Consider the following 72,089-nt stretch of genomic DNA (forward strand, 5'->3'; position numbering starts at 1 on the left):
GAAACATCGGGGTGCAGGTGTCCCGACGTTTCATTGCATCTGAATCTTTGGGGTAAATCCCCAACAGTGCAATTGCTGGGTCGTAGGGCAGGTCTATTTTTAACTCTTTGAGGAACCTCCACACAGTTTTCCAGAGTGGCTGCACCAGTTCACATTCCCACCAACAGTGTAAGAGAGTTCCCTTTTCTCCGCATCCTCTCCAACATTTGTTGTTTCCTGCCTTGTTAATTTTCCCCATTCTCACTGGTGTGAGGTGGTATCTCATTGTGGTTTTGATTTGTATTTCCCTGATGGCAAGTGATGCAGAGCATTTTCTCATGTGCTTGTTGGCCATGTCCATGTCTTCCTCTGTGAGATTTCTCTTCATGTCTTTTGCCCATTTCATGATTGGATTGTTTGTTCCTTTGGTGTTGAGTTTAATAAGTTCTTTATAGATTTTGGAAACTAGCCCTTTATCTGATATGTCGTTTGCAAATATCTTCTCCCATTCTGTAGGTTGTCTTTTAGTTTTGCTGACTGTATCCTTTGCTGTGCAAAAGCTTCTTATCTTGATGAAGTCCCAATAGTTCATTTTTGCTTTTGTTTCTTTTGCCTTTGTGGATGTATCTTGCAAGAAGTTACTGTGGCCAAGTTCAAAAAGGGTGTTGCCTGTGTTCTCCTCTAGGATTTTGATGGAATCTTGTCTCACATTTAGATCTCTCATCCATTTTGAGTTTATCTTTGTGTATGGTGAAAGAGAGTGGTCCAGTTTCATTCTTCTGCATGTGGATGTCCAATTTTCCCAGCACCATTTATTGAAGAGACTGTCTTTCTTCCAATGGATAGTCTTTCCTCCTTTATCGAATATTAGATGAACGTACATTTCAGGGTCCACTTCTGGGTTCTCTATTCTGTTCCATTGATCTATGTGTCTGTTTTTGTGCCAGTACCACACTGTCTTGATGACCACAGCTTTGTAGTATAACCTGAAATCTGGCATTGTGATGCCCCCAGCTATGGTTTTCTTTTTTAAAATTCCCCTGGCTATTCGGGGTCTTTTCTGATTCCACACAAATCTTAAAATAATTTGTTCTAACTCTCTGAAGAAAGTCCATGGTATTTTGATAGGGATTGCATTAAACGTATAAATTGCCCTGGGTAAAAATTGACATTTTTACAATATTAATTCTGCCAATCCATGAGCATGGAATATTTTTCCATCTTTTTGTGTCTTCCTCAATTTCTTTCAGAAGTGTTCTATAGTTTTTAGGGTATAGATCTTTTACCTCTTTGGTTAGGTTTATTCCTAGGTATCTTATGCTTTTGGGTGCAATTGTAAATGGGATTGACTCCTTAATTTCTCTTTCTTCAGTCTCATTTTTAGTGTATAGAAATGCCATTGATTTCTGGGCATTGATTTTGTATCCTGCCACGCTACCAAATTGCTGTATGAGTTCTAGCAATCTTGGGGTGGAGGCTTTTGGGTTTTCTATGTAGAGTATCATGTCATCGGCGAAGAGGGAGAGTTTGACTTCTTCTTTGCCAATTTGAATGCCTTTAATGTCTTTTTGTTGTCTGATTGCTGAGGCGAGGACTTCCAGAACTATGTTGAACAGCAGTGGTGAGAGTGGACATCCCTGTCTTGTTCCTGATCTTAGGGGAAAGGCTCCCAGTGCTTCCCCATTGAGAATGATATTTGCTGTGGGCTTTTCGTAGATGGCTTTTAAGATGTCGAGGAAAGTTCCCTCTATCCCAACACTCTGAAGGGTTTTGATCAGGAATGGATGCTGTATTTTGTCAAATGCTTTCTCTGCATCTAATGAGAGTATCATATGGTTCTTGGTTTTTCTCTTGCTGATATGATGAATCACATTGATGGTTTTACGAGTGTTGAACCAGCCTTGTGTCCCAGGGATAAATCCTACTTGGTCATGGTGAATAATTTTCTTAATGTGTTGTTGGATCCTATTGGCTAGTATCTTGTTGAGAATTTTTGCATCCATGTTCATCAGGGATATTGGTCTGTAATTCTCCTTTTTGGTGGGGTCTTTGTCTGGTTTTGGAATTAAGGTGATGCTGGCCTCATAGAACGAATTTGGAAGTACTCCATCTCTTTCTATCTTTCCAAACAGCTTTAGTAGAATAGGTATGATTTCTTCTTTAAACGTTTGATAGAATTCCCCTGGGAAGCCATCTGGCCCTGGACTCTTGTATCTTGGGAGGTTTTTGATGACTGCTTCAATTTCCTCCCTGGTTATTGGCCTGTTCAGGTTTTCTATTTCTTCCTGCTCCAGTTTTGGTAGTTTGTGGCTTTCCAGGAATGCGTCCATTTCTTCTAGATTTCCTAATTTATTGGCGTATAGCTGTTCATAATATGTTTTTAAAATCGTTTGTATTTCCTTGGTGTTGGTAGTGATCTCTCCTTTCTCATTCATGATTTTATTAATTTGAGTCTTCTCTCTCTTTTTTTTAATAAGTTTGGCTAATGGTTTATCTATCTTATTAATTCTTTCAAAGAACCAACTCCTGGTTCTGTTGATCTGTTCCACAGTTCTTTTGGTCTCGATTTCATTTAGTTCTGCTCGAATTTTAATTAACTGTCTTCTTCTGCTGGGGGTGGGGTCCATTTGTTGCCTTTTCTCTAGTTCCTTTATGTGTAAGGTGAGTTTTTGAATTTGAGTTCTTTCCAGTTTTTGAATGGATGCTTGTATTGCGATGTATTCCCCCCTCAGGACTGCTTTTGCTGCATCCCAAAGATTTTGAACGGTTGTATCTTCATTCTCATTAGTTTCCATGAATCTTTTTAATTCTTCCTTAATTTCCTGGTTGACCTTTTCATCTTTTAGCAGGATGGTCCTTAACCTCCACGTGTTTGTGGTCCTTCCAAACTTCTTGTTGTGATTAAGTTCTAATTTCAAGGCATTATGGTCTGAGAATATGCAGGGGACTATCCTGATCTTTTGGTATCGGTTCAGACCCGATTTGTGACCCAGTATATGGTCTATTCTGGAGAAAGTTCCATGTGCACTTGAGAAGAATGTGTATTCAGTTGAGTTTGGATGCAAAGTTCTGTAGATATCTGTGAAATCCATCTGGTCCAGTGTATCATTTAAAACTCTCGTTTCGGGATCCCTGGGTGGCGCAGCGGTTTGGCGCCTGCCTTTGGCCCAGGGCGCGATCCTGGAGACCCGGGATCGAATCCCACGTTGGGCTCCTGGTGCATGGAGCCTGCTTCTCCCTCTGCCTGTGTCTCTGCCTCTCTCTCTATCTCTCTGTGACTATCAGAAATAAATAAAAATTAAAAAAAAATTAAAAAAATAAAACTCGTTTCTTTGGATATGTTGTGCTTAGAAGACCTATCTAGTATAGAAAGAGCTAGATTGAAGTCACCAAGTATAATTGTATTATTATCAAATATTTCTTCAGTTTGGTTATTAATTGGTTTAAATATTTGGCAGCTCCCACATTCGGGGCATATATATTGAGGATTGTTAAGTCCTCTTGTTGGATAGATCCTTTGAGTATGAGATAGTGTCCCTCTTCATCTCTCACTATAGTCTTCGGGGTAAATTTTAATTTATCTGATATAAGGATGGCTACCCCTGCTTTCTTTTGAGGACCATTTGAATGGTAAATGGTTCTCCAACCTTTTATTTTCAGGTTGTAGGTGTCCTTCTGTCTAAAATGAGTCTCTTGTAGACAGCAAATAGATGGGTCCTGCTTTTTTATTCAGCCTGAAACCCTGGGCCTTTTGATGGGGTCATTAAGCCCGTTCACCTTCAGAGTTACTATTGATAGATATGAGTTTAGTGTCATCATATCTATTCAGTCCTTGTTTTTGTGGATTGTTCCACTGAACTTCTTCTTAAAGGGGAATTTTAAGAGTCCCCCTTAAAATTTCTTGGAGAGCTGGTTTGGAGGTTACATATTCTTTCAGTTCCTGCCTGTCTTGGAAGCTCTTTATCTCTCCTTCCATTTTGAATGAGAGTCTTGCTGGATAAAGTATTCTTGGTTGCATGTTCTTTTCATTTAGGACCCTGAATATATCCTGCCAGCCCTTTCTGGCCTGCCAGGTCTCTGTGGAGAGGTCTGCTGTTACCCTAATATTCCTCCCCATAAAAGTCAGGGACTTTTTTTCTCTTGCTGCTTTAAGGATCTTCTCCTTATCTTTGGAATTTGCAAGCTTCACTATTAAATGTTGAGGTGTTGAACGGTTTCTGTTGATTTTAGGGTGGGGATCTCTCTATTTCCTGGATCTGAATGCCTGTTTCCCTTCCCAGATTCGGAAAGTTTTCAGCTAGGATTTGTTCAAATACATATTCTGGCCCTCTGTCCCTTTCGGCGCCCTCGGGAACCCCAATTAAATGTAGGTTACTCTTCCTCAGGCTGTCATTTATTTCCCTTAATCTATCCTCATGGTCTTTTAATTGCCTGTCTCTTTTTTCCTCAGGTTCCCTCTTTGCCATCAACTTGTCTTCTATGTCACTCACTCGTTCTTCCACCTCGTTAACCCTCGTCGTTAGGACTTCTAGCTTGGATTGCATCTCATTTAATTGATTTTTAATTTCTGCCTGATTGGATCTAAATTCTGCAGTCATGAAGTCTCTTGAGTCCTTTATGGTTTTTTCTAGAGGCACCAGTAGCTATATAATACTGCTTCTGAATTGGCTTTCTGACATTGAATTGTAATCCATATTTTGTAACTCTGTGGGAGAGAGGGCTGTTTCTGATTCTTTTTTTTGAGGTGAGGTTTTCCTTCTAGTCATTTTGCTCAGTGCAGAGTGGCCAAAAGCAAGTTGTATTGGGAAAAGGAGAAAAAGAGAGAGAAGGAAAGAAAAGAGAAAAAGAAAAAAGAGAAAGAAGAAAAAAAGGGGAAAAAGAGAAGAAAAAGAAAAGAAAGGAGAAAAAAAAAAGGGGGGGTGGGGTGGGGGAAGCAATCAGAAATCAAGAAGAAAGAAAGAAAAAAGAGCACAAAACAAAACAAAAACAAGAAAACAAAAACAAAAAACCACGGGGGAGTATCTTCTGATTCTGTATACTTTAAGTCCCTTGACTTCCCCCTGGAACTTGTCCCTCTCGCTGGTCTTCTGGGGGAGGGGCCTGCTGTGCTGATTCTCAGGTGTTAGCACTTGGGGGAGCTGCTCTGCCCCTGCCTGGTGCAGGGCCCAGTGGGGGTTGTTCACCCCGTGAGGCCCCGGGAGGAAGCCACAGTGGCGGGGGCAGCTCTGGGACCCTGGAGTCAGCTCCCGCAGTAGCTCCGGGGCTCTCCGTCTGCAGGGCCTGGAGGCTCCGGGGCGGGGCCGCTGATCTGCTCAGCTCCAGGCAGGAGCGTCCTTGCTGTCCTGGGCCCTCCGGGCCTCTGCCTGTCCCGGGGGAGGCCGGATCCTGGGCTGTGTCCCGGCGCCCTGTGCTCCGGTGCCTGGGCTGTTGGATTCGCTCCCGCCCCGCAGCCCCCTCCGCGGAGCCGCCGCCCGAGCCCCTCCGAGCTGCTCCGGGCCCCGCCGAGCGCTGCAGCCCTTAGGGAGCTCGGCGCAGTCTCCCGGAGCGCAGGTGCCTGTTAGTGTCCCTGGGAGCCCGAGGGCATCCCCGCCCTCCTGGGTCCTGCTCCAATTCCCCGGGAGGCCTTTCCGCGGGGAAGGTCGGTGCAGCTCCTGCCTCTCCGGGACGGGGCTCTCCTGTCCTGGGGACACTCGCCCCGGCCTCAGCCCGGCTCCTCGCGGGGCCCCTCCCCCTTGGAGGCCTTTTGTTTATTTCTTTTTCCCCGTCTTCCTGCCTTGATAGAAGCGCGAAGTCCTCTCACTGTAACGTTCCAGCTGGTCTCTCTTTAAATCTCAGGCCGAATTCGTAGATTTTCAGGATGATTGGAAGGTTTTCCAGGTAAGTTGTTGGGGACAGGTGACTTGGAGACCCTGCTCTTCCGCCAACTTGCCCCTCCCTCTTAGTAATTTTTGATCCACTGACAATCCTCCCCACCCCAGCTCTGCTCCTTAGCTACACATTCTCAGCTATCTTTGCTGTATTCACTTTTGAGCCTGATTTGTCTTTCTGAATAAAGAAAGCCTTCCTTACCTTCTAACAGATGTCAGAATATTCTTTTCTTTAATAAGATCTTAATATGACTCTATCTAATAATATTCCTAGAGGTCCAGTAATTAGGCAGCTTCCTGTCTGTCCAGTTGGATGCCCTTACTACTCAAAGCTGGTTGTTCAAACATGGTCAGAAACACAGCACACAAAATGGGCATCAGGTTAAGGCTGAGAGCCAAGAGATAGGATTACAGGGACAGCCAAGGTTGAAAATAGTCACCTGAAAATGTGGAAAGCTGAATGATTGACCCATAGTTATGGTTCAGGATGAACCCAGAAAGTAGGGAAACAGCCAACATCATGGGAAATAAGGATACAAGAAGGAGGTGCTAAAGTGATCTAATTCCATTTTTTTTTCTTCCTCAGGGATATTTTTTAAAAAGTTAAATATCTTTTGGCTTTTGTGTAAAGCCTCTTTGGCTACTTTGGCATCTGACACACAATAGACTCTATGGGAGATGGAGGTCAGCTCTGTTGCATGCATATGCATGCTTTTATTTTTTTATTTTTATTTTATTTTTTTTTCTTTTAAGGAGAAGCAGGCTCCCTGCAGGGAGTCTGATGTGGGACTCGATCCCAGGACCCCAGGATCATGCCCTGAGCTGAAGGCAGACGCTTAACTGCTGAGCCACCCAGGTGCCCCCATATGCATGCTTTTAAATCAATACAATGAACACCAGTATCCTAGATGGTCTGCCAGAGAAATGGGATTTTGCAATTATAAGAGTTATCATTTATGTCAGTATTCCTAATTTTTAAAATATCAGAACATAATAACATTATTCAATATAAAAACTATCTTTACCATAATTGACTATTGGGGTGATAATTCAGAAGGCATTAGATGACGGGAGGCTACTATACTTAATAGCTGGGGCATACTAAAGATAGTATAAAAACTATCTTTACCATAATTGACTATTGGGGTGATAATTCAGAAGGCATTAGATGACGGGAGGCTACTATACTATAATAGCTTATTATAATCTTAATAGCTTAAGATTATATACTTAATCTACTATATATGTGCTATATATAGTTTTAGTGTTGCTAGTATCCCTTAACTCTCCTGAATGCTCAAGACCTGAACAGAAGCCAGAGTGGGCAGCAAGGAGAAGTGCAAGGGTCAACCATAAAGGGAAAGTATGTGGGGGTAGAATCAAAAGAAGAGAAAAAGATTCAGCAGCTACAGCAAATTAGTGTGCAGCCATTGGAGTTTCTCAAGATTCATAGGGTTACACATTATGAAAATTGGTATTTCAGAAGAGATGGAAAGTGAAAGGAACTAGAAAGGATTTTTAAAAAAGTGAGATTTTGTGAGATCCTCATTGTGTTACCTTTGCAATGTCCTATCAGACCTTGTTTAAGATCTATTTGATATCAGAAGTAAAAATATTCAAACTGAATTTAAAAATGATTAGACTAATAGCATAATTTGTATGGCCAGAAGTGCTAACTGAATTTAGAGTACGGTGAGAAGGTAGAAGGAGAGGGACAGATCGGAAGACAGACCACTTCTGTGTGTGTTGTGTCCTAGGGGCCCCTGTGTAGAGACTGGGAAGGGAGGCATTGCAGCAATGCCCATTATCAGGAGAAGATTGGAACCTGGGCTCCGGCTTACTGTGTGCCTTTTAGCAAGTGGATTTCTTCCAATTCTGGGACAAAGATGATAAAAATTAATCTACTATTAATCTCCTGGTTAAATGTTTATGTATGGTCATGATCAGAATCATAAAACTGAATGAATTATTAGGGATTAATTTAATATAAAAAAGGTAACTGGTAGTTTCTAAACTCCTGCAGGTAGTCCAATTGTGAGAAAAATAAATTTTTTATAAAATAATATGATCCATACTACTAGGTGTGATTTTTCTCTGAAATAAATTTTAAAACTTATTTAATAATAAATTTTAAATTCATTTAGGATGGAATCCCTGCTCTATTCCTACTAGCTTCAGAACTTCATTAAGTTCTTAAACCCTCTATTTCATGTCCAAAGTGAAACAGTTTTATGTATGTCAAGAAATACTGTGGAGGTGCTATATTTACGGTGACTATCAGAGTAAAAGGTGTCTTCTTCTTTTTTTTTTTTTTTTACACAAATGAGGTTTTTTTTTTTTTTTTTTTTTTGGCCATCTTTCAGTTTAAGATAATGTCTTGATAATTTTTTCAAATTTCTGGCTTCTTAGTAGTCTTTGTCAAAAAGAAAAAAAAAGATTCAGAATAATCAATTGCCCACTCTTAGTCCACTCTGCTCTTCACCCTGGCAAAGGATAGTTTAACTTTTGCTAGTGTGGGGTTAGTGTAAAGGTATCTTCCAGAGACACTCAGAATGGAATATTGAGACTTCTCTAAGCCATAGGTGATTACAGAGTTATTCTATCTCCAAATTTTAGCCCTTGAATGTGCCCTTTCTAGTTATTTAAATGGTCAGACTCTGAGCTATCAATTGTTTTTTAGTTTAAAAACTCTTATCTGGCAGCCCGGGTGGCTCAGCGATTTAGCGCCATCTTTAGACCAGGGCATGATCTTGGAGTCCTGGGATTTAGTCCCACGTCGGGCTTCTTGCATGGAGCCTGCTTCTCTCTCTGCCTGTGTCTCTGCCTCTCTCTCTACTCTCTGTGTCTCTCATGAATAAATAAATAAAATCTTAAAAAAAAACTCTTATCATTTATGAACCCATAAGATACATGCAAAAAAATCAGAAAATACATATAAATAGCTAAACATCTTTTTTTCTGTGTATATATATATGTATATTTTACAAAAATTGAATCATGCTATATATAAACTATTTGCCAACTTGCTCTTTTCTGTGCATTTTTGCATATACAGGCATTTCTGGCAAAATGCAATGTATGTGTTCCTGAAAAACCCTGTATTTGGCAAAATTGCACACTAAAAGTGACAGGGCTTAACTGAAAAATAAGTTTGGGGAAGAGTATTAAAAATCCAAGCAAATCTGTAAGCAGAGCACTCGCAAAAACAATCATTGGTACCTGGGGAGATAAGTTGGGCTGTCAGGCAGACAATTCAGCATGACTACAGACTGACATGTCATATATATATATATATATGACATGTCAGTCTGTAGTCATGCTGAATTATTATATATATATATATATATATATATATATATAAATAAAAGCAGGAACAATACAATACAGTGGCAGTGCATTAACCCTTTAATTAGATCTGGAAGGAGTATGCTGAACAGGAGTATGTACAATACAGGTGGAAACAGCTCTGAGGCAGTGGGTTTACCTTCAAGGTAGGCCTGGATGCCAGTGAAACTGAACCGAGAGCTGTGCCTGTCTGGGCATATGCGCCTCTGAGTAGGAAGGTGCTAGGGATCAAATTTTGTCCTCCCAAAATTATATATTGAAGCCTTAACCCTCTATATGATGGTATGTGGAGATAGGGCCTTTGGAAGATAATTAGGTTTAAATGAGGTCACTAGGATGCAGCCCTCATGATAGAATTAGTGTATTTATAAGAAGAGACACCAGAGAGTTTGCTTTCTCTCTCTGTGCCATGTGAGGACACAGTGAGAGGCTGGTCATCTAGAAGCTAGGAAGAGGGTCCTCACCAGGAACTGACCACACTGACACCTTGATCTTGGATTTGTAGCTTCCAGAGCTGTGAGAAAATAAATTTGTGTTAAGTCACCCAGTGGATAGTATTTTGTTATGGCAATCTGAGCTGACTTAAGACAGAAGGTCTGTGAACAAACTCTTTTAAAATTTATTTATCTGGGGTACCTGGGTGGCTCAGTCAGTTGGGCGTCTGCCTTTGTCTCAGACCCTGGGATTGAGTACCATATTGGACTTCCCTGCTCAGTGGGGAGTCTGCTCCTCTCTCTGTCTGCCACTCTGCCTCCTTGTGCCCCCTCTTTCTCTCTCTATCAAATAGATAAATGCAAAATTTAAAAAAATGTATTTATATATTCTTCAACTTTTTATTATGGAAATTTTTAAGCACACCTATAAGTAAATAAAATAATATAGCTAAAAGCTAGCTTCAACAGATATCATTATTTTTCTAATCCTGTTGCTTCTGTTTTCCCAGTGCTACCCTTCACTTCCCCTTTTCCCCTCACTGAAATATTTTGGAGCAAATCCTGACATTGTAACATGTTACTTGTTAATAACTTGGTATATATTTCTGTTGGATGAAGACAACCTGTAAAGCATAATGCTGTCATCCATCACACCTAACAAAATTGACCAAAACTCTTTAATATGTAATATCAAATCCATGGTCAAGTTTTTCCAGTTAAAAAAATCTTTTTATATTTGCTTTCTTTGAATCAAAATTTAAGGAAAACCTACAAATTTGATTTGGTTGTAGTATTTTAAATTAGTTTTTGGATAACGTCTATAGTTTATTTTTGAAAATATTAGTAAATATGTATGACTATTGATATTTATCCTTTATTACATATATGGCTTATTATTATGCTCTTTGCTATATTTCACTTAATAGCTAAATCTTGGAGACCACTCTACATTAGTATACTGAAAGAATCATCAGTTCTTTTTATAGTTGCATAGTTGCATAGTACTCCATTGATGGGTATACCATAGTTTATTTAATCAGTTTTATACTGATGGAATTTGGGTTGTTTGCAATCTTTTCTTATTATAAATTTTATAAATCATGCCATAATAAATAGCTTTTTTGCATATTTCATATTCTCAGGCACTTGTTTTAAATTTTCTTAAAATATAGACCAAGGGGCTCTTGCTGTCAATGCAGCTTTTGAGTAAATGGCTTTTCCTTTCCTGATGATGCTTAGAAGTCTACCCCTTCTATTCTGGTTCTACTCACCTAGGAAAACTTGCATATTAGCCTACATGACTCCAAATTTATACTGATGTAATTCCACTTTTTATCAATCATATATATAACAAAATATGTGTACAGAAACATGTATTACAGGATATATATATATATATATATACATATATATATACATATATATATACCCATACTCCTAACTTCCTTCATACCACATATCTATATTATCATTTTTAATGGCTATTGTATAAGTTATCTATTATTGCATTGCAAATTACCCCAGAACTTGGTAGCTTAAAGCAATAAACATTTATGTAAGGTAAGGCCTACAGAAATCTCAAGGCTCTTAAAGGCTAGTACATTGTGGTGAGCATGGCTTAATTTATAGAGTTGTCTAATCACTGTGTTGTGCAACTGAAACTAATGTAACATTGTGTGTCAACTATACTAAAAAAAAATTAAAGAAGGAACCAATGCCATCAACACCTTGATTTCAGACTTCTAGCCTTCAGAACTGTGAAACAATACATATCTGTTGCTTAAGCCAACCAATTTGTGGTAGCACCAACTATATACTTCAATTAAAAAAGAAAAAAACTCAAGGCTTACTGGGGCAGGATTTGCTAGTGAGCTCACATACATTCCTGCTGGCGGGCTTGTGTTCCTTGCAGGCCACTGGACTCATTTCCTCACTGGTGGTTCTCTGGAGGCTGTCCTTAGTTCCTTGCCATGTGGGCTTCTCCATAGAGCATCTCACAGTAGCTGGCTCCTAACAGAGGAAGTGAGAGAGCAAGAAAAGGCGACCAAGACAGAAGCCATTCTCTTAGCAGCCCAGTCTTGGAGGTCGTATTCCATCTCATTTGCCATATTCTGGTGGTTAGAAGCAAATCAGTATGTCCAGCCAATAATCAAGGGAAGAAGTTGGTAACAAGGGAAAGAATGCCAAGGCTGGGTATCACTGGGGGCTATTTGTGGAGCTGCTTACCACAATTGCATAGCATCTCATTAGGTGGATTATATTATACAATCTTCTGTTGCTGGATGTTTAGATTGCTTCTAATCACATCACATACCCATAACTTTCCATTATCCTTCTCATGCCTACTCTATGCCTCAAATGTCTAGAAGTCCAAGCTCCAAAGCAACCCTTTCTTCATGTATAGACTACAGAGAAATATACAACTCTCCTTCAACTCCTTGGAAATTTTAATGAGTAACATTTTCTCCCTCCTGTTGCAGATATTTGAAATCAAAGAGATATTAGTCCTTAATTTATTCTTAAGTTTAGAATTGATATTCTGTATATAAGATACTCTTGCAATTCAATAAAACAGAGATAATGTCCTAAGTAGGAAAATAGGCAGAGAGTGAACAAATAAATGACAAAAGTGATAAATTAAGATATTAAACTATTAAATAAGAAAACTGTAAATTACAGCTAGATATGATTTTTAATTAATTAAGTTGACAAAGATTTTAGAATAGCAGAATACCTAATGGTGGCAAGGATGTACATAACTAGGTACTCTCGAACATTCCTGGAAGGAGTTTGCATTTGTACCCTATGAACTTCATTTCAATTCACCTACGTTTTCTGTGTCTTTTTCCACATTTATCCCCCCACTCCCCCCACATCTTGTAGTTAAAATTGGACTGTAGAATTTTTTCAGTGTTAGCTGTCACTGTGGGATCACTGTCACTGTGCACAAGACATTAGGAAATATCTGTCAGAGAAGTGAGAAATGTTTATCAACAAAGGCCACACCATGGACTCTTTATGGGTTCAGATCCTGACAAAAGGATTCTCAAGTTGCCAGGCAGGTTAAAGGCAGTCAAAACAACGGTGACAGTCATAACAGAAATAGACTTCATCACTTGCCATGTGGATATGGGTGCTACGAAGCAGAACCATTGACATGCACCTGGGAACACATGAAGTGCACTGCATAATACAACAAACTATCTCCATTATGTGGGAAAAAATGTTTTTGTAAAACTTCAATTATAGAATCTTAAGTTTCTTCAAGTCATTTTTTTTTTTTTTGGAGGGAGAACATATTGTTATAAGCTAACAAAGTCTCTCTGGGTATCACTGTGTTTATTTTTTTTATTTTTTAAACAGGCTTTCAGGCTTTTTTTTTTTTTTTAAGATTTATTTATTTATTTATGATAGACATAGAGAGAGAGAGAGGCAGAGACACAGGAGGAGGGAGAAGCAGGCTCCATGCCAGGAGCCTGACGTGGGATTCGATCGCAGGACTCCAGGTTCGCGCCCTGGGCCAAAGGCAGGCGCCAAACCGCTGAGCCACCCAGGGATTCCCTATCACTGTGTTTAAATGTCTTTTGCCCTCATCTTAGTAGTCAATACAATGAAATGGGTTGAAACTAATTGATTTCCAGAATCGCTTAGAGGAAATGCCACATTGTGAAATCACCGTTTCATTTAAAGGGTATATTCTTTGTTACTTGCAAACAGACTTGTGTATACCTTACAATTATTTCACAAGTACAAAACAGAACTGGGGCCGGAAGTCTTTTTCCTTCTGTCTTTGGGTTCAGAATATAATCCTTGACACATAATATAGTAATTAAGTCATTTGACATTTCCGTGTCCCTGAGATTCTTTATAAGATTAGTTTGATGATCAAAAAGGTAGAGGTTAATGTACAAAAGCACTATGAATTTATAGGTCATGGATCTCTTCCAAATTGAAGACATTTACTCATTGTCCTTTTTTCCTCAGTCAAAACAGAAAGGAAAGTATGTTGATTTTTATTGTGTATTGACCATAAAAAGCAGGAATTATATGAGTCAATATGTGTTGCAAAGAGCTTAATAGATATTTTTATTCTGTCCTTAGAAGCTTGGTATCTGACAACACAATTTAGTCTCAACACAGGAAAATTATACCTCTTCTATTTCTCCAAGTTTCCTGTAAAATGGAAGTGAAAATTCTACTTCCTTTCATAACTCACAGGGATCAGACCAAAAGGCATACACAAAATTTGTTGATTTTCACACCATTTAAGCATATGATAGCCAATTACCCAGTGTGTATTTTACTTATTGTGGGTCCTTCCTCTTTTTTTACTTTTTTCTCAGGCTTTATTTTTCCCTAGTACATTTGTATGCTTTGTATATAACTCTAAGTGGTTCAATGTAATGAATTAGTGACATCTTTCGGAGGATATGTCACTAACTTACTAATGTTGGAAATCTTTTTTTGCTTCTACTGAACCTTCTAAATTTCCACTTAACACAAGATATGAGAAATTAATAACCCCTTTAATCTGAGAGAATCACCCTATTTGTATAACTGAAAAATTTTCATTAATAATACTTATGAATTTTTCTCATATCTTGTAGAAAATTCACAAACTCTTATCCCTCTTTTATTTTTTAAATGTAGTTAGTTTGTTTAGCTTGTTCCAAAGTTTTTCCATGCACGTTATTGCAAATGTTTTCAGTGGTAGGTAAATAGTATACAGTTGGCCTATTCACTTCACAAAACTTTTACATATACAGTCAATCTTACTAATAATCAACAGCATATTCTACTTAGAAAATCACTAACTTGAACATTCTTTAGGAACCCCCCCCCTTTTTTTAAGATTTATTTATTTGAGAGAGAGTGTGCATGTGCATGAAGATGTATGGGAGGAGGGGTAAAGGGAAAGAATCTTCAAGCAGACACCCTGCTAAGGGCAGAACCCCACTTCCAGTAGATCTTACAACCCTGAGATCATGACCTGAGCTGAAATCAAGAGTTGGATACTTGCACCACCCAGGCACCCCTAGGAATCCTTTTCAAAACAGCTTTACTTCATATGTTTCCTTCTCATTTATATGTAGACTCTTCTACATGATTAAAACAGCAGTCATGTTCAGTGTGTCCTTCAGGTTTGATCTTTACCTAATTTGCATTTCAGGGTACCTGGGTTGCTCAGTCACTTAAGCATCCAACTCTTGATTTTTGCTCAGGTCATGATCTCAGAGTCCTGGGATCAAGCCCCATGCCTAACTTCATGATCAGCAGAGAGTCCTCTTGAGATTCTCTCTCTGTCTCTCTGCCCCTCCCCCCAAAATAAATAAATCTTAAAAAAAATTAATTTGCATTTCAAGACTATAGAGGTCAATGCATTTTTTTTTTTGTCAATGCATTTTGAAATCCAAGTTTGTACTTAACCTAAATGGTCTATAAGTAGGCTATAAGCTTCCAAGTGAGCCAAAGGATTTAAATAATGGTGAGCTAATTAATATTCCATATATTAATTGAGTAAGGTTATATCTCCTGAGAAATTATGTATGGAAAGCCATCTCTCTGTTAGTATTGCGATCATCAGTATTTGAAATTAAGTGGCAAAGGGCCACACCAAGATAGAATGATATTTTAAGAAGTAGAACATTGACCACTTACAGGTCTTCTGATGGGATAAATGTTAAAACTTTTGCTGTAGGATCTCGCAGAGATAAAGTGATGACTTCCAATCAAAAAGCTCAAGGAAAACACTTGTAAGGAAGAAAATTTAATCATTGTGACCTGATTAAATCACAAAATAGAGATTTTGTATAGAACAAGGAAGGCAATTTAAAAATATATTTTTTGTGCTCTAATTTCTAAAATGATTTACATTTTTTTCCTATTTGATCTTAACTTATATTGTATGGCTGAGAGACAAAAGAGTATGATTTTAAGCCCTGACTCTGCCATTAACTCACTGTGTGACTTTGGGTGGGACTTTTGACTTCTTCCAAACTTCCTCATTTGTGAAATTAGGTAGTTGTGCTAAATGATCTCTAGAGTAGCATTTGGCTTGGAACATCTATGATCATATCTTGTGTAAATGTTGTATCGTCTGGTTTTCTGATTACTTGAAAATAGTACCCAGTTGGATTTAAAACAAAAAATAAACGTGAACATCTAAAATTTTTCTGTGCTATTTCTATCTGTTTAATTGTGAGATCTATTTCTTATTTATGCCTTAGTCTTTGAGAAAGCTAAGGCTGGCCATTAAATAGTTCTTCTAATTAGTATGAATGGTTGTAGCATTTAAAATCCTTGTCCTGCCTTTGATAATATAAAAATTGGAGTGAAGAATATGCCTTGCTTGAACATATTAGCATGCAAACCATGTAGCCTGAAAAGATGTGTTTAGGCTCTGAGAATAAAGCAGAAGCTAGCACATTCTGACAGCTGTGAGAAACACAAAAAATATTAATGGTGGCAGTTAGAGAGTCAGACAGAGAATAGCAATGCACAGGTGCATTTTCCCTAGTGCATATATTTCTCTTTTAGTATTCATGATAAGTTTCCAATACCTTCATCTTTACACAGGAATTAGAAAACAGTTCAGACTTATTAGTTTGACTGAGCAATAGCCTAGGACAGCTAAAAGAACAATGCCTATAGGGGCATGTATATTTGCAATAAAATGGTCTTCTATGATAATGCTTTAAATATCACCATAATGCCATTTTTATTTTCTAATAAAGTCATCATCATAACAATTTTATGGTTCTCTTAATTCTATTCTTAACATCTTATCTGAGTGGGGTGAAAAATTACATTAATTGCAAGCTGTTCTACTTGCCTTATCGGCCATTATCTTGTAATACAAGTTTCCATTATTCGTCTCTCAACATTTTGAATTTAAAGGTTAACATGCCTCTTATGGTTTGGAATAATTATGTGGAAAAAACCTTTTAAGTCAATATAGAAACTCATCACTTCAGATTAACAAACAATATAGAAATAGCGTAAATTCTCACTTGAATGTGTGTGAGCATATGATCACATTGAATCCCTCTGCACACACCACAAAAACCCTAAACAAATCAGAAATAGATATCCTGAATACTTTGTTCTCAGAGTTATCAGGAGATATAATGCAATGTGCACAAGACAGTTTCCTAGTGATACTGTATATCTCAAGTTCACTGTCAGTGAACAGTGAGAGCCATTTGGGTCTTGAATATCTATATAGATCTATCCTTACCCTCAAACTTCTAGTGAACTTCTTGAAGAATAATGATGGAAATAGTGTTACACTGCCACAGACACATAAATAGTAGAATTCAAGCCATTGAAGGAAATTTTCCTTTCTTTACAAAATTCAGAACAAAATCATACATGTTAGGGACACCTGGTGGCTCAGTTGGTTAAATGTCTGACTCTTGATTTAGGCTCAGGTCATGATTTCAGGGTTGTGAGATTGAGCTCCATATTGGGCTCTGTGCTGGGTGTGGAGCCTGCTTAGGATTCTCTCCCTCTCTCTATGCCCCTTTCCCCTGCTCATGTGCTCTCTCTCTCTCAAAAATTTTGTATGTTAGTTTCCCTAAATTTATACTTCAGGGAAGTTGTCATTTCTCAAATCACCTTTTATACTTGCAATTGAATGCCTTAGAATATGTACCTCTAAAAGTCTCTCTTTAGAATTTGTATTAAAATGTAAATGAGTCAGACTAAGCTCTAATTTTTAATTTGGTCTCTTTATAACCATTACATTTTATTCAGAAGATCCTAGCTTGGGCCTGGTGGTATTCTGATAACAGTGAGATGGCTGAGATTGATTGCTGTTACTATGGCACCATATGACACCTTTGGAGTCTATCATCTTGAGATCAGGGTATTTTATAACACTGGAGAAAAGATCTCATCTTCTTTGAGGACACATATTTTCCTTGCTACTGCTTTGAGACTATCGTCCAGTCTCCCGTTCCTACCTTGCATTTCTTTCTATAGCCATTATGTTCCTCAGGTTCTTCGAAAATCTTCTCTTGCTTGTTTATAATGTAGTGATACAGGATGATACAATTTCATCAAATTCCTAACTACCAGATGTTATGTGTCAAGTGAGACTTGAGATTGGTTATGAGATCAGTAATGAGTACACACATACAAACACACAATTTTAAAAATAACAAAAAATTTTTTTGTTATCTGTTTAAATTGATCTTGAGTATCAAGTTTCAAGTGAGATATTGTTGTATGTTATATAGCAAACTATACATTGGCAATCCATATTGCCAAGTTTTGAGCTCCATTCTTAGAAAAGCAGATATTAACTCATAAACTGAAGATTTCTCTTAGGTGTAGGCATTTTAATTCAGTTTTTTTAAACCTATAAATCTTTCTTCTTGTTGTTTCCAATTTGAAATGGTATCTACCATTATCATCTTCATGATACAGTCTTTTTTTCTTTGTAATTCTGCTAGAGTGGAGCTCAGCAAGAGATTCATTACTTCTCTGATTTAAAACCAATATTGATTAGTTCATCCTCCTTTCCCACCCATCACAAACAATATACCTTTCAGAAATTTCAGCACAGATTTGAAAAGAATATTTTTACTGTATGAATTTTACTTGGGTTTGGAGCAATGTGTTGAATATTAGAAAAGCATATGTGATGAGGATGTGGAAAGTGGATGACAGATCTTCAGTATTTAAATTACTTTTGCAAATAGAAATTGTTCTTCAACCTCACTGATCACATGGTGATACATTTTTTTGTGTTTGTATATTTGAGTTCCCCCCTCAATGCCCATCACCCAGTCACCCCATCCCCTCACCCACCTCCACTTCCACTACCCCTTGTTCGTTTCCCAGAGTTAGGAGTCTCATGTTCTGTCACCCTCACTGATATTTCCCACTCATTTTCTCTCCTTTTCCTTTTATTCCCTTTCACTATTTTTATATTCCCCAAATGAATGAGACCATATAATGTTTGTCTTTCTCTGATTGACTTACTTCACACAGCATAATACCCTCCAGTTCCATCCACATTGAAGCAAATGGTAGGTATCTGTCGTTTCTAATGATTGGGTAATATTCAATTGTATATATATATATATATATATATATATATATATATGGTGGTACATTGTTAAGACAGTATAACAAATGGGCAGATTGTACTAAATAGCCTTTTCATTTAAGACCTATAGTGTTAATTCAAGTACCCATTATGGAAATGCCATACCCAGAAAGTCTCCTCTGCCAGCACAGCAGGTGTTTGATTTCCTAGGTTTCTCAGGAGCCATGAGAATAAAATCTTAGTTTCTGGTTTGATTTTACCACAGCTGGATATCATATTCTCATTTGTCTTTAGGCTGGACAAATAAAATCAGTTCCATTCCCTACTGTCTCCTATAACATAATAATCCTCACTTTTCTGATAGGACATAGTATCTGTGGCTACTAGTCTAAGGGAAACTGCCCCTACATGCATTCTCTTTACCTTAAAGCCGGTAAATACTTCCTTAAAAACAATCATACCCATAAGGTAAATGCTCGATGTATTCTTTGGGCACTTAAACTTTGCTTGCTCATTTTAAATGCAAGCCAATTCCATTTATGTAGCTAGTTTTACGATATTTTTGAGATGTGATTAAAGATTACAAAATTAGGGAATCCTGGGTGGCGCAGCGGTTTAGCGCCTGCCTTTGGCCCAGGGTGCGATCCTGGAGACCCGGATTCGAGTCCCACGTCGGGCTCCCGGTGCATGGAGCCTGCTTCTCCCTCTGCCTGTGTCTCTGCCTCTCTCTCTCTCTCTGTGTGTGTGACTATCATAAATAAATAAAAAATTAAAAAAAAAAGATTACAAAATTAAAGGCAGTTTTACAGATAGTTACTGGGTAAAATTATGTATTAGGTCAGAGAAGGCTGGGTAGGGGAAAGCTAAAGGCTTAGAGATATAACATGTATCAATAATGGTGAATGCTGGGTAAAATGTAGAAGGCAGTAATTTATTAATGGGAACATAGGTATAAAAATCCAGTCTGACCACAGTAAGGTATCATTATACATCTATTAGAATAGCTAAAATAAAAAATAGTGACAATACCAAATGGTGATAATGCAGAGAAACTAAATCTCTCATATTTTGCTGGTGGGAATGTAAAATGGCACAGACATTCCAGGAAATATAAATTTGTTATAAAGCTAAACATGCACTGACCATATGAAATAATAATTGTACTCTTAGGCAATTGTCCCAGGGAAATGAAAACCTATGTTCACACAAAAGAATATGAACAAGTGTTCATAGCAGCTTTATTTTTAATAGTAAAACCTAGAAACAATCCAAATGTCCTTCAGTGGTTGAATAATTAAACTCTGAAGCATTCATAAAATGTAATACTACTCAGCAATAAAAGGAATAAACTATTGATATGTGCAACAATCTGAGCAGATCTCATGAACATTTTTCTTAGTGAAAAGATCTCAAAAGGCTACATACTATATGATTGCATTTATATAACATTTGTAAAACAATAAAACTATAGATGTGTAGAACAAATTAATGGTTACCAGGGGATAGGGACAGGGTTGGGATCGGGTGGGTGAGTAGCACAAATATAAATGAGTAGCGTGAAAGAGTTTGATTGTGGTAGTGGTTTCACAGATCTGTATGTGAGATAAAATTGCATAGCACCATACACAAACACATAAAAATACTTGCATGTAGAGTGGTGAAAATGAATCGTATAGTGTACTTTGTAGTCTAGTTAACAATATTTTACCAATGTCAATTATTTCTTTGTTTTGATACTATACTACAATTGTATAAGATGTCACTATTAGGGGAAACTAGGTTAAGAGTACAAGAATTCTAGGTATTAATTTTACAACTCCCTGAGAGTTTATAATTATTTCAAAATAAAAAGTGAAAAAATTTAGAACTCTGCCTATTTTTGTTTTAATGATGTGCATTGAAGATCTTTTTGCCTGTATAGTGTAAATTCTTACTATGTTTTTGGTCACTTACAATGCATGTCATACTATTTTGGAGAATTATATCCACTTGTAATTATGTGAAAAAAAAAAGATACTTGCTTACAATGCCAAATTGAGATGTCAAACTGGTAGTTGGCAGAGGGGAGAGGGGTAGGAGGATGAGCAAAATAAGTAAAGGGGTTAAGATGTACAAACTTCCAGTTGTAAAATAAATAAGCCATGGAAATAAAGAGAAACACATAGAGAATGTAGTTAATATTGTAATAATGTTGTATTGTGATAGGTGGTAACTGCACTTACTGTGGTGAGCATTGCTTATTGTATAGAATTGTTGAATCACTATGCTGAGAACCTGAAATGAATCTAATATTGTATGTTAACTATACTTCAATAATAACAATTTTGAGGGGTGTTGGACTGAAATATGGGCTAAGCATCACATTGAAGAGAAGGCAAACAACTCTTCACTGAGCTGTATAAAGCTAGATCTCACATCTGTACCATATTTGATCTGTGGACAAAGGAGTAGGAATGTGTACTCTCTTGTTCTAAGGGTAAACAATGGGATATGGAATATTAATATCCTATATATAGAACATTGATGGTCTGTCCATAAAAAACAGAATAATAGCCTCATTGTTAATCCACACAAGAAGGTCAAGAAATATGCAATAAATACTTTAAGATTAAAGCAAGCCATGAAAAATAAGCAGATCTTTAATGACCATCATCAAAGTAGTTTATTTTAGGTTAAAAAAAAAAGGGATTATCCCATTTTTGATTATCCTGAAAGCAGAAGGTTGAAATAGCAAGGTAAGCTTAGGCACATCCCAATGAGCATGAATGAAGAGAAACCAAGTAACAAAATGAACTAGGATTCAGTGTTTCCATCCTCCGTTTGTGCAGTAACTACCTTAACAACCTAGAAACCCCATCAGACAAGATGCTGAATAGAAACCCCATCAGACAAGATATTGAATTCAATCAACAATGGTTTCCTAATTATTTTGGCTCTGAGTATGTCTCTAGGGTTCTCAGATTGCTAAAAATCCAATAATCCCCTAGAGAAGCTGTACATCTGAATCCCCCTACTCTGCTTCTTTTTGTTTAAGCAATCATGTGTTCTATCAACTAAGACAGGTATTGGTTATGTATGATGAACTATGTCTAATTTCTTTTTTACAAGCAAATAAATAATTTTGTGGCTCATTAGGCTGATCATTTTTTCTGATTTGTTCGACCTTTGCTGTGCTTTTTTATCAGCTGGTTTTCTCAGACCTCATTTTCCCCTGCAAAGCTCCAGTAATCAAATGAATTGCTGGACCCGTCAGTCTGATGCCATGACCTGTTAAAATGAGATTCATCAGAAGAATTTCATTATGTTTTTGTTAGAACAGTTGTCAGAAATCTTTCATTCCTGTTCCCTAGTCCCATTGAGTGACAGGTGACTGATACACACATGAAGGAAGGGAAATATTTTAAGTTGAGATGCCAGCTGAGTCACAAGCTTCCTACATATAGTGGAATCCTTTGAATAAAGGATTTTCCCATAGTCATTGTGGACAATTAAATTTGGAATCTTCTCCTCTTGAAAGATTAACCCAAATGGGAAACTATTCTCCGTTTAAATATCAAATGTGTGTTTGGGTAACAGCAAGTCCCTAAGGAGGATTTAAGTAGTAAGTGAAAAACAACATTTGCAAAGAGGATTTTAGTGTGATTGCTGTTTGCTTTTAGAATAATCATTCACTGAAGCAATTAACCTGCAAAATAGAATTATGGGACTAAACTAGGGAAAAGGGCAGAGGTGCATCTTTATTGAACCAGATGCAGATAGTTTACAGTATGTACTTTCCAAGTTTGGACATAGTGACCAAAATGGTAATATTCCTCTCCACTTGACTAAACTTTGGACAAGCTTCTTTTTGACAATAGACTGGTGACCTCCCTTTTCTTAGAACATTTACGTGAGGAAACTTGTTATTGTAAATTCTTTCTCTTCCCTGTTGATATGTAAATCTTCATAGTTCTGGAATGTTTTCCCCATTCTTTTGACATGTGAGAAACATAGGGCCCCAGTCTTCCTGTCTCCTGTCTCCACGAGTATAGGAGCCTAACTTCCATAAGCAGTAATTAGCAAACCGATGGCTCCATCTAATATCCTGTGGGACTAATATCCTCCATCCTCTGGGGCTTTTCCTTTAGCTTCTCCCTGCCTTATTTCAGGAGAAATAGAGTAGAGTTGAGACCAGTCTCTCTTCCCTATTGCAATAGTCTTGAATAAAACCTTCCTTGACTGTTTGTTTAACTGGCTGGTGCAATTTTTCTTTTTCAATAGATCCCAGATGATTTCTTTTTTAAAACAATTTATTTTTTTAATTTTTATTTTTTTCAAAAGATTTTATTTATTGGAGGGAGAGAGAGAGAGAGAGAGAAAGAGAGAAACAGTGAAAGTGAGAGTGAGAGCAAGAGAGAACACACATGTAAGCACACAATCAGGGGGCAGGGGCAGGGGCAAAGGGAGGAGGAGAAGCAATCTCTCTGCTGAGCAGATAGCCCAATGCCGGGGCTCTATCCCAGGACTCGTATCATGACCTGAGCTGAAGGCAGATCCTTAATCAACTGAGCCACGCAGGTGCCCTGATCCCAGATAACTTATTTGAATTTATTTTTAATCTCTACAAATTTGTTTGGATATACTTTAAAAATGAAAAATTTGTGCATTCAGTTCACCTAGTTTTGGCTGTCATAATTTGTTAGATCACCTAAAAAAATATAATGCCAGGGTCAATTCTAGGCAAAATTGTGTTGCCTCTGGTTCCCAGAGGTCAAGGAACTCTCCTGGAGGTGAGTGACCCTCCTTGTAGAGCTGGATCAACAAAACCAGTTGTGCCAGGTGCTTTCTTTTTATCTTTAGCTTGATCCCCTGCTTTTCCTTTGATATTTGGTTGTATGTATCATTACTGATTAAGTTTTGCCCTGAGAATGATCTTGTGCTTTTTACTGAGAGCATCTGCTGCTAATCAGTGGAATCAGGAGCTGCTGGCTCCTGTTTCACAAATACTGCCTAGTGCCCACAAAACGAAGACTGTGATCTGGTCTACCTTCTAGAATTGTAAGTGTTATATTTCATTGTTTTATAGAATAATGGCTGCTCATCTTAGGGATTCAAGGGTCTCAGCTGATAATCATTACCTAGTTATATATCCTTGGTGGGTTTTATATTTGAGTCAATGAAACTTTATATTACGTAGTAAGCCACATTCTCATTAAATTGGGCATAGGTATATACAGTTCTTAGTCATAGGGTCAGGAGGCACAAAGTTTTAGGTAAAAGGCAATGGCTTCCTGTCATACCAGGAGGTATCTGATAAAGTGTATTCTCAACAACTATGTGGGTTATAAGGTTCTGTCCTTTGGAATTAGGTTGGACTGGTCTGGGGATCCCTGGGTGGCTCAGTGGTTTAGCACCTGCCTTTGGCCCAGGGCGTGATCCTGGAGTCCTGGGATCGAGTCCCACATCAGGCTCCCTGCACAGAGCTTGCTTCTCCCTCTGCCTCTGTCTCTGCCTCTCTCTCTCTCTCTTTGTGTATCTCATGAATAAATAAATAAAATCTTTTTTTTTTTTTTTTAAAGATTGGACTGGTCTGATGTTTTTTTCATCTGAAGAAGAGTGCTATGTGTGTGGTTGGGAGGGGGCACAGACAGAGGCAGAGGGAGAGAGAGAGAGAGAGAGAATCTTTTTTTCTTTCTTTCTTTCTTTCTTTTTTTTTTTTTTTGAGAGAGAGAATCTTAAGCAGGCTCCAACATGCCCAGTGTGGGGCTGAATATGGGGCTCTATCTCAAGATCCTGAGGTTGTGACCTAAGCCAAAAAGTAAGAGTTGGATGCTTAACTGATTGAGCCACCCAGGTGTCCCTGGCCTGACTCTTCTGTGTTCATTTGCCTCTTTCAGTTACTGCCCTTGGCTATTGCTCTTGATTCTTCACTGGGCATTTGAAGGCTTCTGTTTTGTTACCTAGATAATGGTTGTGGCTTTACTTCACAATTTTACCCTTGCCTTCTAACTGGAGTTGGACAAGTGCTGAAACTTTTGCAGAAAGTGACCTTACTATGCTTATTATTTTTGCATCACTATCACTTTAGAAAACCCTAGAGTTCATCTTAGAAGAGAGGAATTTTAACTAAATTATGAAGATTTTAAAAGGCGGCCCAGAATGAATACAGAAAAAATACATTCAATATTACAAAATGACATTAGTATGCCAGATGATGCTTTGTTGTGTCAATTGGGAAATAAATGCACATGCAGTAGGTATAACATGACCTCTGACCATGGAATATGGTTACATACTAACTTTTAATAAGTAAATTATGGTAGATAGAGTGCTTACTGAACAGCAGCTCCCTATAAGCTTCCTCCTAATGCCCACTATGAGACCCTCAGAAACCTATAATCCAGTTTGCCATTTGGTGTGGGCTTCCCATTGACAGTGCCCATTATCATAATGCCAACATCCATGTCCGGAGTGGTATCCTTAGCATGCCAGAGAATCCCTAGGTTCCGTGTTGAGGTGAGAATTCTAACTTCTTTTCTGCTAAGTGTCACATTCTTTTTATTTTATTTTATTTTATTTTATTTATTTTAATTTAATTTTATTATTTTTAATTTAATTTAATTTAATTTAATTTTTAAATTTTATTTATCAGGGCCTCTATAAACAGTTCCTCTCTTAAACAGTTCCTGATGTGAACCCTTTGGCTATGATTTTAATTAATCTCATTTAAAAATCCCTCACTTGTTCCCAGTGGTCTTTTTATTCTTTCCTCTTTCCCAATTGTTCTTCCTGTCCCCCCACCAACCTGGTGCCATTTTGTAAAGCAAATGCTTCTTTCTGCCCCAGCTATATAATAAAGCTCTTAGGGAAACACAAAGAAAATATATGCCAGGAGGTACATGGAGCACGAGAGAAGAAAGGTGGGATATTGTTGACTTTAATAGCATCTAGGCTCTACCTCAGTGAGGCAAAAATGTCCTTATAAGCTAACAAAAAGATACTCTGTAAAAGATTGATGCTCACTTACTTTGAAGGCCTTTTCTCTTATTTTCAACTCTCCTTGTTGCCCTTTTATCTTAGAGTTGACCTCTGCCAGGAGGCAGGCTAATAGCCATCCTACAGAAGCTCTAGAAGAGGTGACTGTCAAGGAAATGGACTGACCTGGTCTTTGAAGTGAGGGGCACATGGACCTTAGATCATGCTGTTAGTGGACATTATTTACTGTGCTTCTGCTGCCACCTCTACTACCTTCTGAGATGGGGGGAAATCACGGAGAGTTAAGCTAAGAACAAGAAATTAAGGGGAGAAAACCGATATGGGCAGAGCATTTTGAATTATCTGTCTGGAAGAGGGGTCTCTCAAACCAAAATGAAGGTTTTTTTTTTTTTTTTTTTATGTATGGGATCTTAATTGACCTTTTTTGAATCAGGTTTTTTTTTGTTATTGTTCGGTTTGGTTTTTCTTTTTTCTCTCCTGCTTATGAAGGACGATTGCTAGGACAGCTGCTTGTGAACCTATTCTCTCACAGGGCAGAATGTGCATATAGTTAATCTGGGAATTCCAATATACATGCTGTTTTGCCTGGAGATTGGGATTTCAGGATTTTGACACCTGGTGATAATTGAGGAAAACCATTATCTTTCTCTATGTTTTACAAGGTTATTATGAATCATTCATAAAGTCATATGATTAAGAAAAATTCATACTGCATTTCAGAGAAGTTTAATTTAAAAATGTTTTTCCCATCCATTGAAAATTCTCATTTTATACGTTTTGGTTGCAATTGTATCCTCATTTCTGAACCATTTCCTCATTTCCTTGCCACCTACCAGTTTTAATAAATAAAGGATTTCCAACATCATGTAAAGCTTATAAAACTCATGAAATGTTCTTTTTATATTTTTAAACAAAAAATTAAGTTGTAATTGTGATAGAAATCATCTATAAAAGGCATTTTAAACACAATTTTAATAGTGGTGGCAATAATAATACCCAATTATATGTTCTGTATTGTTTGTATTGTAGACCTGTGACAAATGAAAATATCTTTTCTAGATGAGAAAATAAACTGTGTTCTATGGTTAACAAGATTGAAACTCATCTTGACTTTGAGGAATAAACAAATCAGTTTGGTATTAATTGTAATTATAGATTTTTTCCCAATTGTACCAATGTCTAAATTATTTCCCTTTAGGTGTGCCAGGGTGGCTCAGTTGGTTGGATATCTGGCTTTTGGTTTCAGGTCAGGTCATATCTTGAAATCATGGGGGTAGAGCTCTGTGATGACTGGCTCTGAGCTCAGAGCAGAGTGTGCTTTAGATTCTCTCTTCCTTTCCCTTCCCCTCTGCCTCTCCACACATGCGCTCTCTCTCTCTAAAATAAAAAAAAAAATAAAAATAAAAAAAATAAAAATAAATAAATAAATAAATAAAGTAAAATCTTAAAAAAATTAATTTCCCTTTAAAATTTTCATAAAACAGGGATCCCTGGGTGGCGCAGCGGTTTGGCGCCTGCCTTTGGCCCAGGGTGCGATCCTGGAGACCCGGGATCGAGTCCCACGTCAGGCTCCCGGTGCATGGAGCCTGTTTCTCCCTCTGCCTGTGTCTCTGCCCCTCTCTCTCTCTCTGTGTGTGACTATCATAAATAAATAAAAATTAAAAAAAAAATAAATAAAATAAAATTTTGATAAAACAGTTTCCCTTTAAAACTTTCATAGAAGAAAGACCTATATTTACAAACTATATATATATATATATATATATATATATATATATATATATATATATATTTTTTTTTTTTTGGTAGTGAAACAAGAAAGGAATTTATTTTGGTGGGGCCAGCACTAGGAATATTGTAGGCTAGTAGTCCCAGTGGCTATCTCCAAAGGGCTGAAAATATGTCTAGGTTTATATAAGGAAAATATGGGACAAAGGTCAGTGGGTGCATGCAGCTGGGCAGTAAATATCAGATTTGATGGTTGTCTTGGGGTCAATTGTACAGGGTCTTGCTGGAGTCAGGGCAGCTGTAATTGCTTGAGGGAATAGTTTCAGTTTCCATCACAGGATGCTGTGCCCACATGGGTCTTTTGACTGAATTAAAGGTAAGCTGGAAAAAAAATTAATTTTCTAGTGCTTTCTAGTACAGACGGAGATCAAAATGGAGGTAAAGTTAGAACATATATTTGTAACTGACCCCAGACCTCGCTTTGAAATCTGGCTCCACAATTTGCTAACTTTATGACACAAGAGAATTTTTTCATTCTTCTGAGTCATAATTTTCCTATTTGTAAATAATGTTGGCTTCAGTACAGTTTTGTAAGGGATGGGATGCTCTGTAAAGCACATACTAAGTGCCCATTAAATGGTAGTTATTGTTTTTATTATGATTATGCTTATCAAAATCAGGTCACTAATATGGAACTGAAAATTATTTTATTAAATGTAATGTAAGATGCGAAATAAAGTAAAACCACACTAATTTGGAAATTTGTCTAATTGAGAGGAAAATAGTTTTGATTCTAAGAACAAATATTTATTGTGTCCTTACGATGTTCTAGGTGCTATGCATCACAAACATCCCTCTTGCCTCTTTTGGGATATTGACTCACTAATTGCTTGATATTTCTTTTAGCTACTTACCTCCACTGGCTCCTTCCTTTTAGCTTATGAAATAGTGTTCAGATCTCTCTCATTCTTAAAAAAAGAAAAAAGAAAAAAAAAAAAGAACAAAACACTCCTTTCTTGATTCCTGTACCCTTCCATTCAATACCAAGTTTTCCATGCAAGAATCCTGAGTTATCCTAGATCCCAAATTCTTTATCATCACCCAAATCCAACTGATAAGGTCTGGAATTATCTGTTCATTGTATCATCTCTTCTCACTATAAAGGTACTGCCTTAGGGTATGGCCTTATTGTTTATGGTCTAGCCCTGGCAAAAGCCTCCCTTACAATGCTGCTAGAATGAACATTATAAATTCAGACCTGATTCTCATTCCTCCTCTTAAAATCTTTCAATTCTTTCTTGTAGAATAGCGTCCAAACTGCTGAATATAGCATACAGGACTCTTTACAGTAGGGAACCAACCTACCAAAAGCATCTTGATCTCTTTCTACTCCTTCCCCCTCACTATCTTTGAATTCTACCCTCTGACCTATTGAATATCTTATTACTACATCCAGAAAAAGCCTGTAAGGAGATTTGGTAAGTCAACATTCTATTTTTTGCTTATTTTCTCTGTTTTGCCTAAGAAAATAGTTCTGCTTCAATTTTACACATATATTTACACGACTAATTTAATCAGGATAGTTATTCTTTACCAATATTTTAAAAAATCAAAGCATGAAATTTGCAAGTCATACCTATCAACAATTGTAACATAGCCAGCCAGATCCACAAAGAAATTCAGGTGATTGAAATTTTCTTCATTTACTCACATAATTATTTTCTTTACCTATCTCTCCAAGAGTTTGTTCACACTGTTAGGGGATAAACTATATCTTAGTCATGGTTCTATCTCCTAGATCCAGCACATTGCTCAACAAAGCGTTGTTGAATGAAACATTAAATAGATGTATGGATAAATGAATAAAAGAAAAGCCTGAGGAAATATAACTGTGTTACATAATGATTAAAATTTAGAATTTTTTTTGTGAGGCTTCTTGTGTAATTTCTTACTTGTCTCATTCCCACTGACCAACACAAGGGAAAATTAAATAACAGAAAGCAGTCAATAATTACAAAGTGAATCTTACCAGTCTGGAATTATAAGCTTTGTTCATACCTCACTGATAATGGTGTAGTGAATATTCTTTGAATGATGATGAAGACTAAAGCAATGATGGCACGTACTGTAAGTTCTTGATGCAATTGAAGTAAAATTCCCAGAAGATAGACGTGCTATTATTTCACTGGTGGTGTAATTGACAAATAACTTATATGTTTGCTTTACTATTGAGTTAGTAACAGATTTCCACTTTTTATTATATGACATTAAAAATAAAAGGATAAAAGTCAAATTGGGAGACCTCAAAATTTAATTTCAGATGGTTGCCTGGAAAAAAAAAATTACATTTTGTTTTTAAGTAGCTACATTTTGTTTTTAACTAACTACATTTAAGCTCCAAGTTTTCAATTTAGTAAACTGTCTCTCAGAATGCATTAAAATATAAGGTTAACTGATGAGCACTGAAGTTTAATTAGCACATGAGTTTTAGAAGTTTTATTCTAATGGATCCCTGGACTAGATTTTGTGCTTTAACAAAGCCATTTATCAGTCACATGCCAAGTTTTTAAGTGATCTCAATAAAATGATAAGGAGGAGAATCTTAAATTAGTTTGTAATACTTTATTGATTAGGATACTGCTTAGCTACTTTAAACAAGATCAAAATAAAAATGGCTTGGGACACCTGGGTGGCTCAGTGGTTGAGCATCTGCCTTTGGCTCAGGGTGTGATTCTGGTTCCAGGATCGAGTCCCACATTGGGCTCCCTGTGAGGAGCCTGCTTCTCCCTCTGCCTATGTCTCTGCATCTCTCTCTGTTTCTCATGAATAAATAAATGAAATCTTAAAAAAACAAAACAAAAGTAGCTTAAGTAAAATAGGAAATGTTTCTCAAAAATTTTTTTTCTCTCAAAGGCTTCTAATTCACTGTTCTATGATCTAGAGTGTTTATCTTAGCTGCATGTTCTAAGCTGGTATATTACCCACACATCTGAGTTCCAGCCTGTAGTAATGGAAAAAGAAGTGGCTTCAGTATTCTTATATTACTTTAATAAAACTACCTTTTTACACTGAAGATGTCTCAAGAGTGCTTTCTTGGGCATCAGCTCCGAACTCCAACTATTTCCTTCATCAATGGATAATGAGGGGCAATGAACAGTCTTTATCACAGATGTGCAACCTCAAAGACATAAAGGTTTTCTATAGATAAATAAATCTCCAGTCTGTACCTTCTAGGGATTAATTAATATTTTAGAACTGAAGAAGTGAAGGAAGAATGCTAAAAACCTGGAATTCGGTGTGCCTGGGTGGCTCAGTGGTTGAGTGTCTGCTTTCAGCTCAGGTTGTGATCCCAGGGTCCTGGGATTGAGTCCCACATCAGGGTCCCCACAGGGAGCTTGTTTCTTCCTCTGCCTATGTCTCTGCCTCTCTCTGTGTCTCTCATGAGTAAATAATATAATAAAATCTTTAAAAATAAAATAAAAACCTGGAATTCTTTCCTGACAGCAGTTAACCAGATGAGGAGAATATAAGCATTTTAATCACTGTTGCATGTTTCAGTGTGTGGTTCATACATAGTTCAATGATGTGCAACTTGAGAAAAGAGAACAGAAAAATGAGAAGCAACTATACCAACATTTGAATTGTTAAATCTTACTGTACCAGTATCTGTCACTTTTCTAAACTTTGCATTAACACATCTTTTATGAAAAACTATCAGGACCTGTTTTTGCTGAGAGAAATCCAAGGAGGATTTCCATTTTTAAAAAATGATTCATTTATTTATTTGAGAGAGAGAGAGAGAGAGCACAAGCAGGGGAAGAGGGGCAGAGAGAAGGAGAAAAAAATCTTAAGCAGACTCCCTCCTGAGTATGGAGCCACACAGGGCTGCATCTCAGATTTCAGGACCCTGAGATCATGACCCGAGCTGAAGAGTCAGAGACTTAACTGACTGAGGCCTCCAAGTAGCCAAGGATTTCTGCTCTTATGAAAAAAGGTGGAAGGGAAAATAGGGTTCAGTGTTTGTTTTCTATTGAGTCATTTTGAGGCAATATGCTCCCTGAGCAGGGAGAGTGGCTCCACCAAGTTCCTTCCCTGAGAACTACACTCAGCATCTCAACATCAAGTCACCATAAGCTTTGAATTGTGTTTATGAGCATCTGTGTTTTATCTTGGTATATTTTGTGCATTTGTTAGCAGGATGTTTCCTAAGGTATCGGAAAAGCCTAAGAGAGGTTATTTTTGGGTCTGGAAATGCTCAAAAATTTTTTTCTATATAAATTAATGATAGGGATCCCTGGGTGGCGCAGTGGTTTGGCGCTTGCCTTTGGCCGAGGGCACGATCCTGGAGACCCGGGATCAAATCCCACATCGGGCTCCCGGTGCATGGAGCCTGTTTCTCCCTCTGCCTATGTCTCTGCCTCTCTCTCTGTCTCTCTGTGACTATCATAAATAAATAAAAATTAAAAAAAATTAAATTAATGATAATTATTTCTTCACTTTATGTCATTTTGGTCTATGAAAGGTTTCATAGGAACTCTCTACTTTTGGACAGCAGGGAAAATTTCTACATAGTACAAATCCTTTTCTTCAGAATGCTCAGATGGCAACACCAACACCAACACCGACATGTTATTCTTGGGCTTAAAAAACAGGAAATCAAACCTCTCTGGAAGTGTGCATTGAGGAGAAATGGCTAGAGTTATTTTGCGTTACTCATTGTCCATTAAAGCTACTTCTTAATGTGAGTCCATGTCCAGATTTCATTGCAGTTACTTTATGGGAAGAGGAAACAACTCCTGGGAAAATGAAATTCTTTCAAGTTCTCTAACAGGCTTCTGTTGATCTAGCTACCACTGACTTCAGATGAATCAGATTTCCCTGCTTGTTTGTCCAAATTCTCTATCACGTGGTCACTAAAGCATATCTTCTGACATTTCACATAGATCATTAGAAACACCTTTTAGGCAAAGTATGACATCAGAATAATTTGCATCAGAAACTGTATTATTCACTGAGATTAATTAACAGTGTGGTATTTAGGGAATTATCATTACAACTCCTCTTGTTACTAGCTGTGGTTTGTGTCCCCTGCAGGGATGATACTGAATGAAATCTTGCAAGTCATTTCAAGATACAATAACTCTCTGTGAGAAGTAGAATGTGCACTGAGCCAATCCCAGAAAATACTTTAAAAAATTGCTTGCAAAGCTCCCTCATTGTTTGCATGTGTTAGGTTTCGGTTAGCTTTGCTCTAATTATAAGTTTATAACCAACCTGAAAGTGTGAGAATTTTAGCAACTAGCATTGAGTACAAAAACAGTTTCTCCCAAACTCTCAATGGATCTGTTAAAGAATTGGTTCTTTGAACTCCTTGGAACATAGCTGGTATTTCAGCCTGATAATGTGTCCCTTTGCCTCAGTCAGACCTGGTTTCTGACTATTGTCTCAGTATAATTATTGATAATGCCCCTTTTTCGCCCCTAAATTGTCTCTGTTGAGTGATAAATTATATAGTCCTCTACCATGAACTTGAAGTTAAAGCATTTCTTTTTTTAAAAAAGTACATGTTCTTCAATGAGCTTAGTAAGACTTGGCTGTAATAATAGTAGATTTAATACTTGATGACGGATATGAAATTTAAAAGTGAGTAATGCTACTTCCTCCCTCTAATCTGACAAATCAGAGTTCAAGTTTATGACAGCCAATTTAGACTTTAGCATTCATAGACTTGACATTTGTGATGTGGGGCCATGAGCCAATGGTCAAGAAAGAATCCTTTTTCAGTGCAGAAAAGGTGCTTTTATTATAGTATGGAGACAGGGTCCAAGGGCAGGAAGAGTTGCACTTTTGCTATATGAAGCTGGTGGTTATATGCTTAGGGCTTAAAGGGGAGGAGATGTGCAAGGGAGTATTAGATCATAAATACCTACTTTGAATTTCTACTTGTAAAATTACTTTCACAAGATTTTTTCTGGTGCTTATTATTCAGCTCAACATTAACTATTTGTGAGATGTACAGGCAGTCATGAGACCCTTTAAAAATGGAGCAGCCAGCATGTATTTGATTCTTATTGGAACTCTACAGGCTATAGGTCAGCATTCTGGGCTAAAGTTGAATATTTTTCTGCTTCTGCCCCTCCTCAGTTTAAAGATCCATGGCATGTTGGAATTTATAAGTTTGGTAAAACTTATAAAACGCATTAGAATTGTGCCACAGAGCCTATTGCAGTGCAACCATATTCCAGTGCAACTTTATTACATATCTCCTGATGTCTTCAAAACTTTGATATCTGCTGAAAGATGCTAATGTCTAGATTCTTATTCAACCCCCATATTGATTCGAATAAAGTTGGGAACTTGAGAATTGAGTCACTGTGCCTTGTACATGCTAGATTTTCAAGAAATATTTATTTAGTTGAAAGGCACTGTTCTTCTGAAGTGTGCTTATACTTCACAAAATATTTACCTTTTAAGGTATGCTTTGTTAATAACTGTGAAAAATCTGAGATTTTACCTTATTTGCAAGTTAATAAGTCAGGCTGCTAATTTTATGCATGCTGACCAGAGACACGAAATAGCTGGGTCAGAAAAGAAGTATTGCTCATGGCACAACAAGCAGCATAAGCTTCATGTTCATGTCAGTTCCTTTTGCTTCTGAAGTCCCATGAGTACAATGTGGAGTGGTCCAAGTGGACAATGAACATATAGTGGATATGCATCACAACTGAGGAACTCTGAGCTCATAGAACTACAATCCTTCATAATGGGCTGCAAACAAAACTGCTCAATCTTTACCCTGGAGAGAGACATTATTACACTAGACAACAAATAAATCTGCCCTCTGTTCCCAAGAGAAACACTATATCCATTTTTCAATGCTTTTCAAATATCCTTGAAATAGTCTGGTACAGACTAGCAGTGCCTCTGCTTACAAATTGTACAGAATCATGAGAGACCCATGGAAGATTTTCTCCTAACGCATCTTTCCAATACAGATTTGAGTTTCTAAGTACATATGTTATTTTATGTATAACATTAGCTTTCTAATTGCTGAATCTTACTTCCTAATCAGCTGTAGTGATAGACTAAGGAAAAATTATTCTTATCTCTTGATTGTATTCTCATCTTATTTTACCCCTCCCCCAAAAAAAGAGTGCATATAAAAACTTGTTAGAGGAGTTTATATCTGCTCTCAATTTCTCATTATAATATATTCCTACTGTTTAAAGTATTGCATATGTAGAAAACATGAGTACTGTTTTTGAGTAATTTATGTAACCAAGAAGTAAAATAATCACCCCAGGCATTTATTTAGCTATAGAGTAATATGCCTTCCTTGTATAGTGGAGAAGGAATGTTAAAGATGATTGTGATATTTTATGCCTGGAAGAAGCCTCCAGCAGTAACCATAGCTCCATGAATATTTTGATTCAATGACTGGGGTTGCCAGATGTCTTTGAAACTTTCATTTCCTTATACATTTTCCACTTTATCATGGTTCTGCTTCTCTTCTTTTCATTTTCTTATAACCTATAAACTCCTGTTGATTCTGAATTCAAATAATCAAAAAGCTCAGATACTGATTTTTTTTGTTGGGGGATAAAGTTTATAATATACTTTTATAAGAAAAAGAAAATAGAAAGACAATACATAACAAACTCCTAATAGGGCTTAATTCAGAAGCATAACTTCCACAGCATGTTTTTTTTTTTTTTAATTTTTTTATTTATTTATGATAGTCACACAGAGAGAGAGAGAGAGAGGCAGAGACACAGTCAGAGGGAGAAGCAGGCTCCATGCACCGGGAGCCCGATGTGGGATTCGATCCCGGGTCTCCAGGATCGTGCCCTGGGCCAAAGGCAGGCGCCAAACCGCTGCGCCACCCAGGGATCCCCCACAGCATGTTTTAAGGTCAAAGCAGGTACAGTTTAGCTTCCTAGTTCCAATAAAAAATACAACAATTATAACCGTAACAGCTACAATTTTTAAAAGATTTTATTTATTTATTAAAGAGAGAGTGATAGTGCAAGTGTGTGTGTGTGAGGGAGCATGAGTCCAGGAGTGACAGACATAGGGTGGGGAGCTATAGAGAGAGGAAGAAGCAGACTCCCTGCTGAGCAGGGAGCTCCACTATGGTCTCCATCCCTGGCATCACCTGAGCTGAAGGTGGATGCTTAACTGACAGCCACCCAGAAGCCCCCATAACAGCTATTTATTGAAGGCAAATTATTTGTGAAGTATGTACAAGTGCTCTGTTATTTCTAATCCTCAGAACGGTCCATCAGGGTAGGTGTTACCTCTAATTCTCATGTCAGAAATTGAGGTTCAGAAGTTAAAGGTAGCTTGCCTTGGGTAACAACTCAAAGTTTTCTATGAGCCTGCAATTCTCTTCAAATTATCAAAGAGAGAGGCTACTATTTTTGAGGTAGCTTTTGAAACTGATAAACCTAAATTTCTTATGCCTTACTGTTTCTTTTCCAAAATATTCATTGGTAGGAGGAAAAATTTTCCTCTATTCTTCAAGATTGTTCTAACTGGTCAAAGAATTCAGTTGACAAGAGACTAATTAACAGGAGGAAATAAAATTTAATTCCATACTGACAGGGAATCCACACAGACATGAGATTCTAAAAGTCAGACAGGCAAAATGAAGTATATATGCCATCCTGAATGAAGGGATAGAGGTGTATGACTTCAAAGGGAAGGAAGGCAATTCACAGGAAGATGAAAGAGTACATATTTGGTAATCAAATGTTTGGTGGGCCATACAGAAACAAAAAGACACAGAGAGGAATTTTAACAGACTTTGCTAGGTTTCTTCCTGTCTGCTACATTTGTAATGTATTTATCTGTGGTGATAATTCTCTTCTAGGAGTGGGTCCTCTATCTAAATTCTTTTAGGCATTTAGGGGGAAGACCAACCTGTCTTTGGACCTTGATTGTTTTCAGCTCAAAATAATCTGCATGCTAACTAAGTGGCACATCTTGGGGCAGCTTGCCCTTGGCCTCTACATAATTTATTTTCACATTCATTTTAGATAAACAGAGGCATGAATTATGCATTTAAATTATTTAAAGTCTGAGTATGTATGTGTATATACACACATTATTATGTATGTCTTGTCTATGCATATGTAGAAATATGTACATATGTATAAAAATTTTTAGTAACAGTTAATGGTGTGGATTTTTTTCCTCCTTGTAAGTTTTCTCTGACATACTTTGTTCCTTATTTTCTTACCTCTCTGTGATCACTTACAGCTTTATTTATCCCTCAACTATAGCCTGTAACACATTGTCCTGTAATTAGTTTCTTAGGTGACTAGTCTGCCTCTGTAAGGCCCTAGAGGACAGAGACCATTTCTTATTCATCTTTGTATCTGTGGGATCTAGGCTAGTTCTTGGAACTTTATTAGTGATTAATATGTGTTTTTGAATGAAAGAAAAAATTAGTTTACTCTGATTGTGTATATTATAAGTGATGTTGGGGTCTTAATTTATTCATGTAATTTATACAAAGTGTTGGTATAATTCACCAACGTTATTTTTTTGAAGATTTATTTATTTATTTGAGGGGGTGCAGGTGTGGGGCAGAGAAAGAGAGAGAGAGAGAGAGAGAGAGAAACTCCAAGCAGACTCCATGCTAAGTGCAGAGCCTTATGTGGGGCTCAATCTCATGACCCTGAGGTTATGACCTGAGCCAAAACCAAGAATCAGCTGCTTAACAGACTGAGCTACCTAGGTGCCCCACCAATGTTATTTTAATAGCATTGAAAAATCACTGCGAATCTTAAAAAAATATGACATATACATAGAAATTGCTGACTAATCTAGAATATGAACCATATTGTTTCTTTTCTGTAACCTATTTCTTTCCAGTCAGGGCACTATACTAATAAGTGTAGCCATAAGGCTGGAGGAAATTTGAGTGGTTATATATTGCTTTATCATTAGGCAGCTTGAAACCTAAACCAGATTAGGTACTATTCTCTTCTCAGACACTGCCTGAAAAGACAGTTCTACAGCTTTGTTTGGTACCACATTCTGTGATTTTGTGTCACTAAGAAAATGTTTCTGTAATCTGGATCTTCCAATTTGGAATTTTTTTTTTTTTTTTTTTTTTTTAGGTTTGTCTCCAATTTGGAATTTAATCACTATAGGTTAGGCCAAATGTCCTATAGAAGTGTGGAATCTCTTTAGTGTCTTTTTATTAATTAAGAAAGGCTATCTCATGCTTATTCAACAAACAGCTCCTAAGTATTGGTGGCCTAAGACCATAATGATTCACTCCTCATTTCCAGTATATATCACTCATGGCATCTTTGGGTGCTTTGTACTGCTTTGTCTTGAACCCATACTGAGGAGTAGTCATTCCTGGAACATTGCCATGGCAGAAGGTAAAGAAAGGTAGTGGTAAAACATGCATTAGTTCTTAACACTTCCATGTATAAATAACACATGTTAGTTCTCATGTTTTATTGGCCAAAGAAAGTCCTATGAACACACCTAACTTTGTAGGCAGAGAAGTGAAATCACACCACATGCCTGGAATGAGACAAAGTCAGAATATTTGTGAACATTTCACATGACTATCAGTTTCTCACAACATGTTTTCAAGGATAGCATGAAATGAACTTAGAAAAAATATTGTTAGCTACTAAGGGACAAATGGCAGGTTTAAAAACAAAGGTTTTTATAGTATATTTAATTTTTTGACCTTATTTAAGTATTCTAAGACATCAAACAGTATGGAGTAATTTAATCAGTTTTTTTTTTACCTTCTCAATGTTAATGTCAAATTCTACTCCATTTCAGATATCCATGAGTATAAGCTCCAAATAGATCCATCATTATTCAGAACTATGCTATCCCCAAGATTTCAGGCACATGACCTTCCCATCGATTATAGTTTTCTGTTATTCGTTCATCAAGTACATATTGAATGTCCAACATTAGGGGATGCAGTGGTGAACAAAGTAGACCTTATAGGAAATTTTTGGTGTCCTAGAGTTTCACCATAAAGGGCCTCAGTGTAGATCTCCTTTTATTTGTTCTGTTAGGTATCACTGGGTTTCTTGAATTTGTGGATCTGTGTTTTTTTAAAAAATATTTTCTCAGACTTTATCTCTTAAAAAATGGACTCTGTCCTATTCTTTCTTTCCCTCTAGAACTTACAGACTTTTCTTAAACTTTCTCCCCTATTTTCCAGGTCTCTAAATCTATTATGTATTATATCTTGTGTCTCTCTTGCCTTCACTCTAATAATTTTTTTCAGATCCATTTTAAAGCTCATTGGTTATCTCTTTGGCTTGTGTCTTAATATGTTGTTAAAGCTATTCACTAAGTTTTTAATTTCAGTTACTATTGTTTCTACATCTAGACATTTTGTTCCTATAAAATTGTCTTGATTATTTTTATAGTGTCTTTTTCCTTGCTCATATTTTAAAGCTTGTGTATTATTTCTTTAAATATAATATACTAATACTCATTATATTCTGTGCTCATTAGTTCCAGTATCTGAAATATTAGGAAGTCTGCTGATTCTCAGTGTTAGTGCCTTGTTTTCTTTAGTGTTCTGATATTTGAATGTGAGTTGCTCATTTTTCTTGGACTGTTAGGAACCTTTGGCTTGCATATCTGCTTGCACTAACAATCCAAGACCACTTTAAACTAAGCTTTTAGCTTAGATTTCTTTGCTCCCCTTCCAAATTGGTAAAATTGAAAAAAAATAACTTATTCCTAATTTTACATAGTAGTCTCTTCCTTTTTAAAGAATTCTTTTAAATTTGTATACAGTGTTACCTAGATAATCTCAACTTTTGAAATCTCACAGAAACATGTATTCAAAAATCCACTCTCAATATGTTAATTTGTGAAAAAAATAATGAAAGGTAATATTTATTTTAGTCCTCCCCTCACTGTGCCAGGCACTGACTAAGCATTTTACATTTTCTTAAACATTTAATCTTCACCATAGCACCATGATATATATGCTGTTATTATCTCAATTTTATAGATGAACAATAAACTACAGAGACAGTTCTTAAGATAGAACTCAAGATGCAACCCGATATTAAGATACAATTCAAAATATGCTATAAAGTGGTAGAATGAGGATGGAAATCTAGGCAGTTTGAATTCAAAGTCTTGTAAACACTATACTGTTTCACATTTAGGTAGATATGCATAAAAGTCTAGTAAAAACAGCATAGGGCAGGGCTGGAAGAATTAATACCAAAATAATAATAGTGATTTAGTGATTTGAGGGGAAGTGTGTGGGAGCTTGGGAGCTTGGAAGGGATTAGGTGGAGAGACTTTAAGTAGAATTTTAAATTTCCTTTGCTTACTATGGTAAGGTCACTTTCACTCAAAAGAGTTATATTATTAAGTTGAAGTCCCCCAACCTCCATTTTCTGTACCCAAATCTATTATATCTTTACTCTTCTTGTTTTCTGCTTCTGGCCCAAGAAAGAGTCTCTGTACTTCCTTTCCAAGGGTGACTTTTTATTTGGATCCTAGGACCTACTTCCTCAATATTTTCTTCCTAATTTTTTCCCCTCTTCTAAACTCCTTTCTCTTTGTCTACCAAGAAAATCTTCCATTAAACTTTTTGTCACTCAAAGTACCATAGACTGCCTTTCCTTTCTTAAATATTTTGAGTTATAATTGTGGTAGGTAGAATAATGACTCCCCCAAAGATGTCTATGTCCTAATTCCTGGAAACTGATTATATTAACTCACCTGACCAAATGGACTTTCTATATATGATTTAATTAATGATTTTGAAATGGAGAAATCCAGGATTTTCTTGATGGGCTCAGGGTATTCACAGGGATTCTTAAAAAATGGAAAAGAGAGGCAGAAGATGGGTCAGAAATTGGAAGATGCTACACTGCTGGTTTTGAAAATAGATGAAGGGGCTATGAGCTAAGGGATAGAGATGGCTTCTAGGAGTTTGAAAAAAACAAGGAAATGGATCCTTCCCTAGAGCCTCCAGAAGGAAAGCAGCTCTTCTGAGTCTTTGTTTTCAGCCCACTAAGACACATTTTGATTTGATATTTAAAATTATTGTTTAATTTATCGAGAAATTACAAATGAAAAATCCAACAACAACATAAAAAACAATAATTCTTTTTTTTAGCTCTCAGGTTCACCTTACAAATCTAATCTGTTTTTAAGTTTAGCAAATTTTAACTATCACTTTTCAAGAGGCCTTTGATTAGTATTTGGAAACATTCATAAATTTTATAGCTAATTAGACTCAAACATTTCAACCTGTATTTACAAATTTAATATATTTGATTTGTCTCATTAATAATATAATGATCTTTTTTTTTATATAATGATCTTTTTTATAAACAAAATCTTCCCAGGTTCTTTATTAATTCTTATAAACATGAAAAAAAGAATAAACTTATTACTAGAGTGAAATTTAATTTCCCTTAATAGTATTTTTTTTCTTTTTTAAAGTAATCTCTACATCTGACAGGGTAGTAATCTCTACATCTGACATCTTTAACCCTAAGATTAAAAGCTGTATTGCTCTACTGACTGAGCCAGTCAGGTGCCTCCTGCCTTTTATTTCTTTATATTGGTTCAATCACGCACAAAATATTTTAATATCATATCTTTGTGTTTCACAACTGGCATTTTTTATGAAAACTCATTTCAATAGTTTAAAAAATTATCCAAACTCTTGCAACTTAGGTGTTTCTATTTTTTCTTGCTTGGATGAGCATCCCTTCTGCAGAGTTTTATAGCTGTTTAATTTTCTCCCATTATATTTACTTTGAAAATTGCAAGTTAAGTAAATAAATATCTTTCCACTGATAGGAAAAACAAAGGCTGGAGTAATCTTCTCAATTTGGCTATTTCATTACCTCCCAATTTATCTTTGTCTGAGATCTGAGTCCTTCATTTGAGCTTCATTTTGTAGGTGTTCCTTAGATATTAGAATCCAAGTCCCACAGTAGTCAAATTAAGCCAGAATAATTCTAATTCTGTATATAGATCCTACATACTGTTTTTTTGGTAACAAAACAAAAAAGCTCTAAGCAGCACTTTCTTCTGTTTCTTGTATATCATATACATGTATATACATTAGAGAAATAAAACCCTGCCACCTTAAATTTCTCCTCATAGATTAAACATGATTTTTTTTTTTCCATGAGCCTTGGAATAGCTTCTGTTAGGGGATGCTGCTGTGATTAGAGAAGGGAACAGTGTCGTGCCTGCCATTTGAATAAGGGTTTAGTGAGGTCTATAACACTGAGCTAGTCAAAGGGGAAAGCTTGAAATATACATCAAAAGGAATTTAATCTAGGCAATGCTAAAAATAAAAAGGCCCATTTCATGGAGAAGTGATAATAAAAAAAAATTTGGAGTGTGAAAAAGAGATTTATCATCTGGTGAAAACAGTCTGAACAGGTAGGGCATAATGCTAGCTAGTGACAAATGCCATCATCTAAGATTTCATATGTATCAAAAGACTAGTGTTCACACTGAAGTAACGTAATTTCCCCTTATCTGCAGTTTTGCTTTCTGCTGTTTCAGTTATCTGCTGGTAACCACCCACTGAAAGCAGATGATCCTTCTTCTGACCTCTTTTCAGAAGGTCAGTAGTAAGTTACCTATTGCTAGTCACAATGCTTATGTCATTCACCACGCTTTATCTCCTCAGGTAGGCATTTTTTCATCTCACACCATTGCAAGAAAGGTGAGTACAGCACAATAGATATTTTAAGAGAGAGACCACATTCACTAAATTTTTATTATATAATTGTTCTATTTTATTATGAATTACTGTTAATCTTTTACTGTGCCTTATTTATAAATTAAAACTTACTTATAAATGTATAAGGAAAAACGTATATAGAGTGTTCAGTACTATTCATGGTTTTAGGCATCCACTGGATGTCTTGGAAGATATCCCCCCGGATAAGGGGAGACTGCTGTATATGCTAATTTACAGATTTTTTTTGGTTTAGCAATTTTAAAAGCTGTTAGTATTCACCGATGACTAGAGATATGGAATCTAATTTTTCAGTCAGAATAACTATGATCATTATATTAATATAACTGGAAGTATCCGTTCAGTTTTCCCTTGAATATGGTTAGTGTATTTTTAAGGTATGCTCTTTTTGTTGCTTGAAGTCTACTACTCATGAGGTTGAAGTCAAGATCATCAATTCTATTCTCTCTAATGCCTGTTACATTACCTAGAATAAATCTATTATGGGTTACAGACAATGCTAGAATTCCAGGTGGCTATCTCATATATACTTGCTGCTGATCAAAACATGGGTGGCTAAGAGAAAATATATTATTACTATTTGGGGGAAAAAACAACTCAAAATGCAAGTCACACTGTTGGCAACTCAATAGCTTCATTTTCATATGTATAATAATAACACATGCCTTAATGTGAAAGGCATTTCAGGACAATATGAAGAATTAGCTAATTGTGCATGGGGCATAAATGATTTATTCAAGTAAAAGATTTTTACATAATTACCATATTTATTACTAGATGTGTTTGTAGGACAATGTTCAGGAAGAACCCTTTTATATTTATTTGGAAAAATATATGTCTGGTGTTTCTGAAAATAGAAGATGCTTAACAAGATAGAGAACTGTTTTTGTTCTTTAGACCTGCATGCTAACTTTATTTAAACAATTGCCCACTAACAAGTTAAACAAATGACCTTCAATAAATGGATATATTATGCCTATTTAGAAGGTTTAGCTCTACAAACATTTTATGAAATTTCTATGTATTTTACAGCACATTGGATATATTTAGCTAAATTACAATTTGACAAAAGAAAGGTGAACTTTCACTGCAGTTCCACTAAAATCTTTTTAAAAAATGAATGTTGAGAAAGAACAACAGCAAAATATTCCCATAAAATCCTATTCATGTCTCCCAAAGAGAAATTCACACATGTCCATAATGGAATAAGGGAAAATAGGAAATAAAATAAAATAATGGAAAAAGGGAAAAAAATCGTGTTTCCTGTTGGACATTTTCACACCCGAGTTTTACATATATAGTTAGGTTTTTACAGCACTAAAGTAAAGCCACCAGGGGGAAAATACAAAACCAGTTGATTTTGGGTTCCAGTCTGGGATCTCTTCACATCTTCTATTTTAAAATTCTTGGAAGTGTTGCTTTGGTAGTACCAACAGCTAAGACTGGCCCTTGTAAATTACATGACATACAACTCAGAATTAATTCTGGCAAACATAATAAGTGTTAATAAACCAAATATCCCAATATCAAGTTTAAAAATCTTTATCATTGCATAAGCATCTTTTATGTATGATACAATAGAAATTGGTGTTCATAATTATCCTGTGAGGCATCCCAAGATTAAAAGATAACTTTTAATAAAAGTTAAATTTTACTTGGTACAGTTTCAGAGTTAGGGTATTTGATTGTATTCTGCTTGACAATTGATTATTCATGTGTGATATATGAAGTGACTTTCAATTTCCCAGAATAGAGCTTATAAAACTTATGAACAGATTGAATTCACAAAATATATTTGTATGCCAATTTGTTTAGAACTAGGAAAGTATGTTTCCATGAAAAAATATGTTATTTTGTTTATACAGAAAAGTTTATTGTATATCTATTATGTACCAGGCAGTACAATGATAAAAGAAGGATGACTAATATTTCCTCAAAGGCCTTACAAGAGCGGATGAGTGTGGCAGAGGTAAATGTAGGGTGCTATAGGGATATAGACAATGGATATATAAATCATTCTAGGGTCCAAGAAAGGCTTTTCTTGGAGGAAAATGCCTGAATAATCTTAAAGAATAAATGAATACTAGCATATTGGTTGTGTCAGTAAGAAGGAAGGTAACTGAGGAAGAGGAGCAGCATATAAACATCATGGTGGCATGAAATGATAGAGTGCATTCAGATAACTACTAGTGGTTTGATAGCTAGGGCATGGGACTGCTGAGGGAGAATAGGATAGCAAATTTGACATATTACTTTATAGCTATGGGGAAATTTTTATGTCTCATTAACAGGGAAGTGAAATCATTAAGTTAGTACTTTGGAAAGACAATTCTGGTAGCTCCGTGGATGATGGATTGAAGGGGTGTCACAAGATAAGGAAAGGCAGGTAATAGGCAAATGTAGGTGTCCAGGGGTGAAATGATGGAGTCAGAACTATGGGAAGTTTTATAATTATCCTCATTTAAAAAGCTTTTTGGCTTCTGCCTGTGTCCCATTTACTACAGAGGGTCAGACCAATCTCTTTGAACTGGTTGGGAAATTGATACCATACGGCTTTTTTATCCATTTCCATTCTACTTTTCTATCTCTCCTGAGTCCTACAGGCTGATCTCCTTTCTCTTTGCTTCAGTCACAAAAAAAATCCTGAAAATTAAGAAAATAGATAACTGTGTGTATAGGGCATGAGAATGTGGGAATGGAATTGAAGAGATCTTCAGCTATTCATGCCACATATCTGCTGGACTCTGCTGGGACCATTCTACTATAGCAAATCCACAGGATTTATTGGATTATTTGGATGCTTGGAGAATGAAATAAAGGGAAAAAATTAGGATTATTCTCATCCCTAATTCAAATAATGGAGGTGTCATTTATTGAGCTAAGGTTCACAGGAGGTGTTATAAAATGTGAGGGAAAGAAAAGTACAGTTTTGAGTCTTTGGGATATTCAGAGAGTCAGTTTAGTACATTTTTATGGTACTAGGACTCAGGAGAAATGTGGCTGGCAGTATAGATAGGGGAGTCATCTGCCTATTGGATCTCATTGAAAATGTATTTCAGATCAACCTACTTAGAAGAATGATTAAAGTAAATTTAGGAGGAAGGAGACACAAGCAACTCTGAAATTTAAGAGGGCAAGCTGAGGAAGAGGCTTTTTGGAGGTGGATTTCTTCATTTAACCTAGAGGGATCATTAGCTAATCCTAATCCAAATATCTAAAACATAGTGCCTTGAAAGGAAGGAATGATGTTCCCTTTAAAAACAGGAGTCTTCTCTCCCTGGTACAATGTTGTGGTGACAGGGAATTTACATAAGATTTCTAAGTTGCAAAATAGAATTATAACATAGGAAAAAAGTCACGAGGGGTGCCTGGCTGGCTCAGTGGGTAGAGCATGCAACTCTTGATCTTGGGGTTGTGACTTCGAGGCCCCTTTTGGAGGTAGAGTTTACATAAAAGAAAAAAAGAAAATAAGTTATGAATAGGATGTAATAAATAAGTATGGACTCTTCAAGAATCATGTTTGTTTTGAAGGCAGTGTTATTCTATATAGAACAATTTCAGCTAAACTGTAAGATAAATATGCCGAAGAGAAACAGCCAAAGTTCAGAGAACTGTATAGAAAAATTCACTTGTAAAATGTTTGTTCTGACAAACACAGGATGCCATGAAATATTCTGAAGTCAGCAATTCTGAAGAAGTCTTGCTGTTCTGAAGGGCAAATTTCTCCCTGTCAATTATAGCAGAACAAAGTAATATACAATGAAAAGAAACCAGAGTAACAAAGTTTTTTCTTCCCATGAGTCCCTGTTTGTGGACATTTTCCTTAGTTCTTTTCTGTTTGGCAAAAATCCTTTTCCTGAGTAAACAAGTTTGAATGGCTATACTTAGAGAAGTTTGACCCTTTTTATGAACCAAGAAGAGTAATCCTTAGTAAGGTGAGAGTCAACTCAAAGCTCTGTTGCTGTGCGCCCTAAGCTTTCTAAAATATCTCAGCTTTAGGCATCTGCAACACAAAGCTAATTTTAATTGAGAAACATATCTTCTAAGAATTTCTTGGTGAAACTAAATGTTATAGAGTATTTTTCCATTTTCACACATTTCAATAATCATGCTGAAGATTTAGAGTTTGTAGGATGGACAAAAGCTGTTTACTAAATCATTTTAACCACAGGCCAATCATTCATAGTTAATAAACTCTGCTGAATGGCCAATAAGATTGGTAACTTCATTTTTATCTTCACCTTCCATAATTGCAGATATATATGACCAAATCTTACTCCATCCTGCTGAATGATAGGATTCAGTACTTTATCCTGCATTGCCTGGCATATAATATTCTCTTTGGCAAGCTGACATCCTCCCTTCATGAGCTATGACCAGCCCTGGAAAACATTGCTGACATTAGGCTCTGTTCTGCTGATGTTACACAAACTGCAGTATTTCCAACATGGCATTGTTCCAGAAATGTATGCTATTTTTCTTAGATAGCACAAGGTATTACAACAAAAAATGTCACATCTGGTCTTAGTTGTCATCTTATTTATCAGTTTGCACCTTCATCACCATGACATTAACTTTTCAGGTGTTCTTCTAACCTGGAATTCCATAGTTCAGATGAAGTAAGGAGTCAAAGTAGTCCTTTCAGTGTAGGTTTATATTTTGTGTTTCTTACTTTTCATAGATTTTCTGTTTGGTGCTCAGAGCATATTTTCCTATTGAAAAACTGTATTGTAAATGGTAATTACATTCCCAGGCCAATTTAACCCATAATGCAGCAGAAATTCCCAAATATGTTAAACAAAAAACAAGAAAACATTGTGGCATCACTTAAGTATCTTAAAATGTATGTAAATATAAGAATATGTTAAAAGAACTTAGAAAATACTTTTCTGATATTTTCAATACTAACAATAAAGCAAATTCTTAAAGAAAACGAAGTGGTTTAAACTTTTTTCAGAATAGTAGTAACTATAAAAAAGCAGGCTTGACTGGAAGATGAAAGTATGGATAGATATGTTTGAGGACATTCTGAAAAAGACTTTTGGCATTTTTAAAGAGTTTAGAGGTAAAAGGTACTACTTATTTTCTATGTATAATTTAACATCAATTTTCACTTTTTATTAATGAAAATATATCTTTATCAGTTCTTCCATGCATATGAATTGTGGCTAGGTTTAATTTTTTTTTTTTTTTGTGGGATGAAGGGAGTTCATAAATGGAATAAACCCACAGGCTTTTAAGTCAGAAACCAACGACACTTACTGTACTCTTTTTTAAAAAAAATATTTTATTTATTTATTCATGAGAGACACAGAGAGAGAGAGAGGCAGAGACACAGGCAGAGGGAGAAGCAGGCTTCATGCAGGGAGCCTGATGTGGGACTCCATCCGGGGACTCCAGGATCACACCCTGGGCCGAAGGCAGGTGCTAAATCGCTCAGCCACCCAGGGATCCCCTTTATTGTACTCTTGAAGCAAAATTTCTCTATTTAATTTTTGATTCTGTATGTATTAAATACATGGGCTCCTTTCTCTCAATAGGTTGACTGTGACTGCCTCTCTTTATCTTGTAGCCCACTTTCTCATTTCTTTGCTTCCATTCCTCGATCTGTTTCCCAGGGAAAACAGATTTATGATTTAACTTTCTTATACTAATTACCCACCTTCAGTTTTCTCTGCTTAATAGCTTTGTAACTACAGTAATATAAATTTCTTCCTTATACTTTTAAATTTTTTTGTAAACATGAATACTACTTTTAACTCCCTATTTTATAACTACCTATACTTTTCTACTCCCCTATTTTCATCCTTGAAGTTCTATTATCTATTCTATATTGTCAAGGATGATAACTGTGACGAAGGACATATTGTCACCCTATTTCCATCCTTTATTCTGCTTTTATAATGGAATCTCTATTTTAGTTGTACAGTTGGCTGCCCAGAGTGGAAGCTACCACTTCCAGTGTCTTTTATGAGTAGGTATGGTCATGTGATTGGCCAACAGGATGCAAGCAAAAGTGTTGAGTGTGATTTCCAGAAGTGTCCCTAGAGGGAAGGTTCACATTTTTCTCCATATCTTACTCTTTTCTGCTATCCAGAATGTAGAAGTTATGTCTAGTGCTTGAGCATTCAATGTGGGTCCTGAGATGGAAGCCCTGTGTTGGTGGAAGGAACCTGGATCTCTCCTCATGAGTAGCACCCTACCTGCCTCAGAATGCTTATTTATAGACCATTCATATGAAAGGACAATAAACTTCTGTCATGTTTGAGACACATGTTATTCTCACAGTTGAACAAAGTGATAGTTAAACTCTATTTTGTAACCCAAACTGGGTCTTTTGTAATTGGTGTGTAAATTGATTTAAAAAGCTGAGAACTATAAATAGTCTTCACATAATTATAATTAGGTAAATATTGTTCAATACAAAGTCAAAACTTTCTAATTTTTTTTTTGTGTATATCTGCAAAAGTAGCCTACATATGTTTTGCCCCAATTGTCCCCTCAACTTCTCTGAAATATTATCTGTTTTGTTTAGGCTTCCCTTATTTCATTCCCTCTGGAGATTTCTCTCCCAGAGTTCTGATTCTCCCTGTTCCAGTTTTGGACTTGATGTTTTCTACACCTGCTAAATAGCTGTCATACTGGAACTTCCATTCAGCGTTTTTAGGGAAAGCGCATTAAAAAGTTTAAGCATGGAAATGACATCTGCCGTTCTTTTTTTTTTTAGTTTTCGTACAATATTCTTTTATTTTTTTAATAAATTTATTTTTTATTGGTGTTCAATTTACCCACATATAGAATAACACCCAGTGCTCATCCCGTCAAGTGCCCCCCTCAGTGCCCGTCACCCATTCACCCCCACCCCCCGCCCTCCTCCCCTTCCACCACCCCTAGTTCGTTCTTGACCTACAGGATAGTTGTATAGTATGAGCTGGGAATCTCTTTTGTATTTATAAAATGATTTTATGGGCAACCACTCCGTTACCTTCCTTTGAACATTAATCCACTATTACTGTTTTTCTGTGTCTAGCACAGTGCCAGACTAGCCCAATTCATAGATTTTCATTTTGATTTCTATTTTAGATTCATAAATTCCTGTTTTTCATGAATGTTGCTCTTTTACTCCCTCTGTATTTCTGAGCATTAAAACAACAAGGCAGCCAAGTACATGGTCCCTAGAGTTAGAGACCCTGGGTGTTATCCCAGCTCTGTTACTGTTTGGCTGTATGATTTTTAAACAAGTTAACAGTTATTTACTCTCTCTCTAAGTCTCAATTTCCCCATCTATAAAATTGGGATAATAATAACATCAACTACACTGGTTTGTAAGTTAATCCATTTAGTGTTACCATAATGCCTAGAATACAGAAAACATTCAACGTTACTTATAGCTAATGCTATTAACCGCAGCATTTGTGAATTGGCTAAGGCTACACATAGAAAAGACTGAGTTAAAACCCAACTTAAAAAAAAAAAACAAACTTGATTCTAGAGCCTGAGTTTTTAGTGACCACGCTATTGTTTCATGTTTTGAATGCTTCTGCTGGGGAACCAGCTGCCATCTAGAATAGTGTTTATATGATGTGTGGGAGGTGGGGGCTTAATGTGAGATGGGGAACAGAATACCCTGATCCCTTGAGGAGACTTTTCTAAGTACACACACCTGTGACCCTTTTGGAGAAAGTTTGATAAGATTTCAGGGTGGGCTGTGGCAGGGATGTGTATTTTGAATTGGCTTCTCTGGGGATCTGATGCCCCCTCTGGTTGAGAAAACTGATTTGGAACAAGTTGCTATATTTTGCCAAAGTGGAATGAATCGACTATCAGAACTCCTAGGAAATCATCCAAGAAGGAAGTCAAATGAAAAGAAAGAAAAATGTTCTTAGGCTCAGTATGCCCTGTAGAAACATTCATAACAATCAACACTTTTTTTTTTGTATTTTCATGGCCATGACTCATATTTCTGCGTGCGAAATGTCTAGCAGCTACATCAGTCTTTTTTTTTTTTTTAAATTCAGCTAGTTACTATTCAGCTAGTTTCTTCCTTTGATAAGAGGTCTTTAGTTAACTCTTACAGTACCAAATCTATATATAATCCCCAAAATGCTCACTCCTATAAATTACCTTCAAATAGTTAATTCAGTGACAGCTGAAATAAAAAGGATCTTTAAGGATTTTCTGGTACTTCAGCAAGATTGTCACATTGCTCTTTTACCAGACACTAAAATCACTAAATCAATGCTGTGTATTTAATATATAGATTTTAAATAAAATTCTTTTACTGTAACATAAAGAGTTAAGATGTAAATAACTTAAAGCACAATAGGAGTAAAAAAGTGAATTCATATTAAATAGGTAACACTTACATGGGACTTATGATTTACTGGGGACTAAGTATCTATAAAATGTAACTCTTCTATATATGAACTTACCCTACCACACCCTGTGAAAGAGGTCCATTTATTATATGCCCACTTATTATTATTATTGTTTTAAAATTTAAATTCAATTAGCCAATATATAGTACATCATTAGTTTCAAATGTAGTTTTCAATAATTCATCAGTTGCGTATAACACCCAATGCTCATTATATCATGTGCCCTCCTTAATGCCCATCACCCAGTTACCCTATCCCCTGCCCGCTTAGCAACCTTCATGGGTTTGTTTCCCAGAGTTAAGAGTCTCTCATCGTTTGTCTCCTTTGATTTTTTTTCCATTCAGTTTCCTCTTCTTCCCTTATGGTCCTCTGCACTATTTCTTATATTCTGCATATGAGTGAAACCATATGATAATTGTCTTCCTCTGATTGACTCATTTCACTTAGCATAATACCCTCCCATTCCATCTAAATTGATGTAAATGGTAGGTATTTATCCTGTCTTATCCTTTCTGATGTCTGAGTAATATTCCATTGTATGTATACATACATACACATCTTCTCTATCAATTCATCCATCAAAGAACATCTCAGCTCTTTCCTCACTTTGGCTATTGTGGACATTGCTACTATGAACATTGGGGTGCAGGTGGCCCTTTGTTTCACTACATCTGTATCTTTGGGGTAAATACCCACTAGCCCAATTGTTGGGTCCTAGCTTAGCTCTACTTTTAACTTCCTGAGGAACCTCCACACTGTTTTCCAGAGTGGCTATACCAGCTTACAGTCTCAACAACAATGTCAGAGCATTCCCCTTTCTCTACATCCTCACCAATATTTGTTGTTTTCTGTCTTGTTGATTTTAGTTATTCTAATTGGTGTAAAGTGGTATCTCATTGTGGTTTTGATTTGTATATTTTTGATGACAAGTGATAATGAACATTTTTTTTATGTGACTTTTGGCCATTTGTATGACTTCTTTGGAGAAATGTCTGTTTATGTCTTCTGTCCATTTCTTGACTAGTTTGTTTTTTGGATGTTGAGTTTGATAAGTTCTTTTTCTTTTAAAGATTTTATTTATTTGTGAGAGACACAGAGAGAGACAGAGATACAGACAGAGGGAGAGGCAGGTTCCTCACAGGGAGCCCGATATGGTACTCGATCCCAGGACCCAGGGATCACATCCTGAGCCAAAGGCAGGCACTCAATCACTGAGCCACCCAGGTGTCCCCTGATAAGTTCTGTATAGGATCTTTGATACTAGCCCTTTATTTGATATGTCATTTGCAAATATCTTCTCCCATTCCATAGGTTGACTTTAGTTTTGTTGACTGTTTTCTTTGCTGTGCAGGTTTTTTTAAATATTTTTATTTATTCATGAAAGGCATATAGAGAAAGAGAAAGAGAGGCAGAGACACAGGCAGAGGGAGAAGCAGGCTCCATGTGGGAGCCCAACGTGGGACTCAATCCCAGGACTCCGGGATCATGCTCTGGGCAGAAGGCAGATACTCAACCACTGAACCACCCAGGTGTCCCTGTGCAGAAGGTTTTTTATCTTGATGAAGTCCCAATAGTTCATTTTTGCTTTTGTTTCCCTTGCCTTCATAGATGTGGCTTGCAAGAAGTTGCTGTGGCTGAGTTAAAAAAAAAGTGGCTCCCTGTGTTCTCCTCTAGGATTTTGATGGATTCCTACTGCACATTGAGGTCTTTCATCCATTTTGAATTTATCTTTGTATATGGTGTAAGAGAATGGTCTAGTTTCATTCTTCTGCATGTGGCTAATTTTCCCAGCACCATTTATTGAAGAAACTGTCTTTTTTCTTTGGATATTTTTTCCTGTTTTGTCAAAGATGAGTTGAATGTAGAGGAGAGGGTCCATTTCTGGGTTATATGACCACTTTTGCAGAGAAGGAAGTGGAAAGGGGTTAACATGCCCAAGTTGCACACCTAATAAAGTGAAGGAGCCGGGGATTGAAGCCTGAGGCATCTGGTTCCAGAACCTGTAAGCTTACCCTTACTGCCTCTCCCTGCACCAAAGGAGAGAAGAATGGAGAAAAAAGCTTGTGGCAAACACCTAAAAGATATCAGGTGATGAGCATAAAATAAATTACCCTTTCCTCTATTATTTCAGGTCTCCAAGTCAAATTTTTTCATATAGGACACCATAGCTCTCCACTCTGACACATCATCATGTCATCTGGGGCATCCCTTTCTCCCTGCCCTTTCTTTCCTCCAAGAACAATAAGGCTACATAGTAGTGTGCATGTCCATATAGAGCCCTGTGTTTTCTTAGGCTCAGTGTGTCTTAAGTTTTAGTTTAATCAGAATCACTTGGTATGGGCAGTCCGGGTGGCCCAGCGGTTTAGTGCTGCCTTCAGCCCGGGGCATGATCCTGGAGACCTGGAATCGAGTCCCATGTCAGGCTCCCTGCATGGAGCCTGCTTCTCCCTCTGCCTGTGTCTCTGCCTCTCTCTCTCTCTCTGTATCTCTCATGAATAAATAAATAAAATCTTAAAAAGAAATCAGAATCACTTGGTGGACTTGTTAAAGCTCAAAATTCAGAGTTTCTGATTTAGCAGTCTGGAGTGGGACTGGAGAATTTGCATCCTGCATGCCTCTGCCACCTCCCATTTCACTGAGATATAATTGACAAAGTTGTCATATATTTAAAGTGTACAATGAGATGGCTTGATATACATATATATCGGAAATGATTCTCACCATCAAGTTAACTAACACATCCATTACCCCACATAGTAATTCTTTTTTGTTGTTGTTGTGAGAACACTTAACATCTATTGTGTTAGCAATTTCAAGTACACAATACAGTATTACTATAGTTACCATGCTGGATGTTAGAGCCTGAGAACTTTTTCCTCTTATAACTAAAAGTTTGTACTTTTTGAGCAACCATTCCCCATTTTCCCCAGGCCCTAGTCCTCATTTTCCCCAGGCCCTAGTCACCATGATTCTATGAGTTCAGTTGTTCTTTTAAAAGATTATGTCAATAATTAATACCATACAGTATTTGTATTTCTCTATCTGGCTTATTTCACTTAGTGTAATGCCTTCCTGTTTCATCCATGTTGTCACAAATGGAAAGATTTTTTTTTAATGGCTGAATAATATTCTGTTGTATGTGTATATATATTCTGTATGTGTATATATGTTGGGATATTGATTATTTTGCTATAGAGTTGTAAGAATTCCTTATATGTTTTGGACATTAACTCCTAATTAGATATATGGTTTGCAAATATTTATTTCCTATTCTGTAGTTTGCCTTTTCATTTTGTTGATGGTTTTTCTTTGCTTCTTTTTTTGCTGTGCAGAAATTTTTAGTTTGATGTAGTCCTTCTTATTTATTTATTTATTTGCTGTTGCCTTTTTTTTTGACTCTTGTCCCTTTTTTTTCTTAGTCTTGCTTAAAGTTTGTGTATTTTGCTTATCTTTAAAAAAAAAGCAACTTAGTTTTATTTTTTTCTATTGTCTTTCTAGTTTCTATTTCATTCACTTCTGATCTGATCTTTGTTATTTTTTCCTTCTGCTAACTTTAGGCGTTGTTTCTTCTTTTTCTGGTTACTTAAATTATGCTGTTTATTTGCGATTTTTCCTTCTTTTTGAGAGAGAGAGAGAGAGAGAGAGAGAGAGAGAGAGAGAGAGAGCGCACACATGTGTGTGTGCTAGAGGGGGAGGGGCAGAGGGAGAGAGAGAATCCTAAGCAGGCTCCAAGCCAGTGTGGAGCTGACCTGAGCTGAAATCAAGAGTTGGGCACTTAACCGACTGAGCCACCCAGGTGCCCCTCTTTTTTTTCTCAATATAAGCATGTATTGTAACAAACTACCCTCTTGTAACTGCTTTTGCTGCAACTCATATATTTTGGTGTGTTATGTTTCAAGATATTTTTTGATTTCTGTTTAATGTTTTTTGATCCATTGATTGTTCAGGACTGTTATTTCTACATATTTGTGAATTTTCCAGTTTTCTTCCTATTATTGATTCCTTGTTTCATTCAATTGTGGTTAGAAAAAGATGCTTGATTTAATTTCATTCTTAAATGTGTTAAGACTTGTTTTGTGCCTAACATATGATATATCCTGGAGAATTTTCTGTGTGTACTTGGGAAGAATGTACTCTGCTAGTGTTGGATGGAATGTTCTTTATACATCTGTTAGGTCTATTTGGTCTAATATTTAGTTCAAGTCTGGTGTTTCTTTATTTTCTGTCTGGATTATCTATCCATTGTTGAAAGTGGGGTGTTGAAGCCCCTTACTATTATTGCACAGTTTTCTATTTCTCTCTTCAGATCTGTTAGTATTTGCTTTATATATTTAGAACCTCTAAGAATTTATGTTTTTTTTTTTTAAAGTTCCTAGGTAATGGTTTTATAGCCCAGGACCAAACTTTGAGAACCATTGACCTAAGCCCACAGAAATAGGAGGGTAAACTATATATTAGTATCTAATTTCTAAGATGAGGACAATAAGCATTTGTAAGCAATAAATATACTTATAGATCTGCAGATTTTGAGCCTATGCATAGTATAGTTTCTCTGTATATGATTTGGCTAGAATTTTGGCCTTAATTGTTCATTTCCCTTTCCTTCTCTCACTCATCAGCTTTGATATAACCCACATTCTATTCTTGCTCATCCTTTTGCCTATTCCCTGCCCTGATTTCCCTTCATTTAACCAGGTGTCATTAGGTAAGTTTGGGTAACCGTTACATGACATAGGGCTACATTTCTTGGATCTACTCTAATCATCAGAGCCCAGAGCCTGAGAATCTGGAAAGATGGTACATAGTTGGAGTCTAATTTCTCATTGGTGGGATCCCTGGGTGGCGCAGCGGTTTGGCGCCTGCCTTTGGCCCAGGGCGCGATCCTGGAGACCCGGGATCGAATCCCACATCAGGCTCCCGGTGCATGGAGCCTGCTTCTCCCTCTGCCTGTGTCTCTGCCTCTCTCTCTTTCTCTCTGTATGACTATCATAAATAAAATAAAAAAAAAACTTAATTTCTCATTGGTGGTATAAGGTGACATAAGATTTAAGCACACAACCTTACCTCCTCCTTGAGACTGGTGTCCTTATAAGGAGAGGCGATCAGGACACAGAAGGATGTTCATGTGAGAACACAGTGGGAAGGTGGCCATCTACAAGCCAAAAAGAGACGCTTTAGAAGATAGAAACCTGGGACGCCTGGGTGGCTCGGTGGTTGAGGGTCTGCCTTCAGCTCAGGGCATGATCCTGGGGTTGAGTCCTGCCTCAGGCTCCCTGCAAGGAATCTACCTCTCCCTCTCTCTGTGTCTCTGTGATAAATAAATAAAATCTTAAAAAAAATATAAACAAACTTGTTGACCCCCTCATCTTGGACTTCTAACACCCAGAATAGTGAGAAAGTAAATTTCTGTTTTTTAAACCACCCACTCTGACATTTTAAAAATAGATTTATTTATTTATTTTAGACAGAGCCAAGTATGGGGCAGAGGGGTGGATGGGGTATGGGGAGAAGCAGAGGGAGAGAAAGAATTTCAAAAACACTTCCCACTGAGTACAGACCTTGATGTAGAGCTTGATCTCACAACCCTGAGATTATGACCTGAGCCGAAATCAAGAGTTGGACACTTCATCAACTGAGTCATCCAAGTATCCCAACCGTGGCATTTTGTTATGGCAGCCCTAGCAAATGAATACAACAAATGAATGGAGAGATCTTAAATACTTTTAGAAAACAAAAACAAAACAGGTCACCCACAAAAAGAAATGAAAATCAGACTGACCTTGGATTTCTCATCAGCAACACTGGATACTAGAAGATAATGGTGCAATAGCTTCAAAGTTCTGAAGAAAAATAATTCTTAATCTAGAATTCCTTACTCAGATAAGTATCAATCAAATATGATGACAGAATAAAGATACTATCAAACATATAGGAGCTCAGAATGTTTTACTTGCCACACATTACTTATGGAAGTTGAAGATAAATTTCATTAAAGAAAGTTGTAATTACAAAATAGAGGAAGAGATCAACTTCAGATAAAATAAGCCAACCTAGAAGAGGAATGAAGGGAAGGCACCAGTGGAGGTGCAGGGGAGTGGCGCGTTTGTCAAAATTCAGTTGGTATTGTCCAGATGCCTGAGTACTGATTCTGTAGTGCAGGATCAAAATCCTCAGTTCCACTGATCAAGGGTGGTCAGTTTGGGAAAAGAAAAATATATCCCATGAAATATTTGGGACATACTTTTACTAAAAATACCACTCATTATTCTGAAATTCAAATTTAACTGGGAGTTCTGTATTCTATCTGGCAACTCTATACTGGTTGAAAGGCACTAGTTTTTGTGTTTCTTAGCACCTTGCCCAATACCTGGCTCATAAGAAGTGCTCATTATGTAGTCAGTGAAATGTCATTCAGAAAGTGTCTGCACTATAGGGACAATGAAGCATTAGGGGGAAAAACAATTAAGAAACTGTATTGGACTATTCAGGGGCTCAATTGCTAGCTATTTTACTGCTTGCATAATTTTAGAGACAGAGCATGTGACAGACAACATCTCATAAAGTTCATATTTGTTTATTAATGAGCCTTTACTTATCAGCAAATTCTTTAACACACCCTGAATCCATAATACATTGTATTCACTATTTGCTCTAAATCTAACATTTAACTTTGTATCATATACTTCTATTTCTGGAATTTCTATTTAATATAGATTTTTTGGTATTGATTAGTTATCTCAAAATCTTTTAAAAGCATTTTGTGCTCTGATACATGGAAGTTCTGCATAAGGTTCTATTTAGCTGAAAAAAATCATGGAAACAAAATCTATTGATCAGTAGGGGCTAATTTTGATGGACTATTTGAAATAATTACAGTTCTACATTTTAAAGATATGTATTGCAACAGAAACCTTATTGTGTTTATCTTTCAGAAAGAAATTTCTTGGCTTTTTTCTTGTTTTGAAGATGGCAAAGTGATAAATTAAAATTCACAGCTTATCAGTGTGACAGAAGATTAAAAATAGAGGAATTTCAAAACAAACCTTTATATTTCTAAAAATATGTGAAGTGCTTCTTTATGAATTTTCCACAGTTTGTTTTTTCTTTGGGGAAAGAAACCCCACATTTGATCTGCATTTGATTGACTGTAAGACAAAAGTCAAGTTGTTCTAATTTAAAGTGACTTGCTCTTATCATACAATGTCATCTCTTATTTTCAGCAGAGATAGAAGAAATTGAGTGAGAAAATTGAAAAATCATTTTAATGCTCCCCAAAGAAATTGTAACATGAGCTGGAACATATGGGTAATTTGTGAAGTAAAGTCGGCTATGGAGTCTAATCATTTTCAATGTAATTTCTATGGCTGAAGTGTTCTAAACCAAGAAAAGCTTGCTTTCTTTCTTTCCTTTTTTTTTTTTTTTCATCTAAAACTCTGGTCAGACCTCTTCAAACTTTCTGTTTCATCTGTAAGTGGAGTATTGAGCAAGCATGACTCATAAGATATAAAAATGCAACTCAACTTTTGCCCCCTACTGCTCCTTTAAAATTTATTTAGTGGAATAATCTCTTGTTGCCTTTGGCTGGAGGACTGATTCCATTACCTTTGGCTCATGTTTAGGTAACAGACTGCACTAAAATCATTTTAGGTCAATACCTGTCTCAGGTTAAAACACTAGAATGTGCCTTCCCAACAATGATCAAAACATTAATCATAAATTTTTTTCTTTTTTCATAACAGGGACCATTGTATTGGAAGGGGGAGGGCCTTTTCCTTCCCATCCTGTTAATATTTCTCCTCTTCTCCTAGTCTGCTAGCTAAGTTTTGACCCTCTGGTATTAGGCCCTGCAGGGTAGGGAGTTAGTTGAGGGAAAAGAGTAGATTTAAGTGATTGGTGCAGTCAGAACCAGCTACAATTTTCAGGGCCCAGTGCGAAATGAAATGTAGGACCCCTTGTTCAAAAAGCAGGAAAAAGTGTCTTTAAAAGTCCTAAAATATAAAGCTTTTTCCTTTCTTGCATAATCTTCTCATCATGGTATTTTTATGTGCTACTTAATGTCATTGCAAGAAAAAAATTCACATGATTTTATTGTTCATCTTTATAATTTGCAATGCCGGTTTTCAATCAAATATAAAAATATTTAACTTGTATGAAAAATCTCTGAGATTACATGGCTTATATTTTGTAGCTGGAACATACATGGGTAGAACAATGGAAATCTTGCACAAAACAAACTCAGTTGTTTTTATTCCACTTCTTGATGCATGTACATTCCACTAACACTTTCTACATTAGGCTTACTAATAAGTAAGGGAAGACCAAAAGGAAAAGGAACTATGAGTTGTCCTGTCTTTTTCTTTCCTTCCATGTCATCATTTTAGTGTGAGTGGTTAGTTAATTCAGAGAAGTAAAATTAATAAGAAAGAATGTATGTTTCCCTGGTCATTTGTATTTCTTAGCATGCCATTGCCTGCTTTTTGTGTTTGAAGCAAGTTGTAATTCATATGTAAGGTGAAGCCTCTGTGGCCTGTCAGCAATCTCTGCTTACATGATTATAGACCTAACACATTTACCTTGTACCCAACCTTGAGTCTCACTGAATTTCTAGGCATTGTGGGTCCACTGGAATTCTGTGCTCCTGGGAGATCATAAATGCTGTGTGCAAATAGAGCATCAAGAAATGACAGACACACATTATCCTATTGGAATTATAAAACACTAGTTCAAAGATACAATTATTAAGAATTTGAGAACACAGAGTATTCAATCAAGGTGGGGACTCTCTGAGTGCAGGGTTCTAGGTAACTGCATTCCTTGCCCTCCATGGAGCTGGTCCTGAATTCAGTTGTCCTTCACATGTAGTCCCTTGCTTTTGGAATCCCATGGGCCCTTCTGGGTAGTTGATTTAGGCAACCTTTCAGCTGGCTCCTGTGAGGCCAATGTCTAATCCACATAAATGCTCATGTAGGGTCTGACTACAAATGCAGCTCATTCTCATGTGCGGCTACAACCCACTTTTGTTTTGTCACTAGAGTATCTCCCCAATTTCCCGAGGGAGCTAGTCAACCTTTGAATCCTAAAATGTTAGAAGACACCTCTCCCTCTCTCTAGGTGGTTCCACTGAAGCACCCTTCCCTATAGGCTTGAGGTGAAGGATCAGAAACCTTTCTTTCTTCTTAGTTGTCTGATTGGTTAGAGCTCATAATAAGGCACCCTCATCTTTCTCACAGAGTCCTCTCCCCAACTCTACTTTTAAAAGTCTTTTATATCTTCTTATGGATACAAACCAGACTTTGACTTGGTTTTTGGATAATGTCTTGAAAATCTGCATATGTTTTTTCTACAAAATTATTTTGGTATCTGTTATATAGCCTATCTCAGTGCCTCAGCTGAAACTTCCAATTAAACATTCTGTTTCATGTAAATTATCATGTTGTGTGCAAAGCATGTCTTGAGCACAGGGATTAAGTGTGTTAAATGTTTCATCTTTTTGAGTTTCTTTGAGGCTATACAAAATTTGGATGCCTATGAATCTTCTTCCTAAAGACAATATGCTGCTAAGCTTTCAATCTGTCTTAAAGCACATAAAATAGGAGCACCAATCAAAAATAAGCTCATTATATGTTGGTGTGAGGAATTAAAACATTTAAAAATATATATATATATTAATAGCTGATTGCTAAGACCACCAAACATTTGTATCGAGATAATACGCTGGAGAGAGAGAGAGAGAGAGAGAGAGAGAGAGAGAGAGAGAGAGAGAAAGAGCTCCAATAACATCTGGATATGATTTCTGTTTTTTTTCCCTACTTCTTACTTTATTACCTTGTAGATATTGCTTAACATATCTAAGTTATAATTCCTCATCTTTAAAATGGGAGAATAATACAGTTTTCTAGGGTTATTTGATGAAATGCTATATGTGGAAATTTCAGAGACTCAACCAAAGTTACTTGCCTTAATAAGCATCACTAATTTGGTGGGGAGTTTTAAGTTTATTTGATGGAAGAAAAAATTATTATATAAATTAGACACTGACAGCAGCCCTTTCTTCTAGGAGTAGTATATATTGCCTTGAGTTTTTCAGAAATCTTTATGATGAGGCAATTTGTTTTTAGAAATATAAGCCTCAGGATAAGGATGAGGAGTTGAAGAAGTAAGAATAGGACAATGAAAGTGTCCTGTATAATAAAGTAAGCAATTTGGAATTAAACCCAAACATGGCTATAGTGTCACATCTATCTCTATCTTTTACCCAAGCAAATATATCTATATCTCTCTATCATCTCTCTCTCTCTATCTATCTATCTATCTATCTATCTATCTATCTATCTATCTATCTATCTCTGGATGGTAGTGAGAAATACAGATTTTAGGAAGGTGGAAGGGTGTTTTACATCTCAGGTGAACAGCATTTCATTCAAAAATATTCATCTGATATATCTTATATCTGCAAAGTTGCTCTCCTTAGCTTCCATGCAGCATCTAGCTCCTGGTACCAGTCTCTTACCAACTCCCATTATCCTCCATTTCTCTTTTCTTAAGCAAACAAAATTAGCTTTGCCTAAGTTTTTCAGATTTTGCATCCTCATTCTTTTCACTGAACTCTATCTTCAAGTGTGTGGAAGGAAGACCATTACATTACAAATGATGTGCTCAACAGCTAAAAAGTTTCTTTAACTTCTAGGATCCACTTTGCTTAGAATTTGAAAATTATGAGTAATAATAGGCTTTTCAGTTTTTTTTTTCCATTGTCATAGGAGTTTCAAGGAATAGTTTATAAATGAGAGAAGGGGTCCTGAAAAGCAGTGTGAAAAGTCCACAAAACCAGCTAGCTTTTATGGCACTTTGTACAACTTCAGGCAGATGCAGCCCCACCCCAAGACAGATGCTGCAGATTGTGAAACAAAATACGAGCTGAATTTCAGTTCCCTATTCACCCCTTTAGCCAAGCACCTTTGCGCAGTGAACATCTTGTACAACTCCATATGGTGGCCCTGAGTAGGGAGGAATAAAGTAGTAGGTGGAATCTCTGGGCAAGGTGACCTGTGGGAAGTTATCAGTATCTAGGGGGCTAGAATAATTTCAAAGGCAGAATTGACTGATGTTCAATTTTAAAGATATTTGCTGAGAGGCAGTAAATAATTTCAGTTACCCAGATCAGGTAAGTTGTCTTTGAATAAAGTCTTGAGTTAGTGATACTTTGAAGAGTGAAGGGATTAACTCTGAGTGGAGCTGATCAAACAATGACCCAAGGTGGAAATATGATTGAGGACTAGAAGCAGCTGTAACATGGGAGTGACTCAGCAGTCTCTAGCCTAACCATCCTTTTACCAAATATCCTGGAGAAATGGGTTTTAATTATAGGGGAAGGCAAATACTTGGATTCTATTATTTAAAATTTTTTTTTTAAATTTTATTTATTTATGATAGGCACACAGTGAGAGAGAGAGAAGCAGAGACATAGGCAGAGGGAGAAGCAGGCTGCATGCACCGGGAGCCCGACATGGGATTCGATCCCGGGTCTCCAGGATCGCGCCCCGGGCCAAAGGCAGGCGCCAAACCGCTGCGCCACCCAGGGATCCCGGATTCTATTATTTAAAAAAACTTTTTTTCATTAAAAATTTTTAATTCTAATATTCTTAACATTCAGTATTATACTAGTTTCAAGTGTACAATATAGTGATGCAACAATTCCATATGTCACCTGGTGCTCATCAAGACAAGTGCATTACTTAATCCCCATCACCTATTTCACCCGTCCCACCACTCACGCCCCTCTGATAACTATCAATTTGTTGTCTATAGTTAAATATCTGTTTCTTGGTTTTTCTCTCTTTACTTTTCTTTTTCCTTTGCTCACTTGTGTCTTAAATTCTATATATGAGTAAAATCATATGGTATTTATTTTTCTCCAACTGACTTATTTTTCTTAGCATTATACTCTCTAGCTCCATCTGTATCATTGCAAATAGCAAGATTTCATTCTTTTTTATGGCTGAATAATACTATATATATATATATATGTATATGTATACACACACACACACACACACACACACCACATCTTCTTTTTCCATTTAACTATCAATGAACACGTGGACTATACTTCCATAATTTGGCTATTGTAAATAATGCTATAAACATAGGGGTGGATATATCTCTTTGAATTAGTGTTTTTGCATTTTGGGGGTAAATACTCACTAGTGTGATTATTGGATCATAGCATAGTTCTATGTTTAACTTTTTTTATATATGTTTAACTTTTTGAGAAACCTCCATACCATTTTTGGATTTTACTTCTATAAACGGAATCCATGATTTGATCAAGGGAGGCATGGAGTATAATGAAGGAGGCATGAGTATATATGACTCCAGTCCACTGGAGTCATATCCCGGTGTGGAGAATGGCTCCTAATGATCCCCACATCCTGTATTCACACCCTTGTAATCTCTCCTTAAGTATGTGCTAGATTTATTTATTCACCTTTAGGGAATAGAATGTGATAGATTTGATGTGCTGTCACTTTTGAGAGTAGATTGCAAAAGGGTGTGGCTTCCATCTTGGGTAGTCTCCTTTTATTCTTTCTTACTTGCTGTAAGAGAAGACAACTAACTGCCACTTTGTGAGCTTCTTCAGGAAGAGGCCTATGTGGCAAGAAATGGGGAGAGATCTCTGGCCAGTAATCAAAACTGAATCTTACCTACAGCTGTATGAATGGGCTTAAAAGCAGATCCTTTCCTAATAAATTTTAAGATTAAACCTCAGTTTTGGCAAATTCATGACTAATATCCATGAGAGAACTTGAGGCAGAGACACTCGGCTTCATTGCTGTATGAGTCACCTGTTATGTAACAAACAACCTTAAAACTTAGTGACTGGAAAAACAGCAACATTTATTACCCTGAAGTTTCTGTGGGTCAGGAATTTGGGACTGACTCACCTGGGTGGTTTTGGCTTGGGGTTTTTCTCATGAAGTTATAGTCATAATGCTAGTTGGGGCTACGGTTACCTCAGGGATTGATTGAAGCTGGAAGATTCACTTCCAAAATAGCTAACTGATATTCCTGGCAGGTTGATGGTGTTTAGGAGGTCTCAGTTCTTTGCCACATAACTATCTTACGACTTCTTATGTGTTCTTACAGTTTGGCATCTGATTTACCCCAGAATGAGGGATTCAAGAGAGCAAGGTGGAAGCTGAAATGGTTTGTGTGACTTAGCATCAGAAGTGGCACACCATTCTTTTTGCTATAATGATTGACCCCACAGATTATCCCTGTAGAATGTGAGAGGGGACCACTCAGGATTAGTTTTATCCATAGGCAAGCTATTTGATCTTGGACTATTTGTTCAATGTTGCTAAACTTCAGTTTCCTCTGCTTTGAAATGGAGATAATACTGGTAGCTATCTTATTGGGTTGTGAAGATTAAAAGTAATATTTCAGAGATCAGCATGTGATAACCAATAGATGCAAGTTGTCTTTTCTCTGTAATTTTTCTAAAAAGAGGAGACATATGTAAGAGCATAAAATGATGGGCATTTCCAGTTGGCCATCTTGAGCAGTAAGAGAACCTTATGTGTATGCTCAATAAATATTAGCTATTTTCATCATTATTATTACTAGTTATGAGGATATTATTGCTTAGCTTACAAAGCTGCCCCATCTTTCTTAACATTGTTTCAGAGGGATTCCATAGATGACTTGTTATATGATCATCTGAAGTTCATTGGGAAGCTATCTAATAGCAGCTCTTGATTAGACCACATTTAACACATTATGACCTAATAAAATATTCTGGCTAGTGAGACTGCCTCATTACATGTCACAGAATTAAAAGTGCAGCTTCTAATATAAGTGTGCTATCTTTAATATGCTGGCAGAGAGCTTTTGCTGACAGGGTTAGCAGAATACAGAGCATGCCTAATCTATAATATCTGCAGGTCAATTCAGACATTCTGAGTCTTGTTTAGATTGTAGAGGGATATATTATATTTGCATTCAGCTTCACTAAAGTGGAATATAGATTTTGCAAGAAAATAGGATATAGTTTTAGGGAAAATTTGGTTGTAAGGAGCAGAAACTGAAGTTGCTTAAGAGTAGGTACATTTATCTTAGTTGTTCAGAGAAATCTCATATAATGCAACTATTGGAAATAGGCATCTCTCATGAGCTGAAATCTGTCAGGTGATCTTTCCTTTTCTCTTGCTACATCTTCATATCTCATCTTGAGGAATGTGTGGTAGGCAACCTCTAACCTCTAACATGTCTGTAATGATCCTCCCCCTTCTTGGCATTCATGCCCTAATGTAGTTTTCCTCCCTTTAGTGCGGCCTGGACCTACCCACTTGAGAAGGGAGAACTAATGGGATGTCACTTTTGAGGTTATGTTTTAAAAGGTGGTGACTTCAATCTTGTGTTTGTGTGCACTCTTTCTGACTCTCAGAGCACCTGTGTTGGGGGAACAAAGTGCCATATGGAAAGGCCCAGTTGATTTGGTGAAGACTTAAGATCCTCAATCCAACGACAGCCTACAATGAAGTAAAGTCTGCTAATAACCACATGAACCTGGAAGTGGATACCTCTTCCCCAGCTGAGTTGTTGAATCTTGAAATGGTTGCAGCATCAGCTGACAACTTGACTGTAACCTCATGAATACTCTGTGCCAAAATTTCCTAGCCAAACTGCTTCTGATTCCTGATGTTTTGTTGTTTTAAGCTGCTGCTAATTTCTGGTATAATTTGTTATGCAGTAGCATATAATGAGTACAGATTTGGTGCCTAGAAGTAGGGTAGTGACATGATGAAAACCCAAAATGTAGGTGTGGCTTTGGAACTGGGATTTGAGCAAATCTAGTGAAATTCTAGAGTGCCTTGAAGAAGCTATTAATAGAAAAGTCTTGGTCTTTTATAAGGCTGAGGGTAGATGCTGGCAGTAAAATGAAGGAAAGGGAGATCTTTGTTATGAGGGCCAGAAAGCTTAGCAATGTTGTTGCTTGTAGTAATGTGAAAAGTAGAAAACATACTTTATGAATTGGATGACCTAGCTCAGGAGATTTTTAAGCAGCATGCTAAAGCTGCTGTCTGGTTTCTTCTTGCAGCTTATACAGTAAAATAGGAAAAGAATAAATTAAATCAAGGTAAGGGTGTTAAGTTAAAAGAAGCCAAGACTTGATCGTTTTAAAAATTTTGTTCTTCCAGATGGCAACTGGTACCAAAATTAAGAAATGGATTTTGATCACAAATCAAATGTAAGGTACTGCCAGGAGAACAGAGATCTAAAGATGAAGCAAGGGTTATGACTGTCACAACTTTTGTTAAGACCTCAGAAAGATCAAAGGTCATGCCCCAGGGATGCTATTCAGTAACACAAAAAGCCCTTTAAAGAGATTATCGATGCTCCTCACAGATCTTCTCATTCAAATTGTAGGGCTTCAGCTGTCTCAGCCAAGGCTCAAGGGAAAGAAGAGCTTATTTCAAGATTTGTGAGCGTGACTTTTTTCTAATGGAGTGAACCCCACGATGATTCACCGTAGACCCACAAAGTTCTTAAGAGAGTTATATATGCAGAAATATTGCCAGCTTGCACTTGGGGGTTACAGACAGTATAAAAAGTAGAGAGACTTTCGAACCTTAGAGTTACTAGAAGGAAAGAGACTGTGTTAGCTGCTTAGCTATAAACACATTCTACCTTTCATGACAAAAGAAAGGAAGACTCAAAGGGCAGAATAAATAACTGAGAAGGTAGAGTTGAGAGTCAGGGAAAATTATTCCCAGGCATTGAAATCTAACCAAGGAGCATCCAGCACTTGCCCAGCTGGATTTCAGAACTGTCAAGGACCATTGTGTATCCTTTATCTTCCCGTTTGGACAGGAATGTGCATAACAGTTTTCCAATACTCTGCTTCCATCATATATTGTGTGTGTGTATAGAGAGAACATATAAGAGAGAACATAGAATTCTTTAATTTTACAAGTCTGTTGACCAAGAGGTATTGAATTTGAGGAGCTATACTTAGGGAACTACACCTGAGAAGTCCCATCAATGTCTGAACTTAATTTTTTTTTTTAAGATTTTATTTATTCATGAGAGACAGACAGAGAGACAGAGACAGAGACACAGGCAGAGGGAGAAGCAGGCTCCATGCATGTTCCATGCCTGAACCTGACATGGGACTCCATCCTGTGACTGACTATAGGATCACGCCCTGGGCCAAAGGCAGGCGCCAAACCACTAAGCCGCTCAGGCATCCCATGGACCTAATTTTGATAATAAGATTCTGGACTTTGAACTGATACTATAATGGGATAAAACTCTCAATGATTTAGAAGGGGATGAGGGAATATTGCATGTGAGAGGGATGTGAATCATTGGGAGGCATAGATGTAGACTGCGGTAGTAAAACCAGAGAGCTAGGTTCTTGCCTCACGAAGTTGAAGAATGAATCTTGCGGACAAAGGAGACTGAGTAAAGTGCTATAAGTTTATTAAGCAAAGATACAGAAAAAGCTCTCAAGAGTGAGAGGGGTCCTGACAGAGTTGTCAACATGGATCTCCACTGAGTCTTTTATTTAGAACTGACCAGGGAGCTTGTGGCCTTATCATTCTTGTGATGTCTTGGTTTGAGTAAGGACTCATGATAACATGTTTAGTGGCTTACTTCTTTTTAGGGTCTGGTTATTCTTTGTTGGTCACAGGGGATTGACATAAAAAAGCCACCCACCCCACCCACACCTAGGGCAGGGTGGTCTGGTTTGTTCTCTTATCTCTGATTTCCTTACCTCAGCATTTTTGGGATTTCTATGAACCTGATCCTATAGCGCCTACCTATCTCTCCCTACCTAGTCCTGTGCCTTACTCTGTAGGTGGCTTCTAATATGGTTCCCAATAATTCTCCCTCACGATATTCATACTCTTTTGTAACCTTTTCTCATGCCCTCTGGGCTGGATCTAGTGATTGATTCACTTTTCAAGGAATATAATGCAGCCAAAGAGATAGGCTGTGACTTCTAAGATTAAATTTCATAGTGACTTTGGCTTCCATCTTAGATGTGTTCTTTCTCTCTCTTTTTCATACACACATTCATGTCACTGGTACCAGGAGAAGTAAGCTGCCATGTAGTGAACAGACCTTTGGAGAAGTCCATGTGGTATTGCAAGAAACCATGCTTCTTAAGGTGGTTCACCCCAGGAGGAAATGAAGCCTGCTAACAACCATATTAGTAACCTTAGAAGCAGATTCTTAAGGCCCAGTCTGGTCTTGAGATCTCTACAGACCCAGCTGACAACTTGACTACAACATTATGAGAGACTCCGGATCAGTACTTTCTAGCTAAACTACTCCCAGATTCCTGACCCTCAGAAACTGTGATATGATAAATGTTTGTTGTTTTAAGGCACTGAATTTTGGAGTAATTTGTTATGCAGCTATAGATAAGCAAGACAGTCTGCTTTCTCGTTTTTGCAGACTGGATTTTCTGTTGATTCTTTGCTTTCACACGAGGTTGCTTTGCTTGCTGACCATAACTTACTGACTTACTCTTTTAAATTTTTGGAGAGACAATCTCATTGTTCAAGCTTGGGTCAGAAATCTCATCCTAGTTCCAATTCCTTTACCTAGAAATGGTGGAGCATGAAGTGTGTAGAGCTGCCTTTTCCAGGCTGTTGGTAAGTTATGTTTTTATATAGACAGTAGGGAGGAAATGATGAGCCTTTTTAGAATTGCTACTTTGGGAAAAGGTGCCCTAGAACTGTTTTTGTACCTGGCAAAGTGAGCTGGATTATTCACAATGGTGAATTCAGGAACTATAGCACTGATAAGATTCAATAAAGTGTCATAGAATGCTACGGTATTAACAGTGATACTTTTAAATAGTTATATACACGAAATGGAAATTAAGCTGGTTGCAACTCAGCAGTAATTAGTAAAATTATTTGTACAATATTTTCACTGAGAAGTTGAAATGACCATAGTATTCTCAAGGTATAACAACACAGGTGATAACTGGAGCTGTCTGGTGAACACATTGAGTAATTCCTTCAGGGAGATGTTTTCATTCATCAGGGATGATTTAGAAGTCTGTCAGGAAGGAATTGGCTCACAACACTGTGATGAGGAGAGAGGACTGCTGTGTATGTCTAGGGGGACTAGGGGTTATTGTTAACATTTTATGTTTCATTGGTGCATTCTAGTTGCAAACTGCAGTGATTTTTTTTTCTTTAGAGTAGATTGAACTCAAAATTGTATTGTAGTAATAAAAAGCTGTCTTATTGAAAGCCTTTTAAAAATCTTTCCCATTTGTTTAGTGATATTCTACATACAGAGCACAGTGACTGGAATGTTCTAGAAGGGATTATATTGCACCCTACAAAGTTTAAAAGAAACCCACATATGTGTTTTAGCATAAAAAACTCAAGATGAAAGAAAACTTGAGTAAAATATTTAGAACAAAGAAGACTAAATGTATCATAATGTTGAAATGGTTTTGAATGTGACTGTGTAAGTTAATATTCACTTATAACTGACTATTTGCTTGTATCATCTTGACACTGAAGCTTATACAGTGAGATTCAAGAGCAGGTGAATTTGCATATCTGTCTCATGAACTCTGGGACACTGGGTCAGGCACTAGCAGTCTTTTTTCTTTTTTTTAATAAATTAATTTTTTATTGGTGTTCAATTTACCAACATACAGAATAACACCCAGTGCTCATCCCGTCAAGTGCCCCCCTCAGTGCCCGTCACCCATTCACCCCCCCTCCTCCTCCCCTTCCACAACCCCTAGTTCGTTTCCCAGAGTTAGGAGTCTTTATGTTCTGTCTCCCTTTCTGATATTTCCCACACATTTCTTCTCCCTTCCCTTATATTCCCTTTCACTATTATTTATATTCCCCAAATGAATGAGAACATATACTGTTTGTCCTTCTCCGATTGACTTACTTCACTATGCTGAGTGAGGCACTAGCAGTCTTAATTCCTTGAAGGCTCCTGGGAATCCTATGAAGTGGCTGTAGGGACCTTAGACCTGAGTATTGGCTCCAGACTTATGGCAGTTTAATTATGAAGGGGAAAAAAGAGGGAGGGATGGTCTAGTTGCTGATTGCTCTAATTGCTCTAATTGCTGATGGGATGGTCCTGGAGGACAAATAAGTCATTTAAAAGTAAGAGAGTTGAAGGGATGAGTCCCAACAAAGCAGGTGACATTAGCATCTTCAGGAAAGGCAGCAGCAGCAGCCTGAGCTTCATAGGATCATGTAAAAAAGGATGGGGACAGGGGACTAACCAACCACACACTTCCTCCTTACTGATTACTGGATGGTGGTGTGATCCAATTCTTTTCCAAAAAGCTTTTGTGTTCATTCCAGCTAGGGGCTGGACAGAAGGATGAGCTGAATTAAAAAAAAAAAAAAAAAAAGGAAAGAAAGAAAAGAAAAAACTGGAACTACATATTCTAATCACAGTCATCCAGTCTTTTTAATTTGTCCCTCTGGGGCCTGAGACTAGGTCTGAAAAAAGAATAGTTAGGCTTGCCCCGTGGAGTGCTGCTCTTTTTCTAATCAGAAATCAGGGATTCTCATTCAAATCACAAAGATACTTTTTTTTTTTTTTAAGATTTTATTTATTTATTCATGAGATACACACACACAGAGGGAGAGAGAGAGAGAGAGAGAGAGAGAGGCAGAGCCACAGGCAGAAGGAGAAGCAGGCTCCATGCAGGAAGCCCAATGCGGGACTCAATCCCTGTCTCCAGGATCACACCCTGGGCTGCAGGTGGCGCTAAACCGCTGTGCCACCAGGGCTGTCCTAAAATACCTTGTTTTAAGATGTGTCTGTAGGTGGAATTAGGCTGCCATGTTGATGTCTGAATTTGTAATGTTGATGTGAAGCAATAATAAGGGCAGCCCAAACATGGTCTCTGCATATCAGGCTGCTCTGGTTGTACTAGGTCAGCCACTATTACACAGCTGGAGTAATTGGGTGCTCACCACCCAATCAGTTGGCTTCTTTTAAATCTCCTCTCATTGAATGCTACATGGCCTCTGTGAATTTGCATCCAGTGGTAGCAAAATTCTCATTCTTTCTCTTACCATTATTATAAAATAATTCTGGTTTGGGGGCAAAAGTAGAAGTTAGAGTGTGCAGTCCATATTTCTGTTTTACGGATACCAACACACTGAAATGTACTTAAGGTTCTGTGCTTCTCATTGCATTATACAGTAAAATGCTCGATGTATATAGTAAGGCGAGTCATCTTTGTTGAGACCAGAAAGAAAAACAAAACAAAACACTCTAGCATAGTTCAGTTATAGAAGTGGTTCTTATGTTAAAATCACCAAGGGATTTGGTGATTTAAAAAAATCCTGATTATCCATACCAATTAATCAGGGATCCAAGCACCAGCTATTCAACCTCTCCAGGTGATTTCAAGTGAAGTAAAGGCTAAGATTACTGAATTACAGTCTCAGTGCTCTATGGAACTGCAAATATGGAACTCAAAAATATGTATATAAAGCCACCCCTACTATATATTTCTAACTAGGAGATAAAATCAACTTGTCCTTGTGGTTACTAGTTTAGTTTGAGTCAGTCAGTCAGTCTGTTATCTACCTATGAATCTATCTATCTTTCAGTCTGCTCATCTGTTCACCCATCCATCCATCTATCCATCCTGGAACAGAGGTGGTGTGTATTTTGTGGAGAATCTTAAGTGAAAGGATGATCCAAGTATAAGTAGTTAAATAGGCAATTATTCATTAAAAATTTTTAGATAGCAAAGAAACATGATTGGACTTGGTTTAAAAATCATCTGGTGTTAATAGTGGATTTCATGATGAGAGAGCAGATCAGGTCAGGCCAGAAAAGAGGTTATTTTGTAATAGGAAGGTGATAAGGAAGGAAGTCTTTAAGATTTTGGTGATGAAAGTGAATAGGAAACAAATATGAAAGAGCACTTACAAAAGTAATGGCATTTGCCCTGCTGAAAAATCAAAACGATCCGTGGAAAATCTGTCAGAATGAATATTGGGAGAACCACTTGGGGCTTTATTCTGTTGAACCTAAAGATCCTTTTCAAGGCTAGGCTTATTTTCCCCATTGTCTTTTTCCTGCTTGCTGCACACCCAGGACTTTTGCCTGGTTTCCTGTCTGTTTTCAAGCTGCTACCACTCATTTTTTCTCATGGATCTTTGAGTGGGACCAAGTCCTTTATTACTTATTGCCCTGGAAGAGAAGAACCTGGGTCCTTGATACTTTTTAACATTTTACTGCACATCATCTTTTTTTTTTTTTTTTTAAAGATTTTATTTATTTATTCATGAGAGACACAGGGAGAGAGAGAGGCAGAGACACAGGCAGAGGGAGAAGCAGGCTCCATGCAGGGAGCCCGATGTGGGACTCAGGCCCAGGTCTCCAGAATCAAACCCTGGGCTGAAGGCGGCCCTAAGCCGCTGAGCTACCAGGGCTGCCCCACATCGTCTTTTTCATTAACAAAGATCTGCGGCATCATTCTTTTCACTGTTTTCGCTTAGTCCAGTGTCAACTATCAGTTATTTATTACCACATTAATCCTGTGTAACA

The sequence above is a fragment of the Vulpes lagopus genome, chromosome 6 (genome assembly GCF_018345385.1).
Source record: "Vulpes lagopus strain Blue_001 chromosome 6, ASM1834538v1, whole genome shotgun sequence".
Taxonomy (NCBI): Eukaryota; Metazoa; Chordata; class Mammalia; order Carnivora; family Canidae; genus Vulpes; species Vulpes lagopus.